The sequence below is a fragment of the Schistocerca piceifrons genome, chromosome 1 (assembly GCF_021461385.2).
Source record: "Schistocerca piceifrons isolate TAMUIC-IGC-003096 chromosome 1, iqSchPice1.1, whole genome shotgun sequence".
Taxonomy (NCBI): domain Eukaryota; kingdom Metazoa; phylum Arthropoda; class Insecta; order Orthoptera; family Acrididae; genus Schistocerca; species Schistocerca piceifrons.
In genome coordinates, this window is record NC_060138.1 from 825795097 (window position 1) to 825867185 (window position 72089).

Here is a 72089-nt window from a genome sequence, read left to right on the forward strand (position 1 = left end):
AGATATATGTGGGCGGTAGTAATATGTTGCCCATCTCTTTCCGGAATGTGCTCTCTCGTAATTTCGATAATAAACCTCTCCGTATTGCGTAACGCCTTTCTTGAAGTGTCCGCCACTGGAGCTTGTTCAGCATCTCCGTAACGCTCTCGCGCTGACTAAATGTCCCCATGACGAATCGCGCTGCTTTTCGCTGGATCATGTCTATCTCTTCTATTAATCCAACCTGGTAAGGGTCCCATACTGATGAGCAATACTCAAGAATCGGACGAACAAGCGTTTTGTAAGCTACTTCTTTCGTCGATGAGTCACATTTTCTTAGAATTCTTCCTATGAATCTCAACCTGGCGCCTGCTTTTCCCACTATTTGTTTTATGTGATCATTCCACTTCAGATCGCTCCGGATAGTAACTCCTAAGTATTTTACGGTCGTCACCGCTTCCAATGATTTACCACCTATGGCATAATCGTACTGGAATGGATTTCTGCCCCTATGTATGCGCATTATATTACATTTATCTACGTTTAGGGAAAGCTGCCAGCTGTCGCACCATGCATTAATCCTCTGCAGGTCCTCCTGGAGTACGTACGAGTCTTCTGATGTTGCTACTTTCTTGTAGACAACCGTGTCATCTGCAAATAGCCTCACGGAGCTACCGATGTTGTCAACTAAGTCATTTATGTATATTGTAAACAATAAAGGTCCTATCACGCTTCCCTGCGGTACTCCCGAAATTACATCTGCAGATTTTGAACCGTTAAGAATGACATGTTGTGTTCTTTCTTCTAGGAAATCCTGAATCCAATCACAAACCTGGTCCGATATTCCGTAAGCTCGTATTTTTTTCACTAAACGTAAGTGCGGAACCGTATCAAATGCCTTCCTGAAGTCCAGGAATACGGCATCAATCTGCTCGCCAGTGTCTACGGCACTGTGAATTTCTTGGGCAAATAGGGCGAGCTGAGTTTCACATGATCTCTGTTTGCGGAATCCATGTTGGTTATGATGAAGGAGATTTGTATTATCTAAGAACGTCATAATACGAGAACACAAAACATGTTCCATTATTCTACAACAGATTGACGTAAGCGAAATAGGCCTATAATTATTCGCATCTGATTTATGACCCTTCTTGAAAATGGGAACGACCTGCGCTTTCTTCCAGTCGCTAGGTACTTTACGTTCTTCCAGCGATCTACGATAAATTGCTGATAGAAAGGGGGCAAGTTCTTTAGCATAATCACTGTAGAATCTTAAGGGTATCTCGTCTGGTCCGGATGCTTTTCCGCTACTAAGTGATAGCAGTTGTTTTTCAATTCCGATATCGTTTATTTCAATATTTTCCATTTTGGCGTCCGTGCGACGGCTGAAGTCAGGGACCGTGTTACGATTTCCCGCAGTGAAACAGTTTCGGAACACTGAATTCAGTATTTCTGCCTTTCTTCGGTCGTCCTCTGTTTCGGTGCCATCGTGGTCAACGAGTGACTGAACAGGGGATTTAGATCCGCTTACCGATTTTACATATGACCAAAACTTTTTAGGGTTCTTGTTTAGATTGTTTGCCAATGTTTTATGTTCGAATTCGTTGAATGCTTCTCTCATTGCTCTCTTTACGCTCTTTTTCGCTTCGTTCAGCTTTTCCTTATCAGCTATGATTCGACTACTCTTAAACCTATGATGAAGCTTTCTTTGTTTCCGTAGTACCTTTCGTACATGATTGTTATACCACGGTGGATCTTTCCCCTCGCTTTGGACCTTAGTCGGTACGAACTTATCTGAGGCGTACTGGACGATGTTTCTGAATTTTTTCCATTTTTGTTCCACATCCTCTTCCTCAGAAATGAACGTTTGATGGTGGTCACTCAGATATTCTGCGATTTGTGCCCTATCACTCTTGTTAAGCAAATATATTTTCCTTCCTTTCTTGGCATTTCTTATTACACTTGTAGTCATTGATGCAGCCACTGACTTATGATCACTGATACCCTCTTCTACATTCACGGAGTCGAAAAGTTCCGGTCTATTTGTTGCTATGAGGTCTAGAACGTTAGCTTCACGAGTTGGTTCTCTAACTATCTGCTCGAAGTAATTCTCGGACAAGGCAGTCAGGATAATGTCACAAGAGTCTCTGTCCCTGGCTCCAGTTCTGATTGTGTGACTATCCCATTCTATACCTGGTAGATTGAAGTCTCCCCCTATTACAATAGTATGATCACGAAACTTCTTCACGACGTTCTGCAGGTTCTCTCTGAGGCGCTCAACTACTACGGTTGCTGATGCAGGTGGTCTATAGAAGCATCCGACTATCATATCTGACCCACTTTTGATACTTAACTTAACCCAGATTATTTCACATTCGCATTCGCTAATAACTTCACTGGATATTATTGAATTCTTTACTGCTATAAATACTCCTCCACCATTGGCGTTTATCCTATCCTTGCGGTATATATTCCATTCTGTGTCTAGGATTTCGTTACTGTTCACTTCCGGTTTTAACCAACTTTCCGTTCCTAATACTATATGCGCACTATTTCCTTCAATAAGAGATACTAATTCAGGAACCTTGCCCTGGATACTCCTGCAGTTTACCAATATTACGTTAACTTTTCCTGTTTTTGGTCTCTGAGGACGGACGTTCTTTATCAACGATGATAATGCCCTCTCTGGTAAGCCGTCAGGTATTTTATCGTTTCGCCCAAGGGGGGGTCCCTCTAACCTAAGAAACCCCCGTGTGCACGCCACACGTACTCTGCTACCCTAGTAGCTGCTTCCGGTGTGTAGTGCACGCCTGACCTGTCTAGGGGGGCCCTACAGTTCTCCACCCAATAACGGAGGTCGATGAATTTGCAACCATTATAGTCGCAGAGTCGTCTGAGCCTCTGGTTTAGACCCTCCACACGGCTCCAAACCAGAGGACCGCGATCGACTCTGGGCACTATGCTGCAGATATTAAGCTCAGCTTGCACTCCGCGTGCGATGCTGGTTGTCTTCACCAAATCAGCCAGCCGCCGGAAGGAACCAAGGATGGCCTCAGAACCCAAGCGGCAGGCGTCATTCGTTCCGACATGTGCTACTATCTGCAGCCGGTCACACCCAGTGCGTTCAATAGCTGCCGGAAGGGCCTCCTCCACATTACGGACGAGACCCCCCGGCAAGCACACCGAGTGCACACTGGCATTCTTCCCCGACCTACCCGCTATTTTCCTGAGGGGCTCCATAACCCGCCTAACGTTGGAGCTCCCTATAACTAATAGGCCCGCCCTCTGTGACTGTCGGGACCTTGCCGGAGAATCGGCCACTGGCCCAACAGGCGAGGCATCCTGTGGTGGCTCGGAAACGATGTCATCACCACTAGGAAGCACCCCGTACCTGTTGGAAAGGGGTAAGGCAGCTGCCACGCGGCCAGATCCCACCTTCGCCTTTCGGCCAGGCACGCGCGAGCCCACCACTGTCCGCCATTCACCCTGGAGTGATGGCTGACCGGTAAGATGCTCACTGCCGGAAGACGCAGCGACATCAGGGGTTCCATGTGATTCCAAGGCCACCGAAGTAGGCATAGGTCTCACCACAGTTGCCCCAACGCCACTACGAGCCGACGCCTGCGCCTCGAGCTCGATGAGCCTAACAGACAAAGCCTCCACCTGCCCCCGAAGAGTGGCCAATTCTCCTTGTGTCCGCTCACAACAACCACAGTCGCTACACATGACTATGTTTACCCTACTCTATACGGTGACAAATTCCCAAGATAATCTTCTGATGAGCTACTCTGATAATCAAGAAACACTCACTGAAATACGAGACGCGAAAACTACGCTAGGTTTTCCCAGAAAAACTATTTAAAAGCTAAGGGCAGCAAATAAGTACAAAAACGCTTTATACAAACAGTACTCGCTGCTGCTGGTGCTCTCGCTCTGGCTGTCACAAGACAACTGCTGATTCAAGTGACTAGTGGCTAACGGCCGCGAAACAAACAAAAGACGGTTTTAGGGCGCTTTCTGTTCTAAACGATCAAGAAAACATTAAGAAATCTAACACGAAAACTACGTAAAGTTTTATCAAGAACTGTTGGTTACTATGCAGAGCAGATAAACACAAATAGAATCCCTTCCTTAGTGGAAGGTCGTAAACAAAATGCAAAATAAACGCTTTATACAAACAGTACTCGCTGCTGCTGGTGCTCTCGCTCTGGCTGTCACAAGACAGGGTTATAAATACAAAATCAAATAAGGGTAATGCAGGAGTAGGTTTAATAATGAATAAAAAAATAGGAGTGCGGGTTAGCTACTACAAACAGCATAGTGAACGCATTATTGTGGCCAAGATAGACACAAAGCCCATGCCTACTGCAGTAGTACAAGTTTATATGCCAACTAGCTCTGGTAGTGAAGGGAGACGAAAATTTAATAGTCATGGGTGACTGGAATTCAAGTGTAGGAAAAGGGAGAGAAGGAAACATAGTAGGAGAATATGGATTGGGGGGAAGAAATGGAAGAGGAAGCCGCCTTGTAGAATTTTGCACAGAGCATAACTTAATCATAGCTAACACTTGGTTCAAGAATCATAAAAGAAAGTTGTATACATGGAAGAATCCTGGAGATACTAAAAGGTATCAGATAGATTACATAATGGTAAAACAGAGATTTAGGAACCGGGTTTTAAATTGTAAGACATTTCCAGGGGCAGATGTGGATTCTGACCACAATCTATTGGTTATGAACTGCAGATTGAAACTGAAGAAACTGCAAAAAGGCGGGAATTTAAGGAGATGGGACTTGGATAAACTGAGGTTGCAGAGAGTTTCAGGGAGAGCATAAGGGAACAATTAACAGGAATGGGGGAAAGAAATACAGTAGAAGAAGAATGGGTAGCTCTGAGGGATGAAGTAGTGAAGGCAGCAGAGGATCAATTAGGTAAAAAGACGAGGGCTAATAGAAATTCTTGGGTAACAGAAGAAATATTGAATTTAATTGATGAAAGGAGAAAATATAAAAATGCAGTAAATGAAGCAGGCAAAAAGGAATACAAACGTCTCAAAAATGAGATTGACAGGAAGTGCAAAATGGCTAAGCAGGGATGGCTAGAGTACAAATGTAAGGATGTAGAGGCTTGTCTCACTAGGGGCAAGATAGATACTGCCTACAGGAAAATTAAAGAGACCTTTGGAGAGAAGAGAACCACTTGTATGAATATCAAGAGCTCAGATGGCAACCCAGTTCTAAGCAAAGAAAGGAAGGCAGAAAGGTGGAAGGAGTATATAGAGGGTTTATGCAAGGGCGATGTACTTGAGGACAAAATTATGGAAATGGAAGAGGATGTAGATGAAGATGAAATGGGAGATAAGATACTGCGTGAAGAGTTTGACAGAGCACTGAAAGACCTGAGTCGAAACAAGGCCCCGGGAGTAGACAACATTCCATTAGAACTACTGATGGCCTTGGGAGAGCCAGTCATGACAAAACTCTACCATCTGGTGAGCAAGATGTATGAGACAGGCGAAATACCCTCAGACTTCAAGAAGAATATAATAATTCCAATCCCAAAGAAAGCAGGTGTTGACAGATGTGAAAATTACAGAACTATCAGGTTAATGAGTCACAGCTGCAAAATACTAACGCGAATTCTTTACAGACGAACGGAAAAACTGGTAGAAGCAGACCTCGGGGAGGATCAGTTTGGATTCCGTAGAAATGTTGGAACACGTGAGGCAATACTAACCTTACGACTTATCTTAGAAGAAAGATTAAGAAAAGGTAAACCTACGTTTCTAGCATTTGTAGACTTAGAGAAAGCTTTTGACAACGTTAACGGGTATAGTCTCTTTCAAATTCTGAAGGTGGCAGGGGTAAAATACAGGGAGCGAAAGGCTATTTACAATTTGTGCAGAAACCAGATGGCAGTTATAAGAGTCGAGGGGCATGAAAGGGAAGCAGTGGTTGGGAAAGGAGTGAGACAGGGTTGTAGCCTCTCCCCGATGTTATTCAATCTGTATATTGAGCAAGCAGTAAAGGAAGCAAAAGAAAAATTCGGAGTAGGTATTAAAATTCATGGAGAAGAAGTAAAAACTTTGAGGTTCGCCGATGACATTGTAATTCTGTCAGAGACAGCAAAAGACTTGGAAGACCAGTTGAACGGAATGGACAATGTCTTGAAAGGAGGATATAAGATGAACATCAACAAAAGCAAAACGAGGAAAATGGAATGTAGTCAAATTAAATTGGGTGATGATGAGGGGATTAGATTGGGAAATGAGACACTTAAAGGAGTAAAGGAGTTTTGCTATTTAGGGAGTAAAATAACTGATGATGGTCGAAGTAGAGAAGATATAAAATGTAGACTGGCAATGGCAAGGAAATCGTTTCTGAAGAAGAGACATTTGTTAACATCGAGTATTGATTTAAGTGTTAGGAAGTCGTTTCTGAAAGTATTTGTATGGAGTGTAGCCATGTATGGAAGTGAAACGTGGACGATAAATTATTTGGACAAGAAGAGAATAGTAGCTTTCGAAATGTGGTGCTACAGAAGAATGCTGAAGATAAGGCGGGTAGATCACGTAACTAATGAGGAGGTATTGAATAGGATTGGGGAGAAGAGAAGTTTGTGGCACAACTTGACCAGAAGAAGGGATCGGTTGGTAGGACATGTTTTGAGGCATCAAGGGATCACAAATTTAGCATTGGAGGGCAGCGTGGAGGGTAAAAATCGTAGAGGGAGACCAAGAGATCAATACACTAAGCAGATTCAGAAGGATGTAGGTTGCAGTAGGTACTGGGAGATGAAGAAGCTTGCACAGGATAGAGTAGCATGGAGAGCTGCATCAAACCAGTCTCAGGACTGAAGACCACATCAACAACATCTTCATCGACGATGCTATTCGCAGATGGAGTTTTCACGTAAATGTAGGTATACACCTGAATGCCTGTGTTAAAGTCCTTCTTTATACTGACAACCTTATGCTCATTTATGGGAAGGATAATGATATGTAGGTGGCGGCTCATGAGTGCAACAACAATATTACGAACATAAAGGGAAAATTTCGGTGCAGAATACTAAAAACATGGTTGTTACAGGTATATACCCAACCACAAGCCCCTATAACTGGCATTTCAAAGGAAGGCAAGGACATAGCACATCCAACAGGACCAGGCATTGTAAAGCACTGTCGTCGGCCGTGGTGGCGGAGCATTCTAGGCGCTACAGTCTGGAACCGCGCGCCGACTACGGTCGCAGGTTCGAATCCTGCCTCGGGCATGGGTGTGTGTGATGTCCTTAGGTTAGTTAGGATTAAGTAGTTCTAAGTTCTAGGAGACTGATGACCTCAGATGTTGAGTCCCATAGTGCTCAGAGCCATTTGAACCATTTTGTAAAGCACTGTGGTGTCCAAACCAGCCTTCGGCTTTCTACCGAACTCGCATTAAAATGTCAATTATCAGTAAAATTACAGAACAATAGAAACACTTGAAATACCTTAGCTGTCATATAACATGTGATTATGATAAAGTCCTACATAATAAAGGGAATAAGCTTGGTAATATTTACGGAACAATCAACATATATCTGAGAAATTAAACGCTGAACGCATGTAATTAAAGTTTTTATAAGACTATTACTCTTACAACATTATGATATGGTAGCGAATCATGGGTGGTTAACAAGATGCAAGAAACACGTAACCAGAGTACAGAGGTACTGTTTCTGTGTCAACATCTGCATAAGAACAGGCCGAATCAGCAATGTCGGTATTAGAAATGTATTAAACATTTGGAGCTTAAAGAAATTAGAAGAAAGAAAGAGAAGATGGACAAAACATCCACAAAGAATACAACCTGAAAAAATAGCTGTAAAAATAAAAAAAGTAATAAAGATAAAAACGAAACGAGACCTCAAAAGACTGCAGAAAATAAATGTACAAAATCCTAAGACCAATACACTGGCTTTTCAGGTCTACAGTACTACACTTGGATAGAAATGCTGTCTTCAATTTAGAATCGTGTCTCTCCATTCAACCACATACTTGCGTTGGATCCTATGGAGACATCTTTAATGGTTATAGCCACTGGTGAATGAAATTCGTGGCTCTCTCATATCTCGAAACGAGTCACCTTTCTCGAACTTATCTGCTAAGGATCCTATATAGCAAAACTCCAACATCGTTTGAGACAGTCATTCAACATCTTGTAAGTATTCCTCAGTCTCTGCTCCACCTCACTGCACCTTTGTCTATGTGATCGTCCCAATTTAGGTCACAACTGAGCAGAAGTCAGAGAGTGATATATCTAAGATCTTCTGCATCCCATGGAGAAACAAGGTAAGCTGATTTAATTCCACAGGACTGTATTTTGATCACTCGCCGGAAATGAGAACATGTTGTCTTAGCTCTGCTAACCCTGTACAATGTGTAAGGTCAGCGCCAAACGAAGCTTTATCCTGCAGCATGAGCCAGTAGAAAAGACAGTACGGCTAGTTATGGTTGTCATTCTTGTCAGGAAAATTAGGAAGACTCCACATCATATGGGAACTGGAAGAAGAACGAGGATTTTGCTACTGCATGCCGGTGCATCTCCAAACTTCATATACACTATTGGCCATTAATATTGCTACACCAAGAAGAAATGCAGATGATAAACGGGTATTCATTAGACAAATATATTATATAAGAACTGACATGTGATTACATTTGGGTGCATAGATCCTGAGAAATCAGTACCCAGAACAACCACCTCTGGCCGTAGTAACGGCCTTGATACGCCTGGGCATTGAGTCAAAACGAGCTTGGATGTCGTCTACAGGTACAGCTGCCCATGCAGCTTCAACACGATACCACAGTTCATCAAGGGTAGTGGCTGGCGTATTGTAACGAGTCAGTTGCTCGGCCACCATAGACAAGACGTTTTCAATTGGTGAGAGATCTCGATAATGTGCTGGCCAGGGCAGCAGTCGAACATTTTCTGTATCCAGAAAGGCCCGTACAGGACCTGCAACATGCAGTCGTGCATTATCCTGCTGAAATGTAGGGTTTCGCAGGTATCGAATGAAGGGTAGAATCATGGGTCGCAACACATCTGAAATGTAACGTTCACTGTTCAAAGTGCCGTCAATGCGAACAAGAGGTGACCGAGACGTGTAACCAATGGCACCCCTTACCATCACGCCGGGTGATACACCAGTATGGCGATGACGAATACACGCTTCCAATGTGCGTTCACCGCGATGTCGCCAACCACGGATGCGACCATCATGATGCTGTAAACAGAACCTGGATTCTTCCGAAAAAATGACGTTTTGCCATTCGTGTACCCAGGTTCGTCGTTGAGTACACCATCGCAGGCGCTCCTGTCTGTGATGCGGCGTCAAGGGTAACCGCAGCCATGGTCTCCGAGCTGATAGTCCATGCTGCTACAAACTTCGTCGAACTGTTCGTGCAGATGGTTGTTGTCTTCCAAACGTCCCCATCTGATGACTTAGGTATCGAGACGTGGCTGCACGATCAGTTACAGCCATGTGGATAAGATGCCTGTCATCTCGACTGCTAGTGATACGAGGCAGATGGGATCCAGCACGGCGTTCCGTATTACTCTCCTGAACCTACCGATTCCATATTCTGCTAACGGTAATTGGATCTCGACCAGCGCGAGCAGCAATGTCGCGATACGATAAACTGCAACAGCGATAGCCTACAATCCCACCTTTATCAAAGTCGGAAACGTGATGGTACGCATTTCTCCTCCTTACACGAGGCATCACAACAACGTTTCACCAGGCAACACCGGTCAACTGCTGTTTGTGTATGAGAAATTCGTTGGAAACGTTCCTCATGTCAGCACGTTGTAGGTGTCGCCACCAGCACCAACCTTGTGTGAATGCTCTGAAAAGCTAATCATTTGCACATCACAGCATATTCTTCCTGTCGGTTAAATTTCGCGTCTGTAGCACGTCATCTTCGTGGTGTAGCAATTTTAATGACCAGTAGTGTAAGTATTACGGTCTGAAGGAAATCTACGTCCCTCAGGGTGCATTCATGTGTGTTACACAAACATTGTCTCCATCCTCATTGTTTTGTACCATCCAACAGAGAAACACTACGAATTATAGAAAGTCCGCTAACGTCACCACCAAACATTTTGTGTTTCCACCATGACTTCGAGGTCTGTGCCACATGCTAACTCAGAATTAACACGTTTTGATCCATTGACTCTCACAGAAAGCTGTGGTGTAAATTATGCTGCTTCCACAACACAAAGGATGGTTGAAATAAAAGACAGAGGCGGTGTTTCTTCTTGACAATATTGTGGAAGGCATCGCAGCATGTGGAAAGTGTAAGAGTTTGCGGTATTGTGTAGTGTTTCCAAACAGCTTCCCGAAGGTGACGACCACTATATTTAATCTCATCTTTCACAGTGACAGGATAGCAGATGTTTAGGTGTTCCATTTCGAGGAGACCAAGAGCAATGATTCCTTATATTGCAGCCATGTACGCAAGCACTTTTTCAGCGCAGGTGATCCCCCAGCAGGTGTTACTCCCACCAAGACTCTCTCAGTCTCAAATAGGTGGCGTCAGTCAATCATTATGTGGTGCTCAACAGTGTAGCAGTAGATAGATGGAATGGAAAACACACCGTCGATATGGGACACTGTACTGTACTAAGTGACACAGTTGATAGTGCGAGCAATTTTATTAGTTTTTGCGTAATTTCGACACCGACCAATGATGCAGCAGCATGCCTCTCAATTTCTGTATCATCGCTAAACCACCCCTCCACTACTTTGCTTGTACTATGTACCAGATTGTGAATGTGGATAGATGACTGCAAAGTACGTCCATTCATGCTTAATTCTCTTACATAAACACCGATGTATAACAGACAGAGTCTATACTGATGCAGTCAGGTTATCTACAAAATTCTAGCATTTCGATCATAGTGTGTAATTTATAATTACGATTGCCCCTCTTTCCCTATGTGGATGGGAGTCCTAGAGTATTTTCGCATTCTTAGGACAAAATTGGAGAGTGAAAAATGTCTCTGCATTTTCTTTGATGAACCATCCCTACAACACTGTCACTGATTTAATTTTCTGCTGACTAGAACTAGGGGATACTATACCCATTACATTCCGTGTCCCGTGAAGGAACAGAGAGAGCTAAGTCTGTAACTGCTGTTCATCAAAGACTGTTTCACACCAACCTTACTCACGGCACCCAGCCATTTGCACAAGATCTTTCCAGATGCGCACTTGTCTAGGAGGTTAGCCCCTCTTATCAGTGTACAGGCTGATAATTATTGAACTAAATGAAAAGAAATCATCGTATCCTCCAAACTGCACACTTGGCCACAGGGTATATGCGCATGAATGGTTTGGTTTAGCGATGAAGCCTGCTTTCATTTGGACGGGTTCGTCAATAAGCAAAATTGGCGCATTTGGGGGACTGAGAAACCCCACTTCGCCATTAAGAAGTCTCTTCACGTTCAGTGGGTGATTGAGTGGTGTGCAGTCTCCAGTCACGGATTAATCGGTGTGATATTTCTTGATGGCACATTGACTTCCAAATGGTACATGAAGGTTTTGGAATGATTTCATTTCCATTATCCAAAGTGACCCTGATTTCGATAAGATGTGGTTCACACAAGACAGAGCTCGATCCCATCGGAACAGGAGGGTGTTTGATGTCCTGGCGGAGCACTTTGGGACTGAAGTCTGGCTCTGGGGTACCCAGAGGCTACTGGCATGGGCCTCGATTGGCCGCCATATTCTCAGGATCTGAACACAAACGACTCCTTCTTGTGGGCCTATGTTGAAGACACAATGTACAGCAATAACCCTAAAACTATTGCTGAGCTGAAAATAGCCATTCAGGATGTCATCAACAGCATCAATGTTCTGATACTTCAGCGAGTCATGCAGAATTTTGCTATTCATCTCCGCTACATCATCCCCAATGATGGCAGGCAAACTGGACATGTAACCCAAATCTGAATATCTGTAGTAACGTTTCCATGTTGAATAAAGTGTGCACGCCGTAGTTTGTAACTAATTTACGTTTTTTTGTATAATTCAGTAATTGTCATTTTGTACAAGTAGATGTGAGAGTGTTGTTATGGTATAACAGGTGGGTAAGAAGAAATGTGTGGTTTGTGCATGATAAGAGCTCCAAATGGACAGAGTCTGAAGCATTCTGTGTAAACCAACTGTGCAATCAATTGTTCTAGTGTCTGGGCTATTACCAAGAACATATCGGCAAGCGAGTAATGACTGTAGAACATAAACACATGCACTTCTATGGCTACATGGTTATGCACTTAAACACACTATAATGTTAGAGCTACGTGTTTCCTGAAATATTAGTCATGTGGAGTGCAATCGTATTATTTAATTCTAATTGCACTGATAAATTTGCGGTTGGTTTCCTAGGAAGACACCATCTGGCATATGGGGCAAGTGCTAGAGGTAGCCAGTGGTTGGAGAGTATGGGCAGTTCCACCTTAAAGTACTCGCAGGTGGCGTGTACAAAGAAAAATTCTGGCTGGCTGGCAAGTCGGTTCTTGCCTGCAGCTGCGGGGGTAAGTCTAGGCGGCAGTGTCCTCTGAATAGCTGAATATCTAAATAATACTTACTATGCATTGGGCTGCGTCTACAATCATGTGTGTTGCATATATTCTTTGTGAAAAATTGAGGTATTGAACATCGATCCCTGCCAAGTGTTGGCGCTGGGCATATTGATACCATCCAGATTCCGATCACTCTGATCATCTCTGCGTGCCCTTCAAGGCAGGGGGTTGTGCACTCTGGCATACACACATGTCCATGACTGCGGCTGAAGTCTATGCAGCTGTTTTTACCGACCTCTAAGCACTGGTACTGGTAGCGTATGAGGGGATTGGCGCATTGCCTGTGGACATCAATACATGAGCACACAGTATGTGCGAATGTTTCAGTGATGTCCGACATCTAACCAAGACAACTAATGCTACGAAATGGATTGTTGTTTAAGTGTGTGATGTTTAGTGCTTCTCAGCACATGACAGTCGATTCTCTTTTGCTGTGGTATTGGCTGTTGTCTCTATCCTATCAGGCAGGAGGCCTTTCCTCCTACTCCTTCCAAATGCAGTGGAGAGAACCAGTTTACGAATTATATATCACAATGTCAAATTCCTGATTGATCAGTTTATTGGTTCTGATAGTTTTACGGTCAGCAAGCATCAGTCCAGCCCCTATCACATATTGTATAAGAACACAGCATGCAAATTGAGATGAAATTTGAGATTTCCAGTTACCTTCAACGTAATGGATTTCCTACCATATGAACTAACTGTGCCAATATCCAGCAACAGGAGGCAAGTGGGAAAAAATACAGTAGGGTTTGGAACTGGGCAGTTGCGAGATTGAATCCCACCAGATGTACCACTCCTAGTATCCACCAAGAGCTTTCAAGGAAAAAACTGGCCACACACAAAGGGTTTCGATTTAGTTAATTAGACAGAGTGAGGGAATTTTTCCAAGATATCCACAGACAGGGGGGGGGGGGGGGGGTAACCAGGTATCCACAACTTTGTTCAGGACAATGGTGGGGTTAGTGTGACACACGCCAGGTGCTACGTACTTCTCGAATGTCTTTGTTCCATCTGCTACAGCCTGCGCCGGCCGGAGTGGCCGAGTGGTTCTAGGCGCTACAGTCTGGAACCGCGCGAACGCTACGGTCGCAGGTTCGAATCCTGCCTCGGGCATGGATGTGTGTGATGTCGTTAGGTTAGTTAGGTTTAAGTAGTTCTAAGTTCTAGGGGACTGATGACCTCAGCAGTTAAGTCCCATAGTGCTCAGAGCCATTTGAACAATTTTTTGCTACAGCCTACAATTTGTCAGTAACAAGATGCTGAGTAGCAAGTAATGTTGTGGTTGTCATACGTGAACTTCATCATAATGTTTAATGAAACTCTTACAGCGTGCTGTAAGTGAAAGCAATGCTTCAATAATTCAGAGGTAAGACTGATGGAAGGATTGTTGAAACTAATGTACTCTTTTCGCTGTACTAGGGAGTAGTAAATGAGGCGCAACGCAGTCAGCTGCGTATGATTAATTAAGTTCTGAGTGATGAGAAGTACCGTATTTGAGGCTCTCAGCACAAGAACAAACTGGGAAAGTAAGATCAAGTTTCAGAAACATTCATGTTTCTTTTTTTTTTTTTTACTTAACACTTCCTACATTATTCCTAGTTCCTATGCTGAAAGATTAGTATTTTGTATGGTCTGATCTGAGCTAAAAGGTGTGATTAGGTGTGGTTTCATGGAAAATGTGACGAGCAGTGTGGTCATGACATGTTTTGATGCATTTCGTTTTGAAAGGACTGTGAGGTAACCAATCTCCAATAAGTAATCTAGCGTGAAAGTCATCACAAAATAAAAACTGGTTTCATTATGATTAAACTCATCATACTATGCAATGTTAGTGTGAGGGAATAGCACACCTAATTCAATGTGGTTAATATTCAATATACGATCGTCCATTTGCTAATATGAACAAAACCGTTGTATTTGAGCATTTAATCTCCACCCAAACTAAACTTAACATCAAAAGCTATTCTCCATACAATGCATCAAGAAGCTGCTATATTACTGCGACCCATCAGTCGTTTAGCTTCATCAATAATTATAACGATGATTTATGTAATACGCAAGAAAGGGCAATAGACATAGTGACTACAACTTCAGAGATAGTGGCATCATCTTCAAACGTCATGAACTAGGCGTAACTTACTTGCGAATATCTTTGATCAAAGAAAAGATAACCAGTAGAAGTGAACGAAAAATAAACTCAGGCACGTATGCAGTAAGAGTGAAAGAGGGGTTTATATCTTGGACCAGTACACAAATTAAAGACTTCCTTCCAATGATGTTGTTGTGGTCTTCAGTCCAGAGACTGGTTTGATGCAGCTCTCCATGCTACTCTATCCTGTGCAAGGTTCTCCATCTCCCAGTGCCTACTGCAACCTACATCCTTCTGAATCTGTTTGGTGTAGTCATCTCTTGGTCTCCCTCTACGATTTTTACCCTCCACGCTGCCCTCCAATACTAAATTGGTGATCCCTTGATGCCTCAGAATATGCCCTACCAACCAATACATTCTTCTAGCTAAGTTGTGCCGCAAATTTCTCTTCTCTCCAATTCTATTCAATACCTCCTCATTAGTTATGTGATCTACCTATCTAATCTTCTGAGGCATCAAGGGATCACAAATTTAACATTGGAGGGCAGCGTGGAGGGTAAAAATCGTAGAGGGAGACCAAGAGATGAATACACTAAGCAGATTCAGAAGGATGTTGGTTGCAGTAGGTACTGGGAGATGAAGGAGCTTGCACAGGATAGAGTAGCATGGAGAGCTGCATCAAACCAGTCTAAGGCTGAAGACCACAACGACAACAACAACAACAACATCTAATCTTGAACAATCTTCTGTAGCACCACATTTCGAAAGCTTCTATTCTCTTTTTGTCTAAACTGTTTATCGTCCACGTTTCACTTCCAAACATGGCTACACTCCATACAAATACTTTCAGAAACGACTTCCTGACACTTAAATGTATACTCGATGTTAACAAATTTCTCTTATTGAAATAAATCATTTTATAAACATTCTCACAGGCTAAATTAGTTGTACAGCTGATATCTACTTATTAGTTATGTTCCACCCTCTTTGTTCACGTCAGTCTAAAGTTTCCTGCTTGACTAATGTAGTACTGTCACCATCGACGGGTGATACGGGAACACATGTTCCATCGCCACACCCCGAAATTGCATTGCAGTGACGCAGTGTCACACAGTTAGACCGCAAAAGACGGGTGACGCTGTATTGTAACATATCACAAAAAATAACAGCATTGTGATATCCATTCCCAGCTATTGGCAATGGAGGGCTTCTGAAACACATCTATTGTGCAGCACACTGTTCTTTTAGATTAGGTCCGAAAGCAAAAATTTTGTGCTTGTATATTCTTTTGTTTATGAATGTCTTTTTAAAATTTAAAAATTGGGAGACATTGCTTTCAAACTAACATTATTTTAAAGCAGTAAATTTGTTTCGAACAACAGTACGAAGTTCACTTAGCTTTTTCAAGTGGCATCAGTGTCCATATTCAAACAGCTTCGCTAGATGTTACTTCAAGCCACGTCAAAAACTGATGCAGATGGCTCTCATCACATGTGTAGTATGAGACAAATAGTTGTTTTAGTAAATTCCGGAACCAGCCATGAGCCAAATTAATAGTAGGATGACTTCTGTTTCCTATTTAATAAATTTATTTTATATAATTTTTTCCGACGATGTGTGTTTAAGTGAAGATTTTCAGTACTAATATCAAATAACAAGGGTGAAGAAAATTTACAAATATAAATTTTAGGAACTCCTATTATGTTATATTATCGATTAATTATAGATAGTAAAATAGATAAAAATGTAGATAGGAACAAGTATTATTTGCATTTAAATTTTATTTGTAAAAATAACAAAACTAATGTAGATTTCTTTTTGGGGTATTTGTTGTCGATTATTTACCACCTAATTTTCGTAGTGTAAGATCGAAATTTGAAAATAGATCGATATAGATATGAAGAATTATATTTACAGAAAAATTGTTCCAAGAAAGCCAAAAATCAGTGAACATTCACAAACATGGGTTACATATTTTATTTATGGAAACTAGTTCACATCTGGTCAGATTTTAGGTGGTACTGTACAGTTCATCAATAGAGCAAAAATTCCACTCCAAGCCTACCACGAAATTTGGCTAGAAAAGACTAAAGTGTGTAGGCGTGTCGTGAATCGTGCTTCGATAGCTCATTCGGTAGCGCACTTCCCCGCGAAGTGCAAAGGCATCAGTTTCGAGTCTCAGTCTGGCACACAGCTTCTGTCTGACACATACAGCAGTGGACAATGTTTTTTCAGAAGTAAATTAAAACAGTTTCATGACTTAGTTCGATAAAGGTTATCAGAAGGTTTGCGTTGATGATGAGGCGAATGTTGCCACTGGAAATTCTGTCCCAAATATTTATTTTGAGATTCCCCCACCCATCCGCCGAAACTGTTGGGATATTTGACTGAAAAGGATGCAGTCTTACAACAGTGTGCCCTACTCTCACGAGCTGGGAATGAAAGATGTAATGAAAAAAAGGCTTCAGAAACTGCCAGCATCGTTGTAGTTAGCTGTACATTAATGATAAGCCTTTTGTAGCCAAGTAATAAACCCATTTACGGCTGGTAGCATAAAATTTATAATGGTAGTCACTGTTTAAAGAGTCATGAAAATTTTTATAGGTCTCGTTGTTGTGTAACTGAATTTTATATGTGGGTTGCGAATGCAATTTTGCCACAGAAGCAAAGATAAGCTGTGGGAGAACATTAGTGACTCAAGTGAAGTAAAAAGAATACCTGTGCAACCCCACCACCCCAAGGGACTGGATGACCCGCTACAAAGAGGGGAAGATTCCAAGGGAGTATTGCACTCGATTAAAGTGCTAGACTACACATTCAAAGGTCTCGGGTTCTATTCCCAGTTACTACTAGGATTTTAACGTGTTACTTATCACTTCTATCAAGTTTGGCAGTGTTTGTAAATCTGAAATAAGCTCAGATTTTCAGAGTGCATGTTAAGCTTCAGGTACGCCTGTAACCGAGTGGGTGAGTAGGTCCGAAGATTGGACGAAGACAACGGCATACCATCTCCAACAGGACCACGTCCAGTAAAGCACTGTGGCGTAAACCGTGCATCAGGGCTTAATTAAAAAGAAAAGACTAATATTAATGAATAAATGCAATAATTTTACTAGCTGTGTGACCGGTTACGAAGTCTCGTAACCGGCTGGCCCTGACTAGTATTAGCACGCAATCTGACAGCATAAAATAAAAATAAAGAATGACAAGGAATTTCCATTAACACAATTGATTAATTAAGTCCCCTGCAACTACGTATAAAAGCTAGGAAACAACAAAGCACAAGTGTAAATGTTCTGTGTGTGGTAGTGTGACTCAACGTACATGTATCTGGCTCGGTTCTTTCCCAATACGACAAAATATTTTAAACATCATTTACAATGAAGTAATTGAAAAACCAGAAATACTATAATTGCGCATAGAAACCAGAATTACAAGTCTAATAAATGATCACGAGCCAGATGCTTTGCTGACTGTACCTGTGAGCAAGAGGGATTGTTATTAAAGAAAACTATAATGCCTTTTTATCTCATTAGATACTGACGAAAATATTCCATTACACCAGCATCATAAATCAAAAGCCCATCTTCTTTCTCCAATATATTCTGACAATTGCATATTCTTCCATCTATACATTACACCAACCGAACAGCACAACACTCATATCGTCTACTCTCTCGCCCAACAGAACAACGACTGCCCTCGACATCCTCTGAACTACTACAGCACCCAGTGGAGGCGGCGGAGTAATAATTTTTGGCGCAATCTCTGGCGCTGTGACTCATTGTAGCAACCTTTCAGCCGTTATACTGAATCTTCGGAACCGTAGCTGCTTGATATACTCATGAAATCTCTGGAGAGAAAATTTGTCCAACTAGTGTGGTTTATTTTGAACTGAACCTAAGAGCTACTTGATATTTAAGTCCGTACCGTCGTGCACGAAAAACAGATAACGTGCTTTTAAATTATTGTTCGAATCCTGCCTCGGGCGTGGATGTGTGTGATGTCCTTAGGTTAGTTAGGTTTAAGTAGTTCTACGTTCTAGGGGACTGACGACCACAGCTGTAAGTCCCATAGTGCTCAGAGCCATTTGAACCATTTTTGTTAAATTATTGTAGAAAGCTTCACTATAAACCTAGAATAAAAACGTACCTTTCACCCAGAGGAATTAGGAATTACTCGTGGTTTACTGTTACTGTATGCAGATCGTGTACATTGTCTTAGAGTGGTCGTAGCCAGGATGATTCCGAGGTGGTGTTACAAACTCTCAGGGATGGTGGAGAAGAGCAAAGGTATCAGTCTGAGGTAAGGAATCCCGATCGGAAATGACCGAGTCGAAATCTACAATCGCAAGCTGTTCTGATACCTCTGACAGTTGATGTCGTCTGGTGAAGGTTCTTTACTTTCCATAATTTGGGAGGAAGTAGTATTGACAAAAACAAGAAAAAAATATCCAGTAATCAAGGATTCTAATTTGCTTTATTTAACAGCTATGGGTATTTGTTCACCTTTGCTACTGTGAAACACATACCTTCTACTGAAGATGTGTTTATAGCTCTCAAGGTATCCAGTTTGAAGCCCTTGCTTGTTAGACATTACCTGCAAAAGGCTGTGATCACGCCCCATGTCCTCGTATGGTACAAACAGGGTACCACTACCAGCAGAGTCAACCTTGACGTCGTATACCAGGCTACAGATTACGCAACTGTGCTTCTTATATTCAGAAACACCTCTCTCCTCCTCCCGTCTCACCCTGCCCCACCCATTTCCTCTCCCCTACCCCACTTTGCTCTTAGCCAGTTTTGCGGCAATATCATCATGTTCTTGGCCAATAGTCCTTCTGTCCCATTCTCTCGACCAATAGGAATCATTCGAGTAGTATGCTCTGTAGTGAGGTTACCATAATTAATTAGGTACTCGATCCGGAAACTCGTAGGATAGACTGTAACGCTGGCAGATCTTGAGGATAGGACTTAAACTTGCAAGGAAATTGGCAGTATGGATCGTAAAATTGGCAGGAGATTGGTAAGCTATGCCATGAAATCGGCAAATTGGCAGAGTTGTCCGTAAAATTGGTAAATTCGTAGGATAAGCGATAAAAATGGTAAATTGGTAGGCTGAGCCAATTCTGTTGAGTAAAAATGGTATAAGACCCACGTGGGTGTCTAGGAAGGACATTTCGTTTGTACTCCAAGAAAGTTTGTTGCATATGGGACGCAAATGCCACAAAATGTGTCTGTGGATTTTTGTGAGAAAAGAAGTCTGTGTATTACAAAATTATTTAATTTGTTTCTTTTACATTCTTTAATAGGAGAAGTTCCATAAATTTGCCATCGTGCTTTCACATCGTAGTGTTTACAGCAAGGTTCATATTCAGAATTACGCACAGCACTCTTAACATTTGAGGTAGCCAGTGAAAACTATGTGAAATAATACACAGTGGAGATTAAGTTTTGTAGGGAACAGACAATAGTCCATGGCAGCCAAAGTATGATGTCTTGCAGTAAAATTTTGATAAATTTCAAGGAGAACCGTGTACACATTTATAGATTTCAGTCACTCGAAGAGGTAACAGACATCAACATGATCGTCTTTGGCTTACTTGTCAATACTATAGTTCTCAAGATGAATCACTGTGACATAATCAGGACAATTAGTTCCAGAATATCTATGACATCTGGGCTGAGCACATGTCCTGAGTAATGCTGTGTAGTCAGCATTCTCCTTTCAGAGTGAGTTAATGGATATGTTCAGAGTGCAGACACATGCAGCAGTGGTCATAGCTTACAATATACATTCACTGCCCTCACACAAGTTGACGATGAGATCTGTTACCCTGAATTAATTGGGTTTAGTGTGAAGGATTATGAACATGTTCATTTTTACGTGAGTGACGGCTATGAACTGACTGTAGAGCTCAGAATATATTTTCTTTCATACTGAAAGATGATATAAATAATTTTCTAATGTTTCAATGTTGCGCACACTGCTGCTAAAAAAATTATATATTGACAGCTATGGGTAGATCGTTCACACAGTTGTGTGAGACCTCGAAGGGTGAACATGTCGAAGAATTTAGCAACACTCCCTGCTGCAAGGCAGCCATCATGTAATTATTAGTACTGATGATGATGAAGAAGAATGTAGTCAGATAAAATACATACTTAACTAATAACTATTTATTTCTTTTTCCTTATAGGTGTTGAGAACTTATCGCAGCAGCAGCTGCCTTACATGCAAATAATATTGTTTAATGTCAGTTGCGGTGCAAACAACAATGGCCGCAACGATCTGAAGTGGAATGATCACATAAAATTAATTGTTGGTAAGGCGGATGCCAGGTTGAGATACATTGGGAGAGCCCTTAGAAAATATAGTCCATCAACAGAGAAGGTGGCTTACAAAACACTCGTTCGACCTATACTTGAGTATTGCTCATCAGTGTGGGATCCGTACCAGATCGGGTTGACAGAGGAGGTAGAGAAAGTCCAGAGAAGAGCGGCGCGTTTCGTCACAGGGTTATCTGGTAAGCGTGATAGCGTTACGGAGATGTTCCACATCCACGAGGATCTCTTCAGCACGGATCTATGGAACGAAAAACTAATCTAATCTAATCTCAAGTGGCAGACTCTGCAAGAGAGGCGCTCTACATCGCGGTGTAGCTTGCTGTCCAGATTTCGAGAGGGTGCTTTTCTGGATATATTGCTTCCCCCTACTTATACCTCCCGAGGAGATCACGAGTGTAAAATCAGAGAGATTCGAGCGCGCAAGGAGGCTTTCCGGCAGTCGTTCTCCCGCGAACCATACGAGACTGGAACAGGAAAGGGTGGTAATAACAGTGGCACGTAAAGTGCCCTCCGCCACACACCGTTGGGTGGCTTGCGGAGTAGAAATGTAGAATGTAGATGGAGATCAGTGTGCGGATGACGCGAGATTCAGAATGATACCCGAAAATCCTAGAAATAGTGATGCCAAAGTAATATTATGCCTAGATCAGTGAATTCATGTATGTCGTTCTTCAAATCAGATTTCTGCTTTACTGAATGTGAACACCCACTCTCATTCAGTGATAGTGGGTGATTATAGGGCTTTCCCTGAACAGTTAAACTATTTAACGAGGGAGAGTGCATTCATCTACAGGAGCACAGTTTTAAAATTTTAGTGTATGGGAGTTAAGCATTGTAGCATGCTCTGCACTATCAACTAAGTTTGCAACCATATGTCTATCTATTCTATGATTCTATTTAAAAATGTTGAGCAACCGATTGGAAATGATATGCAAACCTCTTAATCCATTAAAAGCAATCACTAAGCTTTATCATTCACGTTGACCTTCGATGCAAGTAGAATTGTATGACCCACTGGTGCCAGATGTAGGCATAGAACTACAAACTTACCTAAATATCTCCATGTAGCCTGCTATATGCAAGAGCTTATAAATAAACAAAAATTTTAAGAACATATGGGTGTTTCTTCTCATCTGTCTATAAAGGCCCTGTAAGCTAATGTGCGAAACATTTTCATCACAAGGGCCTTGCAGGAATCCACTTGTCCTGCAGCACCATTTCAATTTTCAGTGACAATGAAATCTGGGAGAAGAAGAAAAATAATGGATTGTTACTTCATGATAATATGCCTGCATAGTTACTGGACCATCTGACTCTGTGAATATTGATCTTATTTTGTCACTGTTTCTACATCTTGAAGGGATGCACTTTGAGCATGTATACGTATTTTCAAAAGCACTACTTCAACCAAAATACCAGCTATTACAGGAGGTCTTGCATGACATTGATGGAGTTAGCTACCAGACTCTCACCAAATGCAGTGATAGCCCACCACCTGAAAAAATAAAACCAAACAATTTATTCATATTGTATGATTTTGCAGTGCAAAACCAGGATCAAATGTGCAAATACTATTGTTTTAGCCATCATAGGAAAGCTGATATCTATTATTTGAGCCAGACGTATTCAAAAGCAATTGGTAAGGGATAATGCAAACCATATTATCACTTTCAAACAGGACAATACGAATTTATAACATATTTACTTTTGTGGCGGTGTTCGTAGCGACAAACACTTGAAATGGCTTACGAAGTCACCGCCACACTTTTAATAGCGGGCCGACCGGTCCGCTGGAACAGTGAACAGAAAGATGAAAACCCAAACACTCATATTAAATAAAGGTCGGTACTTATCTTTTATTAATGAAGATACAGTAACACAGTAGTGAACTCGGTGTCTACAGAAATCTGTCTAGTTCGAGTCGGAGCGGCTAGGTCAGCGTCGGCTGACGACAAACAACAACTCTGCTGCGATGAACACACAACTGACTAGCAAGTACACAATTCGGTGGCGAGTATACAACTGAGCGGCGAATACAGAACTGTCCTAGCGCTCGCGACTCCAGCGCTTAAGAACCCAGAAGCCAGCGGTGGCGCGCGCAGACTTGCGGCGATTTCCTGTATCGCTGGCGCTGCTTATACGGACGGCGTCCGGACTTTGATGCTGCCAACCTTTTGGCAGCGGGTTCGGTTGGCATTACTGCCTAGGATATAACATTTACCAAGTACATATAGGAACTGACATGATATATAATGAAATTATAACCATGTGTGGGGACTGCTGGAATCACACGGATCTGACGATTCTGGTTATTGTCAAAACAAGAAAATTGAATGATGGACGATATAGATGAAACTTCCAGCAGTTTTTTTTTAAAAAAATAGTGTACATATGTATAATTGTGTCAATATAATATATACAATGAACAGGTTCACACACAAACACAAGTCATTCTGAGGGGGATGGTGCACAAACTATGCATATGTTTATACATTAATACAAAAACCGAAGTAGTTAATACAGAATTGACAGAACTGGATAGTTTTATCAAGGCAGTAGCTAGAAAAGGTAAGATGTTGGAGCAGTTAAATGACAGAATCTTGCAGCGTCAACTATATGTTGATAGAAAAGTTGAAGAAGTCAGTGCAAGACTTACAGATATACTCAGCTTTATTCAGGTAATAGCTATGAAAGTTGTGACCAGTCACCACTTGTAGTCTCAGAGAATATGCTATCTCATAGCTGGTTTAGTATACAGCAGAATGTCAAAGAAACATAAAGTACCGAGTCATGGAAACCTATTCAGCACAAATTACGACTGCTAAAATTAGCGCAGTTGCAATGAGATCATTCTCTCTTACAAACGATGAAACCTGTAAATGAAAGTCTGAAAAGGCTCATACACACTATGTATGGAGAAAGAAGAGGTGGAGAAGAAGAAGAAGAAGAAGAAGAAAAAGAAGAAGAAGGATATGCTATTACACGTTTCGTTAGCCATCACAGTGACAGTGATTTACACCAGCGTTCTGCAACGTTTTATTCCTCACAATAAATCCAGATGGCCTTAGATCCAGCAGAGTACAACAGTAATTGTTAAAGAAAGGTAATTTCACTTTTGTATTACTGCATTAAGTCATCTTTTATAGTACAAAAAATTGTTGTATTTTCCAAATAATTGCTTCATATACGCTCTAAATATCGTGTGATCACAGTCAAACAGACGGCTGCATCAAAAAAACTACGCATCCCGTTTGAAAATTGTGTTTTTATGGGTTTAATAGTTATGATGATGATGTTTGGTTTGTGAGGCGCTCAGCTGCGCGGTCATCAGCACCCGTACAAAGTCTCAATTTTTACACAGGCCTATTTTTTTTTCAAAGTCCATGATGATGAAATGATGAGGGCAATACAAACACCCAGTCCTCGGGCAGAGAATATCCCCAACCCGGCCGGGAATCCAACCTGGGACCCAATGATTTTGTTCGTGATTGTTCGTTCTGTTCGTTCGGGGCGGACGTCCCTTGACGCTTGTTCAAGTTCATAGTCATTCCATTAACTCAGTTTTTTATTACAGAGGGCGGCTAAACCTCTGACCGAACACGCTGAGCTCCCGTTCCGGCTTCCACTAGACCACGAGCTGCGGACAGGATTTAATACTTATGGCGGCTACAGTAGCTGACTTTTGTTCTCTGTGGACACATAAACTTAAACACTATTCTGTGTGCTCTACATGTACATGGTAATCGTGCAAATAATCCACAAACATCATTGAGTATCGCTCTGTCATATGATTGTCATCTAGTCAGTGTGTGAAACACAAATCATAATGCATTGCCTGGGTTACAAAACTTCAGAACACTCAAATGGTGTAAACAAATGCTTGCAGTTCCTCATGTTACCTTGAGAGCTGCATCCTTGTACATATCCATGATAGGCAGTTTCATACCAAAGAGGTGGCTATCTGGACAAGATAAGATAGGTAATACTCCGTCGTTGTAAGGAAATTGAGGTATGGCGATAATAGACATAAGTTATCCCAAACAGTCTTCGTAAGCCGCATTTTAATACCACTTTTAATATCCTCGCTTTCACTTTCTACTTGTGTACGTATATTTAGACGTTTGGATCCACTGGTCGCAAATTATATGCAATGGCGAACAGTAGTATATTGGGGCCACTTAGTGTGACTTATCTAGTGGTGGTGGTGGCGCAGGAAACGGCTGTGTGTCTTGATATGAAATATCTGATAAAACAACTGCAAGCTGCTGCAGCTGTGGAGGCAGTAAACAGTTGAACGACAAGTCTGATAAACTATGAAGACCAGCTGTGGGCAGCTGCTGCTGCAGTGGTGCAGACAGTAGTGTGTCGAACCTGTGACTGTCCTTCCTGGTCAAGCAGTTCCGTCAGTACCAAATTAGGGGCGCATTGCTCTGTTGGAAAATAATAACGAAACGTAAGTGTAAACGAATACAATAATAAATAATTAATAACAATATTAATAGCAATGTATGGGCAAATACTTACTTTCAAATCTGACAGTCTTCTTATTCTAACTAGGGGCTGTAGTACATATGCGATGACACTTCATTGTTATCCTTTCGCTAGGATGTCCAGAACACGAGTGAGGAATCAATCTGATGGTTGGAAACATGTTGCATTTATTTGGGCCGGTGGAAGAAAATCTTTAATCCTTACAATTAGGTAACAAATAGCAGTAACATGATCTTCGAATGATTCTTATTGGCTGAGAGCAGTGAAGCTCTGTGACTATGGCCAAGAGCACGACGGCGTCGACACGTAATTGGCCGAGATCAAAGTGGGGGGGGGGGGGGGGGGGGGATGGTGGGAAGGGGAGCGTGAGGAAACGGGGAGGTGTGGCTGAGAATATAACACACACAATTGCATCAGATGTAACATGATACCAGGTGTGAAGGTTGCCTTCTACTGATGGTGCTATCTTACTGGTACACAGTTTTAATCTATCTCTCAGAAAATCTTGTACTACGATTTAATGGGGAGCTGTTTCTACGAGAGATCTTGATAATTTCGGTATTTTGCATACATACATACATGCTTCCGAATCTTCTAGGAAACTAATCGTCAAATTAAAGAAAATAGTAGGGCATATCGTAACTTAATTGTTAGAATCAAGCTTTGCTCTCTACACCAATTAGAATAAGTGAATTGTAGATTGGGACTGAAATAATAGCTTGTAAGCCGGCCGGCGCGGCAGAGCGGTTCTAGGCGCTACAATCTGGAACCGCGCTATCTCTACGGTCGCAGGTTCGAATCCTGCCTCGGGCAGGTTAGTTGGGTTAAAGTATTTCTAAATTCTAGGGGACTGATGACCTCAGAAGTTAAGTCCCATAGTGCTCAGAGCCATCTGAATAGCTTGTAAACGCACATTCCTGCAGCATAGTGTTTACAAATTGCCTGGGAGCGCAACAGAGCCTTATTTGGGCTCAGTACGGTGTTTATGCCGGGTTTGTAACAGAAACCTAGCACTCATCCGACGTCATTGAAAGAAATCGCGGATAAACTGTTTCTGAGAAAAACCAGATGGACAGATGGCGACTTAAATCCAGCATTTTATCGTACGATCTGCTGGTGTCTCTAACCAGTGTGTGGCTGATCGTTCCGAAGTGAATCCGAACTGTCGTAACAGGCCGCTATTCAGGAACTTCTGATAATTATTTCGTCTGTTTCACCTGTGACTTCAGTTATAGCGTTCTGATAAAACTTACAGTTTTTCTCGTAATATGAAACTATGTCTTTAATTCTGTCCTTTCATTATGGGGTAGCTACATGTAGGAAGTGCAGTATATAAAATTGTGATGTGAGTGTCTATATGGGAGTATGTGTCTGTGAAAGAGACTGGACACGTGGTGAATATTTTGTGAACACGTTGTAAGGAAAAATGAGATGGATATATGATTTTCAAATAACTACCAGTAAAAAAAACGTATTTTATTTCTTTTATATTATAATTCTTTACTCAATACTGAAACGGATCGTATTCACATATTCTTTATGGATGATGGTGTGTCCACTCAAAAGTTTATTTACTTGTTGTGACCTATTATAAAAGCTTATGACAGATTGACGCGCAGTCAAGAGTGCAAGGTCATATATTTGTCGCATGCACAAGGTCTCCTTGTGGAGATATGGGCATTTCTATGGGGAACAGAGAAAAAATTAGAATTCCTAGTGTCTGATTTGATTTACAAGGGTGGTTCCGAGAGTAATGCTTCCCATTTTTATTCATGTTAGTTGCAGCAGATACATAAATAGCAACAGCGCGGCTAAATAGAGCAATATTTCAGCAATATTACAGACTGTCAGTTTTCCACATAGTCACCAACATTCGTTATGCACTTTTGCTAACGATGAAGCACAGTCTGTATGCCGCGCTTGTAAAAATCGGAAGCAGCTGAGGCTAACCACTTCCTTAGAGATTTGACAACATCAAAGTCTTGAAAATGTTCGCCACGCAGTCCGTCTTTCAGAAGCCAAAAGAGTTGGAAGTCTGAAGGCGCTAAACCGGGATTGTGCAATGGATGAGGTAAGACAGTCCAGTCGAATTTTGCAACGAGTTGCGTCGTCGCAAAACTGGTGTGAGGTCTGGCTTTATGAAGTTGGTCTTCTTCCCTAGCCCTATCCTGGAAATTCGGACTTTCAGCGTAGTCAGTGTCGTCTTGTAGCGTGCTGAACTGACCGTTTCTCCAGGCTCCAGGATATCCGAAAGAACCGCGGCCTGGCTATGCCAGACGACTGTGCACGTCACTTTGCCTATAGACGGCTGTGTCTTGAATTTCTTCTTTAATGGAGAATTCCCATGTCGCCTTTCAGGGAATGTCTTTTGGATTCCGGCTCGTAGTGGTGACACCATGTCTCATCCTGGTGACGATGCTATTCAGAAAATTGTCACCTTCAGCTTCATATTGGTCCAGCTGTCCCGGCAAATTTCCATTCGATGAGGTTTTTGTTTTTCTATAAGCATCCGCGGGACCCATCTAGCACGAACATTGTGATAACCAAAATGTTTCAACACTGTTTGCAAGGCATTACAGCCCACATTCAGCCTTGCTCTCGTCGTTATTCGCCGGTCAGCACGGATGAGTTGACCAAGAAGATCTTCATTACGAGGCATGACAGCTGTGCAAGGTCGACAGGGCTGTAGTTTGTCATGCCCACCCTTTTCACCACCTTGAAAATGCCGTACCGACCACCTCACATTGCTCACGTCTATTTGATAGTCTCCATACACCTTTAGCAAGCCTCGATGGATTTCAGTCGGCGCTATTTCTTCAGCAGTGAGGACTTCAATAATACATCGCTGTTTTATATGCACGTCCATATCAGACTCCATTTTGGAAAAGGCCTCTGCTGGCAGCAGCTACCGCAGAACAATGGAAGCACCTGCATATAAAAGAGAAAAGTTCAAACATTAGCACTACACCAGCGACATCTGTTAGTAGGAAATGTTTTGAAGTTGATGTTTCCACTGTATCCAATTCCAATTGAAAGTAAAATAACTTCACGTAAACATTCGTGACGAGAGAAAAAGGACGTATTTTTTCCACTGAAACTCCTTTTTTGTTGTTTAGGGATAAAACGCATTTATTAGATTAGAGCTCACGAATTACTCCTGAGCATTTCATAATGAAAGACGAATGTCACACTCGAATTTTATATGTTTAAGACTAGCTTATTATCTAGGACGAATATATCTGTAACGATAGGTGAAATTATCCCAAGACGCATGCATGGACCCTCCTAATTTATACGATCTACACATTTGTTCTCTGTTTGAACCTTTAAAAGTGTATGTGAATACACGCCTCAAATGACAAAATTACAGTCAAAACAGAGATATAAACGCGCAGAATGTTCTTTAGAGTCTGTCGTTTGGCGTTTATGGCCGTCCACGGGGTTTCTCTTTGCGCGTTTTATGATGAACGTTAAATGCATCGTTTCCTTTCTTTAATATCAACTCGGATCTCTTTAAAAGTTTCGAGATAAATGTAAAATTGGATAGAGCTATACGGGAACTTAAATACGTCTCTTCTTTCTTTAGTATTAACTCAAAACTTTATGAAAGTTGTGAGGCAAATGTAGGTTTTCACGTGGCAAAGCAAAATTATCGACTGTCGTAAGGTAAGTGCCCGCAGCATTTGTGGTACTTTATTCGTAAACATTTCCTCTTTAATCTCGTAACCTAACGGCCGAGTCAGTGTCTGAGAAAAAGCGAAAGAGGCAGGTAATCTACACAAAAGATAAGCTTGAGGAACCTCTCTTTTCCTCTTCCTTCCATCGCCGGAGAAAACATGGAGGACTGGTCGATACCCATCAGCAGTGAGCATCGCGAGTGGAGATAACGAAGCCCGCCTTCTCCGCGGCCGAGTGCTTTACGGATGTCTTGTGCCACAAGAAATGCTCACCGGAATGGCATCTGTCCACGTAATTTGTGACGCTCCGTTGGTCACGGGCAGGCCAGCGGGACAAAAACGCCATCTCCTTCGACGTGTACTTTAGCCGAGAAGGAGCTGCTGCGGTGATGTGGTTCCCGACTATTGCAACGTTAAGCTGGACTACAAAGCCATAGGTATCGTTCCTTTTTGCATTTAAACATAGTCCTTCAAAAGTAACTGTACGATGGCAAATGTATAAAACATGTCACGCGCACATTAAGTACAAGGGAAATACAATCACATGAACAGAATTTACGATCGGAGATCGTGATGCCAGATATACATACGTAGAGATGCTTTTTCGTTTCTTTGATTCGTTGTGTCCGACAAAGAGGCACGTTGACACTTAATTAACATCTATTCCTTTTTCTCCTCTCAGTATCTCTTCATTCGCTCACCGCTTTTCATTTTAGTTTCTTCTCTCCATTCTCAATTTCGTCAAGTACTCTTCTCAGCAAATTTGCATTTGTGAATTAGCGCTCTAATTTAGTTTCATCTCGAACGAATTGTTTGCATGAATGTCTTTTCTTTTATGTCATCGTTAACTTCTGTTATAAAGTTTTAGAAGTTTTCATTGATAATGCTAATTTAGAATTTTCTTAGTCAACCTCCTGTTGTCCGTTCTACACAGGGTGGTGAGAAGCGGCCTGAAAAGCTTGTAAGGGTGTTGCAGAGTAGATTGAATTGAGAGGTAATTAATAAGAAAAATTCGATACGTTGCGCCATTTGCTAGTTAATAGTACTGAAGTTAGCCAATCAGGCAGTTGAACGAAGAAATTCAAGTTCCCCGCCACAGTTGGTGTCGCCACAACGTCTCTTTCATTTGGTTTCCTGAAATCGAACAAGCGAGCGATACAAAGATTGGACATTGGACGGTAGTAAGGATAGAACCCGAGTCTGAGCAGTATCGTGCGCCATCATCTAGGTTATGAGAACAACTGTCACTAATTATATGTGGCGGGACACTTGAATTTTCACCCGCAACGGCCTGATTGCCTTATTTCAATGCTATTAATTCGGAAACGGAGCAATGATTCGAATTTTTTTCTAAAAAATTATTTCTCTGCAGAACATTACAAGCTCTTCAGACTGTTTCTGACTACCCTGTATAGGAGAGCGCAAAACTGTAATCGTCGTTTCCTGGTGCTTATGTACCTTGGGAACTCTGTGGTTTATTTTTCATTCGAATTCCATGTTTGCATTTTCATCCTAAGATTTCTCTGAGAAATTTCCTACATTGCTTTTCAATCATTTTTCTCTGCAATCTGCCAACAGTTCATGATTTCAGATACGTAATTCCGTTTTAAGACGTATGTTATGACACTGCAATTTCTCTTTCATGATTTGTATTGTTTTCTTCAACTGTTCCTTAGAAGTTTCGCAATTCTTTCTTTGTTAGCTTCCCGATTTTACCTCACTGGTTCCATAATTTCTCCTAGATGCTTGAACTTTTCAGCTCCTCAGATGCTGCCAAATTTCGGGGAATAGAGGGTGATTGTTGAACTTTAATGTTGTCTCGTGCACTGCGTCTTCTCATATGGATTTTGGAGTCAGCTTTTTTGCCGCTCTTTCATGGAGATTTGCCGTGGATTGGATTGTCCCGCCCTGTTATTGGAGAGGAATGCAGTGCCGTATGTTAATCCTAGACAGGCATATTGAAAATGTACATAGAATAACTGTCATCATCAGCGATGTTTGCATAGGTATCAAAAAATGCGTATGTGAGTAATAGGACGCGCTTCCATACCGTCGACACTTACGAATACATAATTATGAAAAAATAGGAATACTAACAGTATTACGAGTAAAATTCGTGTTTCGTTTAAATGAGTGTTACTGATTCATCCACTCACCAGAACGAGTCAAGTATATAATACACAGGATGTATCAAAAAGGACTTTATGACTATCAAAACTCGTATTGATCTATTCATTTAACATACAGCCATGTTTTTAATGTCATTTTATGGCATAATACATTAAATTTCTTACCATATACCCAAAAAGGTTAAAAATGTCCTCAATTTATTAAGTGGCACACATTCTATCTGAAGTCGATTTTCTGCCAAATTCGCTGCTGCGTGTCATCCGCGGCTTGTTCAGCTGCGAGGAAGGTTCTAGAGCTGAGCTCTGATAGAGAAGCTGGTAAGGGTGGAACAAACAGGGACGATTCCTCAAAAGAAAAGGCAAGAGGTGTCAGGTCCGGTGAGCTTGAGGGCCATGCAATTCACGCACCTCGACCCATTCACTCAACTGGAAAGTGGACATTTAGCAATTCCTGGACGTCTTATCGAGCAATCGAAACTTGATCTAATTACCTTCAAGATGACGCCAAGACTAAATCTGTAAGTCGTATGAATAATTTTTTTCTAAATTTCAGAGCTGTAAGACCTTCTTGATACGCCCTACATTAATGAGCCGAAGTAACAACTGCAACTAATTCTGTAAACTATACCAACAATTAATTATAATTAGTACTAATACACTCACACTAATAATTATGTGAATTACTTGCAGATATCTATATATTTATACTAGGAGAAAAGCAGCCACTGCACCTCCTCTTACAGTACTCATCTGTTCTCTTAAGCTTCCATAGCAAGCAAACTGTCTATCTAATTCTACATGGAACAGCTTTCTACACAGTAGAAAAGTGAAAACTTGTCTAATACAATCGCTAGTGTAAATAGAATTTACATTCTGGAATCCAAATATATTGATAAAGCGTAAAAGGATCAGATAAAAAGGTGCTGTTTTATTTGGTTTTGAAATATCTGGAAATGTTTAGTTTCTTGGCTGACGCATGCCGGAAACCTTTGAAAGACTTTTGCGTCAGAATGTTGTACACACGTGACTTTTAATATGAGAGAAAAACACTGTGGCTCTAGAACACCCTTAGCAATCATAGATATGTTCAAATGTTTGTGAATTCCTAATGGACAAAGCTGCTGAGGTCATCGGTCCCTAGACTTACACACAAACTAACCTCAGCTAAGAACAACACACACACCCATTCCAAGGGAGGACTTGAAACTCCGGCGAAAAATCGGAAATTTGTGGTAAGATATTACAGGACCAAACTGCTGAGGTCATCGGTCCCTAAGCTTACACACTACTTAATCTAACTCAAACTAACTTACGCTAAGATCAACACACACACCATGGCCGGGGGAGGACTCGAACCTCCGACAGGAGGAGCTGCGTAATCCGTGACATCTATTTATTTATTTTATTTATTTATTTATTGTTCCGTGGGACCAAATTAAGGAGAAGTCTCCATGGGCATGGAACGAGTCTATACATGAAATTATAACACGATATTAGAAACAGATAAAACGAAATATAAAAAAAACATATTCAGGTGACAAGTCGTAAGTTTAAATGAAGAAAATCAACAATGGAGCACTGAAATTTGCTTAATTTTTTAGCTCTTCCAGGAGCTCCTCGACAGAATAGAAGGAGTGAGCCATGAGGAAACTCTTCAGTTTAGACTTAAAAGAGTTTGGGCTACTGCTAAGATTTTTGAGTTCTTGTGGTAGCTTATTGAAAATGGATGCAGCAGAATACTGCACTCCTTTCTGCACAAGAGTCAAGGAAGTGCATTCTACATGCAGATTTGATTTCTGCCTAGTATTAACTGAGTGAAAGCGGCTAACTCTTGGGAATAGGCTAATATTGCTAACAACAAACGACATTAAAGAAAATATATACTGTGAGGGCAATGTCAGAATTCCCAGATTTTTGAATAGGGGTCGACAAGAGGTTCTCGAACTTACATGACATATAGCTCGAACAGCCCGTTTTTGAGCCAAAAATACCCTTTTTGAATCAGAAGAATTACCCAAAAAAATAATACCATACAACATAAGCGTATGGAAATATGCGAAGTAGACTACTTTTCGTGTTGAAGTGTCACTTATTTCTTATACTGTTCTAATTGTAAATTAAGCAGCATTTAGCTTCTGAACAAGATTCTGGAAATGAGCTTTCCACAACAGCTTACTATCTATCCGAACGCCTAGGAACTTGAATATAATATGCCTATTCTGTCTCATCAAAATATCGGTTCTTGTTGAATTGTGAGTTAGAAACTGTAAAAGCTGAGTCTTACTGTGATTTAGCATCAAATTATTTTCCACAAGCCACGAACTTATTTCATGAACTACATTATTTGTTACTGTTTCAATATTACACACAAGATCCTTCACTATCAAGCTGGTGTCATCAGCAAACAGAAATATTTTTGAATCACCTGTAATACTAGAAGGCATATCATTTATATAAGTAAGAAACAGCAGTGGCCCCAGCACCGACCCTTGGGGAACGCCACACTTAACAGTGCCCCATTGGGACTGAACATCACTACCACTCTCAATATTGCGGAGAATTACCCTCTGCTTTCTGTTCTTAAAGTAAGAGGCGAACCAATTGTAAGCTACTCCCCTTACTCCATAATGGTCCAACTTCTGCAGTAATATTTTGTGGTCAACACAATCAGAAGCCTTCGTTAAATCAAAGAAAACACCTAGCGTTCGCAACCTTTTATTTAATCCGTCCAAAACCTCACAGAGAAAAGAAAATATAGCATTTTCAGTTGTTAAACCATTTCTAAAACCAAACTGAACATTTGACAGCAAATTATGTGAATTTAAGTGCTCCAGTAACCTTGTATATACAACCTTCTCGATAACTTTAGCAAACAGCGACGGCATAGAAATAGGTCTAAAATTGTCAACATTATCAATGTCTCCCTTTTTATAAAGTGGCTTCACTACCGAGTACTTTAATCGGTCAGGAAACTGACCACTCCTAAAGGAAAAGATACAGATATGGCTGAGAACTGGGCTAACATACATAGAACAATACTTCAGTATTCTGCTAGATACCCCGTCATATCTATGAGAGTTCTTGATCTTTAGTGATTTTATTAATAACACAATCTCCCTCTTGTCAGTATCACGGAGGAGCATTTCAGGTAATAGTCTCGGAACACTTTTTTCTAAGAGCGCTATATGATTCCCTGTTGGGACTAGGTTTCTATTTAGTTCACCTGCTATATTCAGAAAGTGATTATTAAATACTGTACATATGTGCGACTTATCAGTAACACGGACATTCCCACTACGCACTGATTCTATATCCTCGACCTGTCTCTGCAGACCAGCAACTTTCTTTACGACTGACCATATGGTTTTAATTTTATCCTGAGACTTAACTATTCTATCTGCATACCACATACTTTTTGCCTTCCTAATAACATTTTTAAGCACCTTACAATACTGTTTGTAATGGGCTGCTGCATTTAGATTTTGACTGTTTCTAACGTTTCGATATAATTGCCACTTTGTTCTACAAGATATTCTTATCCCTCTAGTCAGCCACCCAGGGTGCCTGTTTGTGCTAGTACCCTGTTTTAAACGTTCTAACGGAAATCAACTTTCAAAGAGCATGAGAAAAGTCTTGAGAAAAGCATTATATTTATCGTCTACTGTATCAGCGCTGTAAACATCTTGCCACTCTTGTTCCTTTATAAGGTTTACAAAGGTCTCTACAGCAATTGGATCAGCTTTCCTGAACAGCTGATGACTATATTTAACACGTGTTGCAGCACAAAAATCTTTTAAAGTTAAAATTTGTGCATCATGATCTGAAAAGCCATTCACCTTTTTGCTAACAGAATGCCCTTCTAGTAATGAGGAATGAACAAAAATGTTGTCTGTGGTTGTCCTACTGTTCCCTTGCACTCTCGTTGGAAAGAATACGGTTTGCATAAGATTATATGAATTAAAGAGGTCTACCAGCATCCTCTTCTTTGCACAATCACTTACACAATTAATATTGAAGTCACCACATATAACTAACTTTTTGTATTTCCTATAAAGTGAACCAAGAACTTCCTCTAGCCTTAACAAAAATGTCGTGAAATCGGAGTCTGGGAATCTATAAATAACAACAGTTAGAAGTTTAGCTCCGTTAAATTTAACCACACCTGCACAACATTCAAACACCTTTTCAGTGCAGTACTTTGAAACATTAATTGACTCAAATGGGATGCCGTTTTTCACATACATGGCTACTCCCCCACACCGCAAAGAACTCCTCGAAAAGCTGCCACCCAACCTGTATCCTGGTAAAGGAAGCCTCTGAATTATCTCCTTATTTAAGAAGTGTTCAGATATACCAGTAATTTCAGAGTCAACATCTATAAGCAGTTAACTAACTTTATCTCTAATACCTTGCATATTTTGATGAAATATACTAATTCCCTCATTACTCGGATACCTAAGCTTTGTCAAAAGTGATTCCCTTGTTAGAGAGACTTCCCTCAAGCAGGAATACCTATCAGCTGACTTCAATCTAAAAAAGGTGCAGCTGTAACACCCACTACTGCAGGAATTTTCCCATGAGTGATCCCACCTGGTGATCTTTGCCTTCCTAATAACATTTTTAAGCACCTTACAATACTGTTTGTAATGGGCTGCTGCATTTAGATTTTGACTGTTTCTAACGTTTTGATATAATTGCTACTTTGTTCTACAAGATATTCTTATCCCTCTAGTCAACCACCCAGGCTGCCTGTTTGTGCTAGTAACTAACTTTTTGTATTTCCTATTAAGTGAACCAAGAACCTCCTCTAGCTTTAGCAAAAATGTTGTGAAATCGGAGTCTGGGGATCTATAAATAACAACAGTTAGAAGTTTAGCTCCGTTAAATTTAACCACACTTGTACAACATTCAAACACCTTTTCAGTGCAGTACTTCGAAACATCAATTGACTCAAATGGGATGCCGTTTTTCACATACATTTAGTATTTTGCAGTGCTTGGAAGAATTTAAATCGAAGGTGGTACACATATAACTTACAATCTGGAAAAACACTGCAGTGTGAGAGTGGGGGTGCCATGTTGGATAAGTGATTTCCATTGAGACATCCATTCTCAATTACTATTAATCATTTAAGTGCTGTGTAGTGGGTATGGAATCGCCGTTCCATGCAGTGTGTGATCACAAAAGAATTCATTTAATCTTAAACCTGGAGAGGAGAATACAAACAGTCTATATACTCAAGTTTTGTGTCCAGTGAATTTAATAAGCTTTTAGTTTATAATTTGTACACTGCGTTTATACTTTTAAAGATAAGTAAACAATGAAAGTTTATTTTTAAAGTATAGAAAGATTTAATTCCTTTTTCAATCTTATATAAGTTTGGAACACAAAGTAAATGGACAATACTGAGTATTAAGCTAGTTTCATTAATTACTTTTCTTTAGAATATTGGGGGATGGGATGCTTTTTGGATAATTCAGTAATTTTGTAATTCATCTAAACGTAATCAAGCTCAGAGCAGCAAACATTGACAGAACGGAAGATCATTGGTAGGGTACGATACTGTTATGGTAGCTTAATATTTGAAGAAAACATAATTAAGATATGTAGGCGTGTTTCATATGTTTTTAGAAAAAGACTCAAGACGTAAAATCTTACGGTGTCATGAAGTAATGTCCTGTGTTTGAAAACTAAAAACTTGCCAAATGTTCCTTCTAAAAGTAGTCTATCATCAGTCTGTCATAATGTTCAGTTTCACGATACTTTATATGATCTACAAACACTGTGTACTGTAGTATCATAAATCTGGGACTTCAGTTAACATTAACACTGCTGATCTACAGACCAAACGAGCAATTACTTTCTGTAGACTTACGGTATGTGTGTCACATAGCTCGACGCAGTCTGCCAGAAGATTTCTCTAATGTTCACGGGTGAGCTGATATATTTCCTCATTATAAAACAATCATTCTGAAATTTTGAACAAACATTCGTCGTCATCGGGGGGACTGTAGAGGACCTAAATTTTTCAGAATTTGTAAATAATTGTGAAACTGTAATATTATTTCATCAGTCAAGTAATACTATATAAATTTACATTAATCACAATGTTCTTCAACTTTACATTATTTCTACGTTACCAAATCTTGTAAGCATCAGAGCATTTCTTTGTGTTTTAATGCAGCAGGAAAATTAAACATTGAGCTGCAGTATGGTCATCAGCTTTTATTTGATGTACTTAGTTTTAAAGTTAATATGAAAAAAAACATTTTATTTTGTATACAGAATATTTCTGAAATATCACCGAATTAACATTATTTTAGTCTTTACTATCAATGTTGCATTCTGCAGATGAGTGTAAGCTTTTGTGAAGCTTCGTGACAATAAAACTGTGTTCCAGAAAAAGCATGGATTTTGGTCTTTGCAACCATGCAGGTTGTTTTTGTTATAGTCCTAAGTTCGAAGGCTGATTTGACGCAGCAGCCCATGCTATCCTATGCTCCATCAGTATCTTCATAGCTGCATAACTGCTGTTGCCTACATGAAACTGCTTCCTGTAGTATAGCTTTGTGCTACTTCTATAATCCAGAATGAGATTTTCACTCTGCAGCGGAGTGTGCGCTGATATGAAACTTCCTGGCAGATTAAAACTGTGTGCCCGACCGAGACTCGAACTCGGGACCTTTGCCTTTCGCGGGCAAGTGCTCTACCAACTGAGCTACCGAAGCACGACTCACGCCCGGTACTCACAGCTTTACTTCTGCCAGTACCTCGTCTCCTACCTTCCAAACTTTACAGAAGCTCTCCTGCGAACCTTGCAGGACTAGCACTCCTGAAAGAAAGGATACTGCGGGACATGGCTTAGCCACAGCCTGGGGGAGGTTTCCAGAATGAGATTTTCACTCTGCAGCGGAGTGTGCGCTGATATGAAACTTCCTGGCAGATTAAAACTGTGTGCCCAGGAAGTTTCATATCAGCGCACACTCCGCTGCAGAGTGAAAATCTCATTCTGGAAACCTCCCCCAGGCTGTGGCTAAGCCATGTCTCCGCAGTATCCTTTCTTTACTTCTATAATCTTTATCTCGCCTCCCTCTTACTTCATTATCAGATTAATTATTCTTTGATTTCTCAGAATATGTGTTATCAACTTATCCCTTATTTTAAATAAGTTGTGCGATAATTTTTTTCTTTCCCCAACGAGATTCAGTTCCTCTTTGTTAATTGCTCGAACGTCCCTCTTAGTTATAGTTTCTAAAGCTTCTGTTCTCCTCTTGTCCATACTGTTTCCTATCCATTTCTAACTTCCATATAAGGCTACTCTCCAGACAGATACCTTACGAAAACTCTTCCTAACATTTAAATGTATATTCCATTTTAGAAATTCTTCCTTGTCAGAAAAGCTATTGTACCTACTGCCAGTTTCCGTTCTAAATCGTCCTTAGTTCGGCCATATGCAGAATTCCACTTTATCCACGATGGAAACGAAAACAGCAGGATTATGTACTTTTTGTGCTGCCTGAAGGGGAATTTCGTTTAATTCTTGGTTTAGTGTCTGTTTTTTCGTATATACAAAAACAAACATAGGTTCACAATAAAATAAGAACAAGAGAACATACTCAACTTTCTGGACATAACAATAAGAAAAGACAATCACAAACACATTTTACATATACAGAAAACCCATAAGTGACACTATCTTAAATGGAACCTCAAACCACCAGCAGAATCACAAATAGACTGCAGACAGATATACATGTTAAACAAACTGAACAGGATGCCCCTAAACACTTCTGGTTACCAAAAACAGCGAGCTATTACAAAACAAATAACATTAAAAATGAAACAAAGAAAAAGTGCTAGACAAACTAAACAGAAAAATAAAGACACAAATAATGAGAAAAAAAATAACCAAAACACACCACCACATACAACCTGCATTACCACATAAATGACACACAATGACCTACCATAACAAATTTACACATAAAATAGGTAACATACTCAAAAAACAAGTCATAAACATTGCTTGCAAAACAAACAACTCTATACAAAAGCGCATCGAAAAACTGAAATCAAAACCGGACAAATACCAACAAACCAGTATCTATCAGCTCAGCTGCAGAGATTGTGAAAAAATATACACTGGAATAAGTGCCAGGACATTCGACTCAAGAGATAAAGAACACATCAGAAAACTGAGATACTGTACGAATCTTTCGACATTTACAGATCATCGAAAACAGAAATACCACAAATCAAAATATACAAACGTCATAAGAATCAGTAAAGACAGACAACTCCGCCCTTTCCAAGAAAATTTCCACATACAAAATTATTAACACAAAATAAACAATTGCTCAATGACCAAATAAATATTGGTAACTGGACACTGCATAAAATAACTGAAAGAATAACATGAAAAAGAAAAGAGCTTTCCCCATCCTTCATCTTTCCTCACCCAAACCCCTCCCTCTCCCCCGCCCCCATTTTATTTCACTTCTTGCTCCTGATCTTTTCCTCCTCCAGTTCCCAATTCACTCTTCGTAATACTACTATGCACTTACATTCAGTCATCTTTGCTTCCCCCTCCCCTATCTATTAAAAACAAAACCACTCCATCAGTATTCCTTCATTACTCTTACACAGTATATAAATACACAGCAACATAGTTAAATAGAATAACTCACATATAGTCACCTAATGAAAGAATAGGTCAGAGACAGTCTAGTCGCAATGATACGTTGGCGACTGTACAAAACACAACACACACTAAGAAGTAAACAAAAATAAAAAAAGTAAACAGTGATGTACGAAAAAGTGTGTTATGTAAAATGTAAACAATGCCCTCAGGAATTGTAAAATAACTACAGACAATATGGCCAAACAAATGAATAATTTAACTTCTATCTCTATTCTCAATTATTTCACCTTTTCACGCCCTTATTTTCTTATCACTACAGCCTGAGTTCTCTGCAAGACGTATGTAACCATTTACGCTCTGTACTTCATCACTTGCTATACTCGTAATTTCAAACAGAATATTCTAAACAACTTCGTCAAAACTTTATCCAAACCTAAAAATGTTTTAAACTTACGTTTGCCTTTCTTCAGTTTATCTTCCAAGGTAAGTCGTAACGTCAGTACTGCCTCGGAGGTTCCTAAATTTGTCTTAACTCTAGCTAATGGTCCCACTGGTCGGTTGTTACCCGTCGTTCCACCCCTCCGTCGCTAATTCGTGCCAGCATTTTGCTTCCAAGATTTACTAAACTGACAGTGGCACGAGTATTACACCTATTAGCATCCACTTTATTTGGAACTGAATTCATTACATTCACTTTTAAGTCTAATGACCTCTCACCTGTCTTATATATTTTGCGCTCTATGTGGATTAGTTTACTCATGGTATTTTCTCTGAAAGGTTCCAATTAATTCTGAGGGAATGCTGCATACTTCAGTTGCTTCTTTCTGTACACTGTCCAATTCTCTTGGCAGTACCATCCACTTCATCTCTCTCCTCTTCCCTATCCTGTAGTAGTGTCAAGGTTATTTCCTTTGTATTGCCTTTTCATATAATCCTTCCACTTTTCAGCCTTCCTTTCCGTGCTTATTACTTGATTTGCATAGGAGCTCTTGACGTTCAAACAGCCGATTCTGTTTATTTTTTTTTCAAAAATTGCTTTTTATTTTCCTATATATGGCAGCTATATTTTCTATAGTCACGTTTGGTTTTACAGTTTTGCATTTATCTTTAACCACTCCTGCTTTGATATTTTGCATTGTTTTGCTTCTCATTTACTTCATTTTTATATTTATTCCTTTCATCAGATTAGTTTAACGTCTGTTGTGTTATCCAAATATATCTAATTTTTTCATAGACGTTCCTCTTCTAAATGAATTATTTCATTCCCCAAAGCTACAAATTCACATTATATTGAAAACTGCTGGATCTGAGCATGTGACATTTTACAACAGAGCCTTGGAAAGTTGGATTGGATTATCAACTCAATATCAAATAAAGGTCATGTGGGTTTAATAGTGAACAAATAAAAATAGAAATGTGAACAAACTACTACGAACAGTATAATCAACTGATCATTAAAAGAAAGTTAGATTCAAAGCCGAATTTTGCACACATTTAATTTAATGATTGCACACATCGTTTGAGTATCATGAGAGGAGCCCTTATACATGGAAGGACCTTGGGAACACGAAAAGTGTTTGTCATGTTATACGGTTGGAAGGAAGCGATTCAGAAACTTGATTTTAAAAGTAAAAAATTTCCAAAAGCAACTGTGGACTTTGACCATAATTTATTATTTATGAAAACAGATCAAAGATGAAGAAGTTGAGGAGAGGGGACATGAACAAGTTACAATAAAAGAAGTTCTGAGCGTTTCAAACGAAGATCTGCATCATGAATTACTGGAATTAGCAAAATAAATTCAATACAAGACACACAGTTACCGAAATATCCCAGGTAACGCATCCTGGAGAAGTTCCCATGTAAATAACTGTTAAATACATCACACATTTCCTTCTTCACATTAAAAACCAAAACTGTTATTGGCAATGCACTAGCACAGAGCTACCTCTCTCTAGCAGCAATCTTACATACATGTAGCCCACATCTCTATGATTCGAAAAATAAGACACATGCAAGTTTGGACACATCATATAGGTACAAAATGGAGTATGATGTTCTTTGAACTATATGTTTTCACATGTTTTTCAATTTCACCCAGCTACCGACTTTTGGATGCTTGTCAAACACAACAAGTATTGATTTGTGTGGAACCTTGTTGACTAAGCATACATACATATCTTATCACAGTCCCTCTGATCTCACATGCATGTAGTGACAATGAGGGGGAGAGAATTTGGAGGTACGCGCTTGCTTGTTACATCACAGCGACAGTGCTAAGATGTGCCGATATGTTTAGTCAGCAATGTCTTAGACATGTCGGGACTTGATGACATGCTGAAACGTGCAGAGTTGGGCTAGCTGTGTTCTAGTGCACTGTCAGGAACTATTAGAGAAGGGATGGATTGTGATGTTAAGATGGAAATGTGTGATGTATTTAACAGTTATCTACATGATAATTCTACAGGGCTAGCTATCTGAGATACTAAGGTAAGTCCACGCAGACGACTATTACTTTATGTGTCTAGATGTAAGTCAAAATTTTGCTGGGATTTTGGAAACATCGCAGTGGCGCCACAGTGACTGCGACAGTCACTGAGAAACGATAAACTTTTTTAATTTGTCTGTGGGCCCCTCCTTACAAGATGGAGGACAGAAGCAGATCAGAAATACTTTCTTCAATTTCAAAATCATCATCGTTAATTTGGGAATCGTATTCTTCAAGCAGCCCCAGAGTTTCTTTATCAGATAAACTATCCCCCTTTTTATGATTGGCTTTTGTGGCAGGACACTTAGAAAATGTAACAGATCTACTAAGGAACCTGCCTACACTACGCTTATCCGTCCTCTTTTTGAATACTGCTGCGCCGTGTGGGATCGTTACCAGATAGGATTGACGGAGTACATCGAAAAAGTTCAGAGAAGGGCAGAACGTTTTGTATTATCGCGAAATATGTGAGAGAGTGTCATTGAGATGGTACAGGATTTGGGCAAGACTTCATTAAATGAAAGGCGTTTTTCGTTGCGACGGAATTTTCTCACGAAATTTAAATCACCAGCTTCCTAATCCGAATGCGAACATATTTTGTTGACAACGACTTACATAGGGAGAAACGATCACCACGATAAAATAAGGGAAATCAGAGCTCGTACGGAAAGATATAGGTGTTCGTTCTTTCCGCTCCCTGTACGAGATTGGAATAATAGAGAATTGTGAAGGTGGTTCGATGAACCCTCTGCCAGGCACTTAAATGTGTTTTGCAGAGTATCCATTTAAATGTAGATGTAAACATCGATCAAGACAACTACAGAAGCACACTGCAACAACGAATTTGCGGGAACTGATCACGTGTGTAATATGTTTTCAACTAACGTAGCACTCTGTGGAAGCAGGAACATCCATCTAGCGACTCTCCAAAGCACTAAAAGAGCAAACACCTGACTTCAATCCATCACTGCTCGGAAGTAATGCATCATGAAGTAACAGTCAGGAAAGCCGCACTCATAATTTCTTCGAGCACTAACTGTTAAGGAAAACACCACGCACCCGTAATTTCTATGTGTAATGACAGTATATATTAATAAAGTGTAGATGCGTGAGTACCTAACGTCAAACCACGAATCTGGCGTGCAAGACGACAACGCTAAGACAGTTGGAAAACCCAGTTTAGTGTGTATGAATTTTAGTTGCAGAACAGAGCTGTATAATGGATTTATGTGTCAAATCACAGGCCCAGGAATCAACAATCAGTAAACATATTATCGGTCTTACAAAGTGTTCCTGATGTTCGTCTACAATAAACTTTTACATCTTTTGGTTAAAGAAGATTCCATTACCAGACTGGAAGTGATGATTTGTAGCTACAGAGTTGATGATGTGTTTAATCTGTCGAAGAAAGTCTAAGTGTATTAAATGTAAATAAGCCGCGTATACAATGTGATTCGCTGTACTCTGTTCCATCCACTTCAGCATGGTGTACACTATCGAATGGCTTACAGAAAAATTGTTGTGTTGCGTTTAACGATGTTCCGTTTTTTGTCTACTGGGGGTAATAAAAATACACAAAGGCTCAGTGGTGTACAAGTAAACCATGATTACAAATTATACTTTGTACACCTACAGTTTTAATTATTTACCTGTAAACAATAAGGAAATTATTAACACAGACTCCAAAAAGGATAGCAGTGTTATATTAAGGCAGGAGAAACATTTTTTTCTCAACCTAGGACATTGTTCTCCACAATACCGTCAAATATAGGTGCTTACTAATTAGGATTGGTTTAAACGAATAATGTTAGACTGCATAAAAAAAGGAAACATAGACTTGAAGAGGTAAAAAAATAGAAAAAATACTAATTGGAATATTTAGCGAAAACAATTGCAACTAAGGGGGAATGGGTAGTTGAAAGAATACCAACCAGTTTCTCACCTATATGTGTGTATATTAAATTTAAATGTGAAAATTTTTATTTGGTATGTTATTTTATAACAGTAGTGCGCAGATTCTACAATGTGACAGCGTAAGTTAGCATTATCAACAGAAGATTACAAACGTTTCGTTCTGCTTCATAAAGTTAATGTCCTAGCATGAGACCACTATAACGTATGTTTCACATTGACAAATAGCTTAAAGTGAGCAGTTAAATACATAGCGCTTGCCTATACTGGAGAGTCAAAGAAATTGATACACCTGCCTATCATCATGTAGGGGCCCCGCGAACACGAGCACGACGTGGCATGGACTCGACTAATGTCTGAAGTAGTGTTGGGGGGGGGGGGGGGCGGGGGAATCGACGACATGAATCCTGCATGGCTATGCAAAAATGCGTAAGAGTACGAGGGGATGGAGACTGTTCTGAACAGCACGGTGCAGGGTATCCCAGTTATGTTCAATAATGTTCATGTCTGGGGAGTTTGGTGGCCAGCGGAAGTGTTTTAACTCTGAGGGGTATTCCTGGAGCCGCTCTGTAGCAATTCTAAACGTGTAAAGTGTTGCATTGTCCTGCTGGAATTGGCCAAGTCCATGGGAATGCAGGTGATCAGACAGGGTGCTTACGTAATTGTCAGCTGTCAGAGTCGTAGCTACACCTATCAGGGGTCCCATATCACTCCAACTGCATACGCCTCACACCATTACATAGCCTCCACCTGCTTGAACAGTCCTCTGCTGACATGCAGGGTCCATGGACTCATGAGGTTGTCTGCACACCAGTTCACGTCCATCCGCTCGATACAACTTGAAACGAGACTCGTCCGACCAAGCAACATGTTTCCTGTCATCGACAGTCCAAGGTCGGTGTTGACTAGCCCAGGCGAGGCGTAAAGCTTTGTGCTCTGTAGTCATCAATAGTAAACGAATGGGCCTTCTGCTCGAAAGCCCATGTCGATGATATTTCGTTGAATGATTCGCATTTTGACACTTGCTGATGGTCCAGCATTCAAATCTGCAGCAATTTGTGGAAGGGTTCCACTTCTGTCACGTTGAACGATTGTCTTCAGTCGTCGTTGGTCCCGTTATTGATGTATCTCCGGCCGCAGCTATGTCGGAGATTTGATGTTATACCGGATTCCTGATATTCACGGTACACTTGTGAAATGGTCGTACGGTAAAATCCTCACTTCATCGCTACCTTGGAGATGCTGAGTCCCATCGATCGTGCGCCGACTATAACGCCACGTTCGGACTGACTTAAATCTTGATAATCTGCCATTGTAGCTGCCGTAACCGATCTAACAACTGCGCCAGACACTTGTTGTCGTATATATAGGCATTACCGACCTCAGCGCCGTATTCTGCCTGTTACCGTATCTCTGTATTTGCACATGCATGCCTATACCAGTTTCTTTGGCGCTTCAGTGTATATGTATGTGTCTTAAATTCATATACATTTAGAAACATGGCGTGCTGTGCTTTTAGCTACATCTTTCCGCTAATGTTCAAGGTCATACAGCTACCCTCTATCAACTACTTTTTCAGGTCATTACCCACAAGACACTTCTAGATCACTGTATTGCTGTATTTTAATAAATTAAACGACCTGGATGTCGAATGCACAACCATTTGGCTCCAGATATCTGGGGTGCAGCACAGGAGGGGAGCAAGTAGAACTCTGAATTGCGAACAAAAAGTAAGTCGCTCTCTTGATCTCTTTCCATACTGTTGGAGGTGATGTGGAATTTGTACACTACCATCTCATTCACAGTCGAAATCCTAATCTGCATGATCCGAGTCGCTGGCATCGGGCTGGAAGTGTTAAACAGCTCTTTATATTCTTCTAATAATTTTTTTCATTTCCACACTATCACTTCCCTGTAAATTCCACGCCGTCATCAGCAGTGCGTTTAATCTTCAGACTGTCCTGGATTAGAGGTCTATACATTTAAATGTCTATCTAACTCTTCTTCCAGTATCTCTGGATTAGCAATCATGGCACCTCATGAACGCTCTACCTTTTCCTAACGAAACTTATCCATGCTGATGAGCACGACCCAGCTTGTGTCAACCTCTTGCACATCCAATGTATGTGCAAAAACGGTTTGAAAATGATTTTATTCCTAGCGTATGAGCAACGTGTGCGCAGCAGCTACAGTGATAGCTTTAACTAACAACTGTAAACAACAGATATGGCCGGCCGGTGTGGCCGTGCGGTTCTAGGCGCTTCAGTCTGGAACCGCGTGACTGCTACGGTCGCAGGTTCGAATCCTGCCTCGGGCATGGATGTGTGTGATGTCCTTAGGTTAGTTAGGTTTAAGCAGTTCTAAGTTCTAGGGGACTGATGACCACAGATGTTAAGTCACATAGTGCTCAGAGCCATTTGAATTTTTTGAACAACAGATATGCGCTCGACCAGTCAGTTGTCAACAGGCTGTGTTAAGTAATGAAGATGCGACCATAGTGTGTCAGTGTTGCGTGTCACAAATCACGACAGAGCAACATCTCTAAATCAGATGTTGAAGACTTTCTCCAGAATGTTTTGAAGAAGAGAAGAGTATGAGCAAAGTTTGTCTCGCGCATTTGACTACCAAGCAAAAACAACTCGTAGACGACTGCCGTGAATGGATTGAAATGCTAAATGCGGACAACTCTTTTCTAGAAAAAAAAATCATCATTTGTGACATGTTTTAGTGTTATCAATACGAAACCTACGACAAAATGGCGAAGTGCAGAAATTCACATAAAGGGCCAATGCTTTGACGACATACACGACATTCAAGCCAACATGATGCAACCAGTTGAACAACGTCCTGAAGAAAAACTTTTCTGATACTTTCACGTTGTTTTATGAACGTTTTGTACTCAAGTAGAGGCAGACTGTGTAAAACACATGAGGCAGTAAAACACCATATTAATTTTCTCTATTCTTCATTAATTCCGTCTCGAAACTTTTTGGACTGATGGGGTATAGCACAAAACACTGAACTTTTCCTAGTTCCTCATTTTCTGCTGAAGGTGCTAGCACACACAAAGTGCTGACCGGCAGATCAGCTCCTACGTCTAAAACGACTAGTTCCACTATAACTTGTTGTATTTTATATCATGAGTCGATACTGAGGGAATGAGCATGCAGTCTAAGTGGTTCACTTTTGCCAGGAATGAACTTTATGGCAGTTCGATATTCCCGGCAGTTGTATCTAAATGTTGCATTCAAGATCGACTTAAGCACGATGTTTAGTCAGAAAATCCAATTCATGTATGATATCGTTGCTCCTGCCAACTAGTGGAAATTCTCCCACGTAAGCCCGAGATTCTTTCCCTCACACTTGGAAGTTCACTAACGCCGAACCGACGAAGTTAAAATTACCCTCACCTCCACTATTGGTCTACAACGAGGCAGGACCCACTCACCCCAGGAACATCTTCAGTTGCTACGGAAACCTGCGACCCCATATCAAGGAAAAAGTTTTAATACCTTCTCCTGCAAAACTGGTCATACAATAATCCTTCACTGATACTGTACACAGGTGTTCTGTGCTTACATTTCTGGGAACGCTGCATGATGGGCGCAACATTCCCGCTTCTGTTTAACACCGGAATGCGCATTCCGCTCTGTTCCCATCTACCCTGCAAATGTGGGAATGCCCGCTGACATTCTCAGTCTGAATGTCCAACTCATTTACACTTTCCACACTGAGGTTTCCTACCGTTGCGCCGAATGTGATGGGGCTAACCACATCCATAACATGTGACATCTGTATTAAATACCATCAGCCTCTCACTTGGTCTGGTCACTACACCTACTTACGCTAGACGCTTTGTATTTTTGACATAGCTTCATTTAATGATTTCAGAAACTATGCGAATACCTCATGCGAAACATCGGCTGTCAAACCCTGCAGGAATGCGTCTAGCACCCTCTGTTCTGCCTGAGTGGCTCTATTAATACTGTTCTGCTGTTTCGGATAGAACCCAGATATATCCCTTCTCCGACAGTGCTCCAATAAATCTTCCTGTAAATCCTGCAAGGAAAGAGCATCTTCCAACCCTTCAGTGCATACCAAATATGCTCTCCCACCCCTGTTAACCTTAATCGAGTTATACTCAACAATTTCTTAACGTTCTGTCTTCCTTAATTATGGGTCGTGTGTCAGTTATCCAAGAAAATCAAAACATCCTGCCATGATTTACGTAGAACACGAGTAATTAATGCGGTGGTGTTAGCATCTAGGATGTAGTTCCTTATAAAACTCTAGATTGTCTGCTTGCTTGCATTTCGGTTCCACGATAAATCACTCAACTATAAAAGCTGTCGGTTCAACTAAATACTTAGAAATTACAGTTCCGAACAGCTTAAATTGGAACGATCACATAAATAATGTTGTGGGGAAGGCAAATCAAAGACAGCGTTTTATTAGCAGAACACTTACAAGATGCAACAGGACTACTAAAGAGACTGTATACAGTATGCCTGTCCATCCTCTGCTATAATATAGGTATGCGATTATTATCAGATAGGATTGATGGAGGACATCGACGAAATTGAAAGACGCGCAGCTCGTTTGGTATTATCGCGAAATAGGTGAGGATAAGTCACAAACATGATATGCGAGTTGGGATGGCAGTCATTAAGAAAAAGGAGTTTCTCGTTGCTGAGTGTTCTTTTAACGAAATTTTCATTACAAACCTTTCTCTCTGAATGCGAAAATATTTTATTGACGCCAACATACACAGGGAAATCGTAATTAAATAAGAGAAATCACAGCTCATGTGGAAAGATTTAGTGTTCATTTTTCCCACGCGCTGTTCGAGAATGGAACGACAGAGAAATAGTATGAAGGTGGGTCGATGAAACATCTGCAAGGCACGTAAGTGTGAATTGCAGAGTAGTTATGTAGAAATAGACGTAGATCACCCTCGGCACCTGATTTACATGTACATCTACATAGATGCTGAACAAGCCACCGTACGGGGCGTGGCGGAGGGTACCCTGTACCACTACTAGTCGTTTTCTTTCCTGTTCCACTCGCAAAAAGAGCGAGGGAAAAACGACTGTTCATATGCCTCCGTATGAGCCCTAATTTCTCGTATCTCATGTTCGCGGTCATTGCGCACAGTATATGTTGGCGGCAGTAGAACCATTCTGCAGTGAGCTTCAAATGCCAGTTCTCTAAATTTTCTCAAGAGTTTTCTCGAAAAGAACGTGGCCTACCCTCCCTAGATTCCCATTTGAGTTCCCGAAGCATCTGCGTAACGCTTAAGTGTTGTTCGAACCTACCGATAACAAATCTAGCAGCCCGCCTCTGATTTGCTTGAATGTCCTCCATTAATCCGATCTCAAACACTCGAGCAGTACTCAAGAATAGGTCGCGCCAGCGTCCTATATGCGGTCTCCTTTACAGGTGAACCACTCTTTCCTAAAATACTTCCAATAAGCCGAAGTCTACGATTCGTACTCTCTACCACAGTTCTCAAATGCTCGTTCTATTTCATATCGGTTTACAACGTTCTCATCTTGTTCGAAACCTATTACTACCAGAAGCCAAAACAAATGCACATAAAATGCCACCAAATCAAGAGAGGGATGAGAAAAAAAAGGAAATCACTCTACAAGCCCATTCAAAGTCTACAATCGAAACTTAATGTTACTTGCAACCCTCTACTGAATGATGTCGTTGAACTGCTGCTGCTGCTGTTGAATCTGCCATTATTTCTCTGTGTCTTTGATGTTATCAACGTCATACAGGCAAGATAGCCCCTAGCAACTCGTCCGACACCAAATGTAACAGTGCGGATTCTTTAGTGGGTAGACGACGGCAAATAGAGTCACATTCAGCTTGGTAGCAATTCATTTTTTTATTAGGTTCAATGTACAATGGAGAACCGGTGCACACACCCTGAAACATCCCCTTAGAAAAATGTATAAATGACAGTGCTAGAAAACCTCTACGTTACTTGATTTTTAACCAGCTGAGCAAAACTGAACGTACTTAGACATTTCTCTCTTTACTTATTCTGATCAACACTAAAGTGACACACAACATTTTTTTAGCGCAACGCAATCTGACTTTCAATAATCCCTCCAAAAGAATGGCCCTGACTAACAAATAACCTATACCTTCCATGAATCACTTAAAAACCTCACAAAAATCTTCGTTACTCAACCTATTGCAGTACAGCGAGCGACAATACTGCCAGCTAAATAAAATATTCTAACTACTGAAGGCACTAACTACTGATAGGCATAGTTAGCGAATGAAAGATTTTGATAGAGAACAAACAATGTATTTACGGTACCTTAATAGTGGTCAAAAGTCATTATATATATATATATATATATATATATGTATATATATATATATATATATATATCAGTTCATGACATCCAGTCTTACAAATTTCCTTTTTCTGACGGACACACGTCCAGATCGTCCGCTCTCAAAACTCTGCCATCTCTCTCCCCACATCCACCACTGTTGGCGGCTCACCTCCAACTGCGCAACGCTACGTGCTGTTCACATCCAACTGCCCAACAGTACAATAGCGAATATTTCAACAATACCAATCAGCCACAGACTGCACACAGCACAGTCAGTGATTTTCATACAGAGCGCTACGTGACGTTACAACATAAAAACCTAAACAGCCCACTTACAACCATGCAGTGGCGCGTCGAATCCTCGGTGGCGATACACTGTCGTAGTCATCTGTGGCCACCACACCCAGTGCTGCCTTGGAACAAAGCGTAGTAAGCCAGATGGTTGAGCTGTCTCAGGAGCTCGTGCTAAAGACAGACCGTGCTATTAGCAGACCGTGCTGGAGGCCTGACCCTGCAGTGGCACGTGATGGATGCGAAGACATATGTAGAGCGACCCGGGACCTCGACGCCTGGCCGGCGGTAACTGCGGTGGTGGGAACACAGCGAGTCAGTGGCTAGAAGGGTGTCAGTGCGGTGCTCGGTTCATCGGAGCTACCATAGGACCCTGGGCAGGTGGGACGTAGGGACTCTACCCGTTTCCCGGCTGGACAGCCAGTATTAACACTGCCACGGTCGAGTGTGTTAATAGGCAGACTCCCCAGGTGCCACACACATAACATCCTTTTCTAAATGCTGCAGAAGTGTCCTGGATTTCAGGAATACTGCTGGTTACCAACCGAGTTGTCATGGCTGTGTACTGAGGCGGACATGATGGCAAAATGCTGTGCCGTCTGATAAGTATGTGATAACAGGGCGGATGCTTGCAATGGTCAATGCCGCTGTACCCCTGGTTCTACCGAAAAAGGCTGCTGTTCCTCGGCAGAAACAAAGCAAAAATCTGACCTCTCCACAAATACTCTTCCGATGAGCATATACATTATAGCTATCTGTATCACTGAGGCACCTAAGGCACCCAACCATGGCATGGTCTCCGATCCAATACAAAAGATTTATCTCCTTATCTTCTTCGTTTTCTTTTTCCTGGCCTTAATCACATATCTTCACGGGATCTGCATTTTAAGCTGGATTTGGCAGTGCTAGTGATATAGGCCGACCGGATACCTTTCCTGTCCACACCTTTTCTCTCGAGGGACGGGATTAGTGTGCACCATCTGTCTGCATGTGTGAAAACATTTTCGAAGTGTTTGTGAATCGTGTATTTTAGGCGATACGTGGGCAATCTGCCCGATATTCACCTAGTCGTATGAGGGAATCTGCATAAAAACAACATCGCGGCTGGCTGGCCCAATGGCCCTCAGGTGGATTCGATTAGGGGACCGGCGAGAGTCTTCTGAACCCGGAAGTGGTGTGCTAGCGGGCGCGACTATCCAGTTAGATATTTGCCTCCTACATCAATCCTGTATAGATATAAACTGTTATCAGCGTCTTGCGTAAGGGCCAGTGTCCAAACGTCATTGTTACCGCGGGCATTTCTTCTCACATGGAGGCTCATAGATTTAGCAAAAAATAAAAATTACTGAAATAAATACTATGATGACGGTACAGGCACTTACAGAGATTGGGCACGATGATATGAACATCGTACCGCGACGACTTTCCCCGTGTATTGGTTTCTAATTTACACATAAGCAGCGGGAATGCCCGTTGAATTCCCTTGCGTCTTATCAATTTTGAGGCACCAACACATATGGCATAGTTGTGGTACTACGTTGGCCCAGCGTCACGTCAAAACTTGCACTCGTCCAACGAGATAAATTTTTGCCTTGGGTGGTGGATTTGTTAGAACAGTTAAAAACTACCGCAGCTACTTAGAAATACTGTACCTAATTTCGTGGCAGAATACAGGCTTCATGTGAAATTTTCGTCTGTTAAAAACAATAGCTTAATGCAAACAGACAAAACGAGACAACAGCAAAGAGAACTATTACCTCTAATAAAATTTCACTTCCACGAAAGCGACTACTCAACTTAATAAGCTTCGAGTTAATATCATGTGACTGTAACTGCAAATTCACGGTAGAGCGACTATTGTAAACTTGCTGTAAAACGGATGTAAAGAAGGGACATGAGCGGCGCGAAGACTATAAAGCGTTCGTTAGTTGAATGAGTTCCAGTGCATTAACGTTTCCGCTCTTATCTACCAAAGAACTAGTTTTCCCATGAAGATAAAAAGGCAGATTTACAATACAAATTATTTAATGCTAGCTGTGAAGCATGGTGGAAGTTTTGTACATCTTTTGACGATCATCTCGTAGTTTTTACTGGTCGCTATTTTTCCAATAAATAAGATCTACGAAATCATTTTAGACGGCTTATTTTATTTACTGGTGTGATGTTGTAATGTTAATATGATGTGAATTAGGATGATGATACATATTCCTTGATGTTCACACTTTCTAGCTTTCGATATTATCGAGGGACTGCGCTCGAACGTATCTCAAAGATTTGGAACAGTTTCTTCGCGAGGGATAAGCTAACCGGACAAAATACAAGAGGTGATCAATCAGTAATGCAACACATTTTTTCTGTGCATCTACATCTACATCTATACATATACTCCGCTATCCATCAAGCGGTGTGTGGCGGAGGGCACAATTCGCGCTAAAGTCATATTTCCTCCCCTCTGTTCCACTCGCGGATCGCACGAGGGAAAAACGTCTGTCTGAACACCACAGTACGAGTTCTAATTTCCCTTATCTTTGAATGGTGATCACTGCACGATTTTCAAGTTGGTGGTAATAATATATGCTCTACATCCTCGACGAAAATCGGATTTCGGAATTTAGTGAGCAGCCCCTTCCGTCTAGCGCGTCGTCTATCTGCAAGTGTGTCCCACTTCAAACTTTCAATGAGATTCGTAACGCTCTCCGATGGCTAAATGTACCAGTCACGAATCTTGCCGCTTTTCTTTAGACGTTTTCAATCTCTTGAATGAGACCCAACTGATAAGAATCCTATACAGACGAACGATACTCTAAGACTGGACGAACTAATGTATTGTAAGCATTTTCCTTTGTTGAAGGACTGCATCGATTCAGGATTCTACCAATAAACCGGAATCTAGAGTTCGCCTTGCCCATTACTTGTATAATCTGATCATTCAGTTTGAGATCACTTCGAATAGTCACACCCAGATACTTGACGGATGTTACCGCTTCCAAAGACTCGGCATTTATTTTGTACTCGTACATTAACGGGGATTTTCGCAATAGGTTACACTTACTAATATTGAGAGATAACTGCCAGTCATTACACCACGCATTTATTTTCTGCGAATCCTCACTGATTTGTTCACAACTTTCGTGTGATACTACTTTCCTGTAGGCAACAGCATCATCGGCAAATAGTCTAATGCCGATGTCAATACCATCAACCAGATCATTTACGTAAATCGTAAGAAGCAGCGGACTTATTACGCTGTCCTGGGGTACACCTGAAGTTACGCTTGCTTCTGTTGAAGTCACCCCATTCAGGACGACATACTACTCCCTGTCTGTTAGAAAACTTTCTATCCAACCGCATATGTCATCGGATAGACCGTAAGCGCGCACTTTTTCGAGCAAGCGACAGTGCGGAACTGAGTCGAACGCCTTTCGAAAGTCGAGAAATATGGTATCAACCTGGGAGCCGGTATCTGGAGGCTGTTGTATATCATGCACAAAGGGGGCCAGCTGCGTCTCGCATGACCGCTGTTTCCTAAAACCGTGCTGGTTTCTGTAGATGAGCTTCTCAGAGTCTAGAAAGGGCATTATGTCTGAACACAAAATGTGCTCCATGATTCTACAACAAATCGATGTTAGTGAAATTGGGCGGTAATTATGTACATCTGATTTTCTTCTCTTTTTATAGATTGCTATGACCGTGGCCTTCTTCCAGTCTCGTGGAACTTTGCGCTGTTCCAATGATCTCTGATACATGATGGATAAGAATGGTGCTATATTTGTAGCAAAGTCAGGGATACCGTCTGGGCCAGATGCCTTCCTGGTGTCTAAGCATCTTAACTGTTTTACAATCCCATATACACTAAACACTATCTCAGTCATCCTTGCGTTTGTTACGTAATTGAAAGGGGGACTGGTACTGCAGTTCTCTACCATAAATGAGGTTTTTAAAGCTAGGTTTAGAATTTCGGACTCCTGTTTATCAGCATCCGTTGCATTACCCGTAATGTCAGAAAGAGAAGGTATTGAATTATTTAGCGTTCATAGATTTCACGTACGACCTAAATTTGTTAGGGTTATTTTCAGAATCTGCAGATAAAAAATTGCTCTCAAGTTCGTTAAAAGAATCTCTCATTGACCTTTTGACAGCTGCTTTCATTTCGCATAATTTCTGTTTGTCAGCGGGGCAGTGACTACGTTTAAAACGACAGTGTAAAATCCTCTGCTTTCTCAGCAACTTACTAATATGTTTGTTGTACCAAGGCGGATCCTTTCCCTCCTCTATATTTTTGCTAGGTACATAATCCCCTAGCACGTGGTGGACAATACCTTTAAATTCTAACCAAAGATGCTAATTTCGGTAGAAAATATATGGAATTTGTTGTGGAACATCGTGATATATTCTCGCTTCAGCATTTATAGTGTCATGAAGTTCTGATAGGTTGGGGCGCTGTACGTAGCCTTCAAAATGGCGTCTATAACGGAGGTGCTTTCCAAGCAGACAGCTGTCATTGAGTTTGTTTTGGTGGAAAACTTGAGCATCACAGACATTTATAGGAGCTTGCAGATGCGGAGACGTGGTGGTGAAAAAAAGCATTGTGAATTCTTGGGCAAGGCGTCTGTCATTATCGCAACAAGGTAGCACAAACCCGCGCTCATCCACCCTAGAACCCGTATCTCGCACATTCCGACTTCCGTTTGTTTGGCCACTGAATGTTGCACTCAGCGGGAAGCGGTACGCGGATGACAGGGAGGTTGTTGGTGCAACATGGCGCTGGCTCCGACATCGACCAGTAGAGTGGTAGCATGCGGCCACACATGCCCTCTCAGTAAGGTGGCGTAAGGCTGTCCCGCTGAGCGGAGATCATGTTGAAAAATAGGGTTTTGAGCCAAAAGATTGGAGAATATTATGGGGTACTGTGCTCTTGAACAAGACCAACCTAATTTCAGAAGAAAAAATGTGTTGCCCCTCGTATATTCCTTGGCATTCACAACCTCTGACTTTGGATGTTATCGAGCGATTGCTTACCAGTATATGACAATGATTTGGAACAGTTTCTTCGTGAGTAGCAAACTAACCGGACAAAACTGTTGTTAGTGTCTTTAAAGAGGTCAGTGGTCGCTTTCGTAATCTGTAGCAGGCATGAAACTAGTACCAGGCGGTCATATGACCCTGTATCGCTGGCGTAAGTCATGGTTGTAAAGTGGTGTGTGTGCCAATCGCTTGTATGGAATTAGCGCAGTAAATGACCTCTTCCGTAACCCAATGATTAGAGTCACTGCATTCTTTGAAGACTCGGGTTCGATTACCGGTGTATCCTCGGATTTTTCTAATCGAACGATGTGGCGCAGTGAATAGGACACTGGATTCTCATTCGAGAGAATGACGGTTCCGTCTCCGCGCTGCCATCTAGATTTAGATTTTTCCTTGACTGTCCTAAATAGTTTAAGCAAATGCCGGGATGGCTCCTCTGAAAGGGTACGGTCGGTTTTATTCACCAATCCAAGGTTGTGCTCCGTCTCTAATGAACACGTTGTTGACGGCACGTACACTGTCATCGTCCTTTGTTCAGATTTTTCTGAGGTAGGGAGGTATGGTACGGAGCTCACTCATCCTTCTGAGGGCAAATGAGGAGCTGCACGAGTAAACAAACAGCGGCGTCACCAGGATTCGTATACCTGTAGTAATGCCAAGAGGGACTGGCTGAGTGCAGATCACGAGCCCCACCATCATATATCGATGGTCGTACTGGCTTGCAGGCAGCCGTTAGCCAGTCGGTGAGTGGCGTTTACGTCCGTCCACTTTTAAGTTTTAAGCTGACTCGAGGTGGAGATGTGACAGAATTCCAGAAAAAAGCACACATGTTTGGACGTGCCCATGACCACTCGCAAGATTTGTTAGTTTCAAGTAGTATACAACGATCAGTCGCAAATGATGTTTGTTGCATGTCTAGATTTCTGTCACTGTGTGGCATCTTCAGTCCTAAAAAACCTGTGAAGAACCAGTAACAATACGGTAAAATGCATGCATTATTAGATGTACCCCTTGCTTAACCACAGATGTAAGTCAATCTTGAAATATGTATCAGTAAAAGTAAATAAAAAAAAATTAAAAAGCTTGTGTATATGCATAGTCTCAAATGGACTTTTCATACTGGAGGATGAGTTAACACTAAGGCCGCTGTTTAAAATTACAACACAGCTGGCTTCATACCAATCTACAGCGCCCACTCTACATGTATGATGCATTGACAACATCGATTAATTTCATTTTACAATTTGTGTCGTATACAAAATTTCTCGAGACAAATGTTATGTACACTACTGGCCATTAAAATTGCTACACCACGAAGATAATGTGCTACAGACACGAAATTTAACCGACAGGGAGAAGATGCTGTGTTATGCAAATGATTAGCTTTTCAGAGCATTCACACAAGGTTGGCGCCGGTGGCGACACCTACAGCTTGCTGACATGAGGAAAGTTTCCGACCGATTCCTCATACACAAACAGATGTTCACTGGCGTTGCCTGGCGAAACGTCGTTGTGATGCCTCGTGTAAGGAGGAGAAATGCGTACCATCTCGTTTCCGACTTTGATAAAGGTCGGATTGAAGCCTATTGCGATCGCGGTTTATCGTATCGCGACATTGCTGCTCGCATTGGTCGAGATCCAATGACTGTTAGCAGAATATGCAATCGGTGGGTTCAGGAGAGTAATACGGAACGCCGTGCTGGATTCCAAAGGCCTCATATCACTAGCAGTCGAGATGACAGGCATCTTATCCGCATGGCTGTAACGGATCGTGCAGCCACGTCTCGATCCCTGAGTCAACAGATGTGGACGTTTGCAAGACAACAACCATCTGCACGAACAGTTCGACGACGTTTGCAGCAGCATGGACTATCAGCTCGGAGACCATGGCTACGGTTACCCTTGACGCCGCATCACAGACAGGAGCGCCTGCGATGGTGTACTCAACGACGAACCTGGGTGCACGAATGGCAAAACGTCATTGTTTCGGATGAATCCAGGTACTGTTTACAGCATCATGATGGTCGCATCCGTGGTTGGCGACATCGCGGTGAACGCACATTGGAAGTGTGTATTCGTCATCGCCATACTGGCGTATCACCCGGCGTGATGGTATGGAGTGCCATTGGTTACACGTCTCGGTCACCTCTTGTTCACATTGACGGCACTTTGAACAGTGGACGTTACATTTCAGATGTGTTACGACCCGTGGCTCTGCCCTTCATTCGATCCCTGCGAAACCCTACATTTCAGCAGGGTAATGCACGACCACATGTTGCAGGTCCTGTACGGGCCTTTCTGGATACAGAAAATGTTCGACTGCTGCCTTGGCCAGCACATTCTCCAGATTTCTCACCAATTGAAAACGTCTGGTCAATGGTGGCCGAGCAACTGGCTCGTCACAATACGCCAGTCACTACTCTTAATGAACTGTGGTATCGTGTCGAAGCTGCATGGGCAGCTGTACCTGTACACACCATCCAAGCTCTGTTTGACTCAATACCCAGGCGTATCAAAGGTCGTTATTACGGCCAGAGGTGGTTGTTCTGGGTACTAATTTCTCAGTATCTATGCAACCAAATTGCGTGGAAATGTAATCACATGTCTGTTCTAGTATAATATATTTGTCCAATGAATATTATCTGCATTTCTTCTTGTTGTAGCAATTTTAATGGCCAGTAGTGTATTTCCCACATTATTACGTGATACAGTTGGCAGTTCATTAGTTTCAACATCAAACTGTGTGAACTGCAACGGATTTGTATACGAAAATTATAAGACAGGACATTTCAAAGCAGAAATGTTGCTTGTTTTTCGACATACTGCTGATCGTACAAGGACTTATAGCACCACTCCTATCCCTTCCAATTCTCTTAACTGTACTTAATATGTAACACGGTTTTAATAAGAATTTCATTTTTATTTGGACACTATGTTTCGTATTTTTTAAACTGTATTCAGCTGCAAAATGTGTAGCAGTGACTGACGCCAATTGTTAGTTCGCACAGTTACAGCCATGTATGGTTGTAAAACATTAGCCACTGGTTTTAGCTACAGTCACCTTATTGGTATTATGAACAAATTCTTAATAAGTATAAAATAACAAATAGAATGAGAAAACGCACGAATTGTAAAACGAAGTTAATACATGTTGCCGGTGCATCATACTTGTCAGAAGGGCGCTATAGGTTGGTAGGACGCGCACTCAAGCTAGCTGTGCTGTAATTGTAAATAGTGACTCACAGAACTCAAACTCTGACATGAATAGTCCAGTTGGTACTATGTGTATATACAAGTGTTCTTAAAGTTTTAACTCACATTTACTTGTATCTATTTTATGACATACATTTAAAGCTTATGCAACTGTGCATCTAGTAAGGCATGCGTATTACCGTCTTGAAACTGGTCCTTCATGTGTTTTTTAGTACGGAGATGGCCGCACAGTGACCGCAATCTAGATATGCAATAAACATCATTTGCCACTGATTGCTGTACCCTTTACTACTTGAAATGAATGCAGGCGCTGGCACTGGTGACTACTAGTAATCACATGACACGCTTACTAACGATGGTCGTGAAGAGATTCAAACGGACAAAGGCTGGGAACAAGTGTTAAAAATAAAAATATGAGAGGAATTGCTGCTGTCAATGAATGCAGATCCACCTCAATCAACTATCGAGCATTTGCTGCGAAGGGAACTACATGCAGTGGCCGTTTTGTATCGGGTACCTCGCAAAAGGTCACTGCTCACAAGAGGCACACAGAGATGTAAGTCAACAGTGAGGGAAGCAATGCAAAACATGCGCAGTAGCTGACCAGATACGTGTAGTGTGGTTCAATGACAGCGATTTCGCTTCTTTTTAAATGATGCGAGGTGTCGACTCCGCCGATCATCCGATGAGGTGCTTAACTCGCAGTGTGCGGAGAGTATAATTCCGACTGCAGGCAGCTCTGCAAAATTTTCCAGGTGTTTGTCGCAATATGACTACAGCCGTCCGCAGATGTTTTTGCAAGAGGTGGCAAGCTTCAAGGATTGGTAGTTTTGAAATAACTGATTTAGTGAGTCTTAAAACGTGTGATGCCCAAGTACACAAAACCTGCAGTAGCTCAATAGATTCACTGTTATCTACTTGCTAGTTTAAAGGTGGATTACTTTTGTACTTAAACAATAAGTAAATTTCAATAGTCTACGCAAAGTACATCTTTTTATGTTATTTATATGAATTACATTCTCATATAATGAAATGCATGGCATCCAACGAATTATGAAATAAATCTAAAAAATATTATGAAAAATAGTTTACTCATGCTGTCATAATGTTAGGTTGAAAGTGAAAATTAATTTACTGAATTATGAAGAAAAGGTCAGAATAATTGTGGACTTCATGCTGGGTACCAAGAAAAATGCTTTACCAATACCCCTGAATTGAAGAAACTGTGAATGACCTTTTCAAAAGGGTTATTCACCTTGGATGCCATGTATAATACTTTTTTTTACTAATTAAACTCCACATCTGCTCACGTCATGAATTTATTGCATTACTTTTACGATTTCTGTTCTTTAGTGTCGACTGGCATAACAGAAGTTGTACAAAATGTGTTATGAAACCCACATTTCTTTGGATTGATTAAATAAGGTTTACCCAGAGCCAGTAGACGTCGAGACGGATATGGGAAATACCCCGAAACCATCCTTAAATTGACCGGTGGAATCAGCTTTCAGCGGCGTAGGTCTGCACCAAGGTAATTCTCGTCATATTGTTGCGTAGCATGCAGACTGGAGATGCACAATCAGCATCCCTGTGACCGCATGTGGCACTGTGCTGCCCTTGCAGACTTTGAGAAGCTGCCTGTCCTCGAGAGCAAAATTTTTCGACCCTGAAATTTCACACTTTTCCCCCTCTCTCCTAACGCAGAGAATAGTATTCTCTTCTTTTGATAGATGTAGTTGGAATAAAGAATAGATCTGCAAACCTACTCTCTAGCGTGGCCAAGTTCTTCCAAGTGTACTAAAATGGCTCTGCCGTGTAAAACTGTGTGCAGAGTTAGCAACACATCACAAATTTTATTTTTCCGCAGAAAAATGGTAAACTACTGTTGTGTTTCTGCTGTGCAAGAAGCGAAGGAGGCGTTATTATTGGAACCAGGGACGGATGAAGGGCACGCGTACTGCTGCCATGATTATGTGTTGCGATTCGGTGACAGAAATCATGCGCCTTGGTGTAGGAGCATCTCCTTTCTGAATCTCAGTAAGGACTGTACGAAGAAGCAAAGGAAAAAGATTGAAGACATTACTTCGTCACGATTCCTTGAAGGTTCGTATGCACCTTGAGTGCAGCTCAGCGCAAAAAACGCAGCCGCACGAAAGACTCGACGTAATTATCCGTGAAAACTAAGAAACTAAAAAACCCCAAGGCGTATACTGAGTTTAAGGCTGCCAAATGTCTCGTCGTGGTCGCCAATATATAATTTGCAGTTTATTAAACTCGCAGACAATGATCGCTGGAAATTCGAGAGAGTTTTGTAGTGAGTGGAAAGGTTATACCGACATTCCAGGAGCGGCAAGTGCCCCATCTTGCCTTCTCTTGAGGACTCCTGTGACTATGGCGCAGGCGCACGGATCCAGGTTGCCATTAACATGAACCAAGAAGTTTATTTCAGCATTCTCAGTGATTAGGTGTTGCCCTTTTGAGAAATGCCAGTCAAGCCGAACCTGTCCTCTGGATTGGTTTCATGTTTTGCATCAGATGTGCTGCTGAGACTTCAGCGTGCACAAGTGATAAAGAACTTTCCATGGAGTTAAGTTCTACACATGACAAAGGCCATTTGACTAATATGAAATTAAATGAGAGCAACACTAGTAGATTACGTAACGTTACCTGATAGTTTTTCTACCTGGCATCATGTAGAGGCATAGGCGCATATATATAGGGTGTTACAAAAAGGTATGGCCAAACTTTCAGGAAACATTCCTCACACACAAATAAAGAAAAGATGTTATGTGGGCATGTGTCCGGAAACGCTTAATTTCCATGTCAGAGCTCATTTTAGTTTCGTCAGTATGTACTGTACTTCCTCGATTCACCGCCAGTTGGCCCAATTGAAGGGAGGTAATGTTCACTTCGATGCTTGTGTTGACATGCGACTCATTGCTCTACAGCACTAGCATCAAGCACATCAGTACGTAGCATCAACAGGTTAGTGTTCTTCACGAACGTGGTTTTGCAGTCAGTGCAATGTTTACAAATGCGGAGTTGGCAGATGCCCATTTGATGTATGGATTAGCACGGGGCAATAGTCGTGGCGCGGTACGTTTGTATCGAGACAGATGTCCACAACGAAGGTGTCCCGACAGGAAGACTTTCGAAGCAATTGATCGGCGTCTTAGGGAGCACGGAACATTCTAGCCTATGACTCGCGACTGGGGAAGACCTAAACGACAAGGATGAGGCAATTCTTCGTGCAGTTGACGATAACCCTAATGTCAGCGTCAGAGAAGTTGCTGCTGTACAAGGTAACGTTGACCACGTTACAGTATGGTGAGTGCTACGGGAGAACCAGTTGTTTCCGTACCACGTACAGCGTGTGCAGGCACTATCAGCAGCTGATTGGCCTTCACGGGTACACTTCTGCGAATGGTTCATCCAACGATGTGTCAATCCGCATTTCAGTGCAAATGTTCTCTTTACGGATGAAGCTTCATTCCAACGTGATTAAATTGTAAATTTTCACAGTCAACATGTGTGGGCTGACGAGAATCCGCACGCAATTGTGCAATCACGTCATCAACACAGATTTTCTGTGAACGTTTGGGCAGGCATTGTTGGTGATGTCTTTATTGGGCCCCATGTTCTTCCACCTACGCTCAATGGAGCACGTTATCATGATTTCATACGGGATACTCTACCTGTGCTGCTAGAACGTGTGCCTTTACAAGTACGACACAACATGTGGTTCATGCACGATGGAGCTCCTGCACATTTCAGTCGAAGTGTTCGTACGCTTCTCAACAACAGATTCGGTGACCGATGGATTGGTAGAGGCGGACCAATTCCATGGCCTCCACGCTCTCCTGACCTCAACCCTCTTGACTTTCGTTTATGGGGGCATTTGAAAGCTCTTGTCTACGCACCAAATGTAGAGACTCTTCGTGCTCGTATTGTGGACGGCTGTGATACAATACGCCATTTTCCAGGGCTGCATCAGCGCATTAGGGATTCCATGCGACGGAGGGTGGATGCATGTATCCTCGCTAACGGAGGACATTTTGAACATTTCCTGTAACAAAGTGTTTGAAGTCACGCTGGTACGTTCTGTTGCTGTGTGTTTCCATTCCATGATTAAGGTGATTTGAAGAGAAGTAATAAAATGAGCTCTAACATGGAAAGTGAGTGTTTCCGGACATATGTCCACATAACATATTTTCTTTCTTTGTGTGTGAGGAATGTTTCCTGAAAGTTTGGCCGTACCTTTTTGTAACACCCTATATATATATATATATATATATATATATATATATATATATATATATATATATATATATATGTGTGTGTGTGTGTGTGTGTGTGTGTGTGTGTACGTGTGTGTAGCTTGCCAGAGGATAGCTCCGAAAGCTAGCAACTCTTCTTTCTTTTGTGTGCACCTAACGACAACTCAACGCTACTGCTTTCCGTTGAGTGGTCTCCTTTAATATTAAAGTATTTACATTCTACAAAAACTTTCCTACAACAAAATTAATTTAGTGTCACAAAGCCGTGGGTAAATGACACTGATTGCACGATTGTAGCAAAAAGAAGAATGAAATTAGCCTTGCTACTGTACCTGTGCGTCTGGTCATGGGTGAGCTTACTTGAATTTAATAAAATGGCGAAAAACTCCTAACTTTGTTCTGTCCTACACAAGCTGATGCCACCAGATATTCTCCTCATAGTTGCAGAATAATTGCGAGTAGGCTACATATGATAAAGAAGGATGGCGCCGGAACTTGTCTACCAATTAACGCGGCCTCTCAACCTGCAAGAAGTCGCCAGGTGAAGACTGTTTTCTGCTGCCGAAGGTGAAAAGCAGAGAGTCTGCACTCCACCACCGTGTCAGTAAGATGAAGTGAAGAGAAAGGCTGCCCAAACAGAACTCTAAGTTTGCTCCGCGCTTAGTTTTGGGTCTACATCACGCAGCAATGAGAAAAAGATTGGTAGTCCTTATCCAATGGCGTAATTGTTTTGTTGTTGTCTACCTCCTACCAAAAGCTGGCCAAAAAGCTCAATCTTCAATTGGATGGTCTGCTGCCTTTCTGTTCTGAGAATTCTGCACTCGAGAACTTACGTCACCATTTCGCTTCTTTATTCCACCAATGAAAGGTCTTTTTTAAGAACTTCCAACATGGACCTCTCTCGTCGTCTGTGGGAGAAGAAAAGAAGCTTCCATTCTATCAAAGCTTTGGAGTCTGTTTGTCGCACGCTTTCACCAAGCGTCAAAGAAATATAGTCTGAAAATGTTCCGCTGTTTTCGGAGAAGCAGGGAGATGGTCATCTCTTCAAAATGGCTCTACTTCCACCTTCCTTCTTAGAACTTCCTGAGCGAGATCCAATGGATCCAATGCTTTCGGGAAGAAACATTTCGCTGGAATGTTCTAGCTGTAAACTGTATATTTAGATGCTGAGGCCAGTCTCCGTGGGACATCGTTTTGTAAGCTTTCTGCTGAATTCTCGTATTGTGCCCCGCATCCTAAAAATCATTAGGAAATGAATTTTGTTACGCACCGCCACACTGTCGTCAGAGCTTAAGCAACACAGTCGTCCAACGAACTTCCTGCCCTGTGTTCGTATGGGATCGGTGAGTGTTGCACCTTGCATGGTCGGCTTACATATCCCTCGGTCTGACACAGCGGGGCGTTTTCATCTCACACTCCAAGGTCTGTCGAAAGCCAGCTCTCCGAGGATCCCCTGCCCACAGGCGAATCAAGGAAGAACTACGAAGATCGGTGATAAGTAATGTAATATATTTTTCCTCGGGCAGTTTCAGCTGGAAAAATGGGGAATTTGTTGTGTGACATCGTGAAATATCCGAACTTGAGTCCTTATAATTTCGTGAAATTCCGGCAGGTGGCGGCGCTATAGGTAGCTTTCAAAATGCCGCCTGTAACGGAGGTGCGTTCAAGCACAGAGCTGTCATTGAGTTTCTACTGTCAGAAAAACAGAGCATCGCAACCATTCATAGGCGCTTGCAGAATGTATGCGGATATCTGGCAGTGAACAAAAGCACAGCGAGTCGTTGGGCGAGGCGTCTGAGATCATTGCACCAAGGCCGCGCAAATCTGACCGACAACCGCGTCCTGCTGGCCGCACACAGCTGTGAATCCTGCAGTGTTGGAACGTGCAGACACTCTCATTCAAGGTGATCGACGGATCACAATGAAACAGGTCGTTGCACAACTGAGCGTCTCTGTTGGTGGTGCTTACTCACTCGGGGTATTCAAAGGTGTGACCCCGCTGAGTTCCTCGCCGCCTGACAGAAGACCATGAAGGGCTACCTATGGGGAATTGATCGCGTTTTGCGAGGCTGACCTTGCCAATATTTTGTCGAACATCGTTGCAGACGATGAAACATGGGTTTATCACTTCGAACCGGAAACAAAACAGTAATCCTTAGAGTTGCGCAACATTATCTCTCCTTCCTCAAGGTGCAGCGATCAACTCGGAAATATGTCGTGCTGCCCTCAGGAAATTAAAGAAACGACTTAAGCGTGTTCGTTGCCACTAAAATGCAAACGAGTTTCTTCTTCTCCATGACGACGTAAGGCCTCACACAAGTCTGAAAACCCGAAAGGAGCTCACAAAACTTCATTGGACTGTTCTTCCTCATCCACCCTACAGCCCGGTTCTCACATCTTCCGACTGCCATCTGTTTGGCCCGATGAAGAAGGCACCCCGCGGGATGCAATACGCGGATGATGGGGAGATCATTGATGCAGCAAAACGTTGGATCCGACGTCGACCAGTAGAGTGGTACCATGCGGGAATACAAGTCCACCCAATAAGGCGGTGTAAGGCCGTCACATTAAACGGAGATTATGTTGAAAAACAGTGTTTTGTAGTCAAAAGAGTGGGGAAGAATATGGTATACTGGAATCCTGGAATAAAACCTACGTGCTTTCAGAAAAAAATGTGTTGCATTATTTACTGAACGGCTCTCGTACCTTTAAATGCAGAAAGACCCAATTAGAATACAAAGAAGAAAAAGATGGTTTGACCTCTACGAGCACTGTTATTGAATTGTGACTCAATTAAAATGTAAGTTGATTGGCACACATGTTTTAGCCGATGATAGATTAGATCTGCATATCAAAATAATGAGAAATGTCAAGTCGAAAATGACTTGACGCTTTTCACTTTCTTGTATATCTTCACGACCAAGAAGCTGCGGGTACTCCCATCTTCCAAGGTATCAACAGCTGTGTGCCCAACACAGGACTGTACGCATACGTTCCTGGTTTGACGAAAAATCTGGCATTATGTCGCACTTCAGCTGGCGCGCTAAATCAACCAATCGTGTTCCCATACGATATGGCTGAGGCTATTTGAAGCAGCAGATGAAACGGAGGAATAAACATCTTCACAGTTTGATAACTTTATGAAATCTAATTATAAATGAGTGGTTTCAACTTCATATGGCGTGCCCGAAGGAACCTTAGGAGTCCCTACCACGCTGAACTGAGGCAATACCTTTTACGCGACGTTAGCTTCATGTCTACTCGGAGGGGGGAGAAACCAATGTTGTGTCTGGTGTGTTTAGTGTACACTGAGGCGACTAAAATCATGGGACACCTCCTAATATCGTGTCATACCTCTTTTTTCCCAGCGTAGTGCAGAAAATAAACGAGACATGGACTCGAAAAGTTGTTGCACGTCCCCTGTAGAAGTGTTGAGCCATGCTGCCTCTACAGCCGTTCATTATTGCAAAAGTGTTGCTGGTGCAGGATTTTGTGCACGGTATGACCATTCGATTATATCCCAAAAATATTCGATGGGATTCATGCTGGGGGATCAGAGTGACCAAACCTGTCGCTTAAGTCGTCCAGAAGGTTCTCCAAACCAGTCGTGAACAACTGTGGCCCAGTTACATGGTTGGGAACATGAATGGTTGAAATTTGTCTCGAAGTAGGAACACAACTGTTTCCAGTCAATGATAGAGTCAGTTGGACCAGAGGACCCACTCCATTCCATGTAAACACAGCCCACATCATCACAGAGCCACCACCAGTTTGTGCAATGTCTTGGTGACAACCTTGGTCCATTTCTCCTTGGCGTCTCCACCACATTCGAGCCCTACCATCCGTTCTTACCAACTGAATTCGGGACTCGTCTGAACAGGCCACGGTTTTCCAGTCGTGTATGGTCCACGAGGCTAGTAGAGGTGCTCCAAGCAATGTCGTGCTGTTAGCAAAGGAACTCGCGTCTATCATCTGCTGCCATATCCAACTGACACCAAATTTCGCCGCACTATCTTAACAGATACATCCGTCACACATCGATTTCTGCGGTTATTTTACGCAGTGTTGCTTGTCTGTTGGCGCTGCCAACTCTATGCAAACGCCGCTGCATCGGTCGTTAAGTGAAGGCCGTCGGTCACTGTCTGAAGTTTGGTATTCTCGGCACACTGTTGACACTGTTTATGTCAGAATATTGAATTCCCTAACGAACTCCGAAATGGTATGTCCCATGCGTCTAGCTCCAACGACGACTCCGTGTTCAACGTCTGTTAATTCCAGTCGTGACGTCATCGTCACGTCTGACATCTTTTGACACGAATCACCCGAATACAAATGACAGTTCCGCCAATACATTACCCTGTTATACTATGCGTACGCGATACTGCTGCCCTGTGTACACAAGGTGCGTTCCATAAGTAATGCGACCAAATTCATAAAAGATCATTTATTGAATATATTCGTACAAATAATCAAAAATTTTCAAAATAGCACCCTCTTGCGTCGATACACTTCTGGAGGCGGTGTTTCCATGCCTCGAAGGCATCCTGGAATGCCTTAGCCGGAATGTCCTTTAGAGCTGATGCAACATGCTCCTGGATGCTTTCAATCGTGCCCCAATGTTTTCCTTTCATGACTCCTTTTAACAGAGGAAACAAAAAAAAAGTCAGTGGGAGCCAGGTCAGGACTGTAGGGAGGCTGGGGAACCAATGGGGTCTTGGTCCTGGCCAGCAAATCGTTGACAATGAAGGTGCTGTGAATCGGCGGGTTGTCGTGGCGAACTTTCCACGTGTCCTTGATGTCGCTTCAGCAGCGCGAGACCCTCCTTTTCAGTCTTTTGAGCACTTCCAAGTAGAAAGCTGAGTTCACTGTAGTTCCGGTAGGTACGATTCGTGGTGGACAATGCCTCTGACGTCAAAGAAGACAATCAGCATGGTTTTGATCCTGGACTTGTTCATGCGTGCCTTCTTGGGACGGGGTGACGATGGTGCGTGCCACTCTGATGTTCAAATATGTGTGAAATCTTATGGGACTTAACTACTGAGGTCATCAGTCCTTAAGCTTACTCACTACTTAACCTAAATTATCCTAAGGACAAACACACACACCCATGCCCGAGGGAGGACTCGAACCTCTGCCGGGACCAGCCGCACAGTTCATGACTGCAGCGCCTGAGACCGCTCGGCTAATCCCGTGAGGCGTGCCACTCTGAACTCTGACTTTTTGTCTCAGGGTCCTACTCAAAAATCCCCAGAGATAACTGAGTTTACAAAATGAGGACCATTTTCACAAATTTCCAACAATTCTCGGCACGGAAGCACTCGCATGTGCTTGTGTTCGTCGGTCAACACGTTTGGGACGAGTTTGGCACACACCTTTCTCATGTTCAAATCATCGGTCACAATGCGGAAAATGGTTGTTTTTGACATGTTTAGAGTTTGTGGTATCAATTGAAGACTCAGCCGTCTGTCAGAGTTCAAACAATCGCGCACACGCGCCACATTTTCGTCGACTCGTGCGGTTGATGGCCGTCCACTGCGAGATTCGTCGGTGATCTCCTCTCGGCCCTCCACGAACGACTTGTGCCATAGGAAAAATTGTGATTTGGACAAGAAATCAGTCCCAAAGGCATGCTGAAGTAATGGAAACGTTTCTGTGGCTGACTTCCCGAATTTAACGCAAAATTTGATAGCGTACCGTTGCTCTACAGAATGATCCATTGTGCCGTGTTACATAAACTCAAAACGGGGTTGACGGAAACGCACATCCTGCCTTTCCCGCAGCTCGCAACCGAATGAGGCAAAGAGCGTTTTGAAGCTAACATCCCCCCTCCACTTAGCCCAGCCAGCTACAACACGCTGTGGTGCACCGTTGTGTCAGAAAAAAAAAAAAAATTGGTTGCCTTACTTATGGAACGCACTCTGATTGTGCAAATCGCTATCCCACGACTTTTGTCTCCTCAGTGTAAAGTCAGATTGTCCAAACTCTCCTGAATGAATAAGGCTCTTCTTAGGGTCCACACGATATTTCGCTGTTCCTTTTTGTGACGTCTGTTGTGCAGTAAGCACTGTGCGGAAGGGTGTCGGGCAGGTGCGAGTTCTCCCCACCCCCTCGCCCGTGAAGAAGATCTCCCGTGTGCGGGGCGCGGAGGGTAGGCGCGCCGTCAATTTGCAGTAACTCACGCGTTTATCGCGCCCTTTCGTCTGCTGATGCCGTGTGTAAATAACGGCACGCATCGACGTTTACCCTCACAATAAAGCGACCTTATCTGGCCGTGACGAGTGTCACCTAATGAGCGCATCAGCTGCGCCCATCACCCGGCACTGACCCCTGAAACAAACGTCCCAGCCACACCTCGCTGCACCCAGCATTGGAATTCGACGCACGTGTGCTGCCAGAATGTGTTATTACTGATGAAGCCCTCAGACGAACACAAATTACTAAAGAGGGGAGCCATCACGATTTCTGGTCGATGAGATGAAACGCCATATATAACGTCTGGGAAGGGGAAATGGGAAATCGTCTTCACTCAACCCCTTTTTAGGTACATTTCGGTGGTCTCACTTAAGTGCTCCGTAAATCATTTCAGTAAAATCCTTGTCCCTGCAGTAACAGCGGATAAGTCAGTAGTTTTACCATACCACGGTGGGGTCATACACCAGGAAGAATCTTATGGAAACAGACGTCAGACGCAAGAGCCTATGCTTGTAATATGTTATCGCTGTCTTCAAACCGAAAACTGGTTTAATACAGCTCTCTACGGCAGTGTATGCTGAGCAAGCTTCTTCATATCTATAAAACATTTGTGAGCTGCAACGTTTGAACCTGTTTACAATGTCTCGGTGTTCTTCTAAAATTTTTACTCCACTCGTCACCACACACATACATTTTTGGAACTGACAATTTCTTGATGTCTCAGGATGTGTGCTATCAAGCGATCCACACCTTAAGTCAATATCGCAATAAGTTAGCTCAGAGTGGATGATATACTTTTACTGTTTAGTAGATCGTTTATCATGAACCGAAACTGTGTTCGGGACCGGGTTCGAGGATGGACCTCTGACTTTCATGGACTGCCCTACATGGGCCGATCCAATGTTTCAAACAGCCACCAGTTCCGTTTCCTACATTTCATCAGATCATCACGAGCAGTTTTGTAAAATTCTACAAGGAACCTTCTCTTGTTTAATGCTGTACGTTGTACGTGCCAAATACTAAAACATATTTGTTTTGTTATGTTGTTGTTCATGTAGTTAATGCAAAATTGTTAAATAGTTTGGGCGATAAAAGCTGTTATGCCTCGCGCCACGTTGCACTTGAAAATATGTCTCGACCACGCTTTGGGTACCAAAATGCAATGTCTGCAATTACGATTTAATCAAATACAGTCTGTGACTTAAATTTAGAAGATAACTGATTTGTATAGGCTTAGTCTATGCTTAAAGTGTTCAATTAATTCATTAAGCTGGGCGCTGGCCTATATACCGGAACTCTATGCAAACAAGCTTCAGTGTGCAAACAATCATCAAAGAGGGGTTTGCAATGTGATACAGAAATATGGCGTATCAGACAAAGAAAAATTTATGTCATCAAATACTTGTACTGCACCAATGGGAAATAAAGAGCCTGAAAAAATGCTAAATATGGAAGACTGACTTAGAGAAACAAGTGCCGAGCGGCTGCTCGCAGAGTAAGGTTTTCGTAAACGCGACTGAAAGTTCTGGGCCTCAGTGGGACGAGGCTTTGGAATAGCAGAGGATTAACTATTCTGGAACTCCCTTGCAGGTGGTGGTCAGAGTTGCAAAGCGGGCGCAGCTACGTGCGGTGGATCACAGATCATCCGGATGTGACAACCTGCGATGCTGTCAGCAACAGAGTGTAGACTGGGAGGCAACGGCAGACAAGTTGAGGCTACTATCTCGAAGCAGCTGTTGCTAGTAAGGCTTCATCACTCCTCAAATACTCCAGCAGAACATTACTTTCCGAGTTTTCTCCAACCAAACAAAATTGCATAATACAGTGTTCTCCTGCCATCGCTCTCCTTTTCCATGGTTTACTCTCAATAGTTCATGCTCTGAACATTCTCTACCCAGATGAGGGTGGTATTACTATTCGTAGGTTGAATTGAGTCCTCTTGGCGCTATTTGTATAAGAGCCAAACAAGATCCACAGAAACACGTTGCGATAGAAATTTCCGAGCCTGGGTGCCTCGTGAGGTGTTCCTCTCCGAAGTCATCTGCCGAATAACAGCTAACGTAATGTTTTCAGGAATACCTCTGCTTGATGCATACGGAGCGTTCAGTAAGTAATGCAACGCTTTTTTTTCTTGGTGAGTCCCGGTTGAAAAATACGGACTTTGTTGTGGGATATCGCGGTGTATTTCTACTTCAGCCCCTACAGTTTCAAGAGGTTCCGAAAGGTGGCGGCGCTATACGTAACCTTCAAACTGGTGTGTCTAGCGAAGGTGCGAACCGATCACAGAGCTGACATTGTGTTTCTTTTGGCGGAAAACCAGGACTTCGCCGATATAGGTGCTTGCAGAATGTCTATG